The sequence below is a fragment of the Meles meles genome, chromosome 1 (genome assembly GCF_922984935.1).
Source record: "Meles meles chromosome 1, mMelMel3.1 paternal haplotype, whole genome shotgun sequence".
Classification (NCBI taxonomy): Eukaryota; Metazoa; Chordata; class Mammalia; order Carnivora; family Mustelidae; genus Meles; species Meles meles.
This window is the reverse complement of record NC_060066.1, coordinates 207,666,546-207,738,020: the sequence shown is the minus strand read 5'-3', so window position 1 is coordinate 207,738,020 and position 71,475 is coordinate 207,666,546. Positions and strand designations below refer to the sequence as shown.

The 71,475-nt window shown below is 46.4% G+C and overlaps 1 protein-coding gene across 2 annotated transcripts; it reads left to right on the top strand.

The window, feature by feature from the left end:
- Positions 1 to 28,141: 28,141 nt before the first annotated feature.
- On the top strand, positions 28,142 to 55,277 carry PDPN (podoplanin). 2 transcript variants are annotated; one of them, XM_045988692.1, is made up of 6 exons: positions 28,142 to 28,490; positions 46,690 to 46,820; positions 48,554 to 48,683; positions 53,095 to 53,145; positions 53,926 to 54,031; positions 55,009 to 55,277. In XM_045988692.1, exons 1-6 carry the CDS (start codon positions 28,424 to 28,426, stop codon positions 55,013 to 55,015), a joined length of 492 nt encoding a protein of 163 aa, XP_045844648.1. In that variant the 5' UTR covers positions 28,142 to 28,423; the 3' UTR covers positions 55,016 to 55,277. The 2 variants fall into 2 exon arrangements, with proteins under 2 accessions (XP_045844648.1, XP_045844556.1); XM_045988600.1 differs by having other exon boundaries at positions 53,926 to 54,037.
- The last annotated feature ends 16,198 nt before the right edge of the window (positions 55,278 to 71,475 follow it).

The following is a 71,475-nucleotide window of genomic DNA, read 5'->3' as shown; positions in this document are numbered from 1 at the left end:
TCTCAGCTTAATCACAGGTCCTGTAAAAGCAGAAAATGAGTGTTCTGCAATGTGATTCTCCATCTCCCACTCCTGATTAGTTATTCGGGAGCTGTTGATGGGTAACACTTGCCTTGAAGTTGTGGCGACTTTCAGTATCCTAAAATGTGGAGCGTAGGGAGAGAGCTCTCGCACAGAATAACAATGCATATTGAAAAAAGAAAATAACACCATTGCTGCCTTGGAAATAGGAATGTATCTTTGATGAGAAAGCACTTTGCAGATGAGACTCTCAGGAAAAGAAGTTTCGAGATGATTATTTCTGAGAATGTACCTGTAGGCAAGCCGCTATTTTGCCAAAAGACTCTCATTGTCTGATTATGAAGGAATGAATGAACAGAAAGGGGACAAGGGGACCTCTCATCTCATCTGAATACGCATACCCCTCACTTTAGGGAAGAGATGTGTTCCTGAAAAGTCAACGGCAAATTGGAATTTTTATAGCCTGGATGATTTTTTTCTTCCATTACTTGCCTTGCAAAGTGGGTCCTCGGAATATTCTAAAACTCTAGGGTGTGATAAAACCACAGCTAAGACTGCAGCAAATCTTTGAACATTATCACTTTTATACTTGGAACTGACCATTTTCTTATATTAAAAAAATACACTTTGAAAAACTAAAAAAACATGAAATAAGATGCTAGGGTTATTTCTCCATAAGGTACAATAACTTCCATGTCAACCACCATTTCTTGAGCAGTTTCTAAGTTTGGGGCACCAGGAGAGACATTTTTACATTGTATCTAAATTAATTCCCAACACAACCCGTGAGCTAGATATTATTATTATTCCTTTCCTTTCTTTCTTTCTCTCTCTTTCTTTCTTTCTTTCTTTCTTTCTTTCTTCTTTCTTTCTATTTTGGATGCAGTAATGAAGTTTACAGAGCAGAAGTCACTTACCCAGGTTCATGTACAGGAAGTGAGGAAGCTGGAATTCAAACCAGGTCTGGCCGCTGTAGGATTGGTGTGTTTTCCCCTCCACAGCGGGTACTCGGTTTAAAGGTCTAAAGTAGAACACTGGGGCGCCTGGGGGGCTCAGTAGTTAAGCATCTGCCTTTGGCTCAGGTTATGATCTCAGGGTCCTGGGATCGAGCCCCACATCAGGCTCCCTGCTCTGCAAGGAGCCTGCTTCTCCCTCTCCCACTCCCCCTACTTGTGTTCCCTCTCTCGCTGTGTCTCTCTGTCAAATAAATATATAAAATCTTGGGGCACCTGTGTGGCTCAGTGGGTGAAGCCTCTGCCTTCGGCTCAGGTCATGATCTCAGGGTCCTGGGATCGACCCCCGCATTGGGCTCTCTGCTCGGCAGGGAGCCTGTTTTCTCCTCTCTCTCTCTGCCTGCTTGTGATCTCTGTCAAATAAATAAATAAAATCTTTAAATGTATATATATATATATATATATATATATACATATATATATATATATATATATATATATATATAATCTTAAAAAAAAAATAAGGTAGAGCACCAAATGAATGATGACCGCAACAACAGCCTCAACTGCTAAATGAAACAGATCTCAGCCCCATATCCTAACAGGCTTCTTTCTTAAGAGTCCCTTAGAAGGGTAAGAAAGCAGCCCCACATTTTGCTGCTCAGATTTTAAGTCCAAACCATGTAAGAAATCTGTTGCCTTTCCTAACAGCTTGAGCAACGCTGAATGGGTGATAGGACAAAGACCCCACCACTCAAAGCTCGGCTGGAAAGGAACACGAGGGGGCCACATCTGCAGAGCCCATATCAGGAGTCAAAGTCTCCACAGCTAAAACCCAAAGGGCTGCAGAGTCTGGGAAGCCCAAGCTGGTGGATCCAGTCGCTGGCTTTGCAATGTGACTTTCTAAGGGTGTCAGTGTTCCCACTTGCCCATCGTGTGACAGCTGGCCTCCAAGACGGCCCCAGCAGCTCCCCTCCAACCATCCTGGGATTCACATCCATGTGTAGTCCCCTCCCACGCTCTACCGAGGTGATCTATGTGACCAATAACTTACGGCACGTCAGTTCTTAACCTTGGTTAAGAAAAGACTGCAATTTCTGTTTCGGGCACTCACTCTTCTCTCTGTCTCAAATCCTTCTCTCTGGGGAAGCCCAGCTGCCAGGCAATGAGGACACGAAGTCAGGCTACAGAGAAGACCCCGTGGCAAAGTGCTGAGGTCTTCCGAAAGCAAAGCCTCCTGCCAACAACCACAGAAGTGAGCTTGGACGCCCCAGCCCCAGGTGGCCCAAGCCCCATCTGACCTTGACTATAACCTACAAAGAGGTCTTGGGCCAGAACCACCCAGCTAAGTCTCTCCTGGATTCCTGATCCACAGAACCCGTGAGATAATAAACATTGGTTGTCCGAAGCTGCTAAGTTTGGGGCCAATTTGTTTTGAAACCAAAGAAAACTAATACAGGTTGTTCTCTTTCAAGAGCTTGCCCATCCCATACATCAGGGAACAGCTGTCTGGTGAATGGCGCCCCTTCGCGGTGGAGTCTAAAACCCACACAGCTCTATGGGGGTTCCTGCCAGGCCTGAACCAGAAAACGGCCCGATGCCAGGTTTTTCTGCTGGGCGGAGTGAACGCGGCAGTCTCTCCGAAGATTACAGGGGACAGAGGTGGTGGTTAGGTGGCTGGTTTTCACTGGGGCTGGTGGACCCAGCTTGGGGTTTCAGGCAAAGCTCCAGGGTTTAGGTCATCCTCTCTCTTCCTGTCTCCGGAAAGCACCTGCTGGGCATGAGGGTGTGGTGGTCAAGAGTTTGGGCACAGGAGGGACGCCGGGGGAACTCCGTCGGTTGAGCATCCGACCCTGGATTTCAGCTCAGATCATGATCTCAGGGTCATGGGTTGGAGCCTCAGTGGGGAATCTGCTGGAGATCCTCTCTCCCTCTGCCCCTCCCCACACTTGAGTGCATGCTTTCTTTCTCTCTCTGAAATAAATAAATGAATCTTAAAGAAAAAAAAGAGCTTGGACACGGGAGTGGCGCAGAGAGTCTGGTCCACGTCAGTAGGGGGCCAGCCGGTAGATGGTTTCCCTTCCTTCTGGGACTCCCATTCGTCAGCTGTCACATGGGGGTCAGAGTGGCCCCCCCACCCCCCAGAGTGGCTGGAGCTCACAGTGAGTTCACACACACACGTACTATACCAGTTCAGAGTCTGGCACCTACACAAAGCAGGTACCATCTTTCTGTCCACCCAGGCGAGCTCCCCCGCAGCCCCTCTTGTTACAGAGCAGGTGCTCAGCAAGGGTCCTCCAATGCATTGAGCGAGAGGCTCCATTTCTCCCAAGAGGGAGACAGCCCTGCCCTCCAGTTCTGGGCAAATCAACCAAGGACAAACAGTAAGAATAATCATGGTAATAAAGTCATCTTTTAACTGAACAGGACAAAGCACTCAGACCAGTTGGGACCCTTTGTCTCACAAGCCGGCGCCTTAATTCAGATATCCCCCCCGCCCCCCCGCACTGGAGAAATTTCAGAAGAAAATACTTGACCCCGTCCCTCAGCAAAATACAGAATCAGAGGGAGCATCTGTGCCCTTCCAGATGCCGTTGGAAGGTTCTGGATGATTCCAACCCGGAGTCGCACCTGCAAACATTTAGCCAGTAACTTAAGCCTGCCTTAACTGGAATCAAGTTGCTGAGTGCGCAGAAGCTATCAGCCGGCTAGCCTGGACGGCAGGCCCTCCCTCTACCTCGGGGATCCCCTCAGAGAGGTGCCAAGGGGAAGAGAAAATGCCACACATTCCTTCTCTTCCCCGGCTTCAGGACACAGGGCAGGTCAACCTCTGACGTCAGAGGGGAGTTCATGCCCCTTGTTCTGGTCTAGAATTTCACACTGGCCATGCCTGGACAGAGTGGACCGCAAGATGGACACACAGTGCCGGCTGGGTAGGGGAGCTTGCTGGCCCGGCCTGTACTCGAGCACCCAGAGAAAACTGCAAAAGAACAGAGAATTACCCACCTCTTCACACGGTGTGGCCCAGTCCCCCTGACACCCCGTGTTCGCTCCCGCGGGCTCATGCCCATCCAACCTCCCGCCAACTCCGGCACCACTGTGCCCTCCCTCACTAACACCCACGGGCCCCGGCGCCCGCAGAGCCGGCTCTGCGCTCTGAGTTGGGGCACACCTGCGGGCAGACGGCGTGAACAAGAAGAGACAGACGACAAACACAGAAAGAACAAAACCATAAGGTCCTTTCAGGCACGGAGGGCGTCATGAGAGAAATTAAACAGTTCCGGGAACAAGACCAAAGGCGGGTCTCTTTGGACAGGTGGCCTGGGAAGTCCTCTCTGCAGAGTTGACACCTGAGCCAAGAAGACTCCAGCAACTAAAGGAGACAGACGGGCCAGCGGCAGAGTGTTCTAGGTGGAGGCAGGACCCGCCACACGATGCAGGGGACCCGGGGCGAAATGAGAACGTGGGGCTCGGTTCCAAACTTATGAAGCATTTCAAGACGGCAACAGCAGAGCATGAAACCAACCGTGGAGCCCCTCTAAGCTCGGGCTGTGTGACTGCATGGTCAGTGGCCTGAGAAATGGGCCCTGAGAGAAGGAATACCGGTCTGAGAGCCCCAAGGCTTAGCAGACGGTCATACCTTCCGGGCCTCACTCATCCCCAGCCCTTCCCCTGACCCCAGCACACCTGGTGTCCTCACGACCTTTGCCTTGCACACTCACGCTCTTCGCTCCCTCTGGAAGGCTGCCTCTTCCGTGAGCCCCCCTGCAGGTGCCCCCCCATCCCCCATCCCCAGCACCTGCCCCTGGGTAGCCTCCCCAGCGGGATGGGGGCATCTTTGTGTTTCCCGTGTCCTGCAGAGGGCCCTGCACGTGGCGCTCCAGCGTGATCACTAGTTGTCGACTGAGTGAACGAGTTTATTAATTTAGAAGAAAGAGGGCCCTCCTTGAGCCCAGCAAATCTGAGCCCAGACCTTGACCTGAAATAGGAGGTTCTATTTCCACATTGGGAACGCTTCCCTCTCATTTGATGTCTTAAAAAAAAAAAAAGTCAAAAAAAAGAAAAAGAAGCGGCTGTCATCGGAGGCAAATTACAGCCTCCGACGCTTGTTTACGCTATATCTGTCCTGTCTCCAGGCGTCGTTCTGGGGGGACAGGAAGGAACTGGCCAAACGCGTCCCGCCGGCGTGTTGCCCTGCGGCGCCCTCTCGTGGCCAGGACAGGCATTGCAGAAGCGCAGAAGCGATTTTGCCAGACTCGGAGGAGACGGGATGATTTCCGATGATGGGGAATTTAGCCAAGAGGATGGGTGAGTTGCCAGGGAGGCTCGGGGAGCTGAGGGCCTCTTGGGCTAGTGGCCTCCATTAACCTGGGCTCTTATTTATCCTGGATTGTCCCAAACCAGGACTACCAAACTGCACAAGGATAGCTCTCCTGGACAGGAGACTGGCAGCCCTTGCCAGGGGAGGACAGAACACTGGGCCTTTACAAGGCTTTTTATGGTCCCTTCACAGGGCTGTTTTATTTACCTGCTGCATGGATGAGGCCTAAGAAAAACCCAGAGCCACCATATAATTTAGAGCTGAGTACATGATGGATGCCCAGAGATTTAAAATTAGCCAAGTAAACTTAATACCGGGCATTATGCTTGCTTTCAAGCGCCTGGATGTCTGTTAGGGAGACATCACTTGAGAAGGACTCTCGATAAAATAATCAGACTCTATCCTCCCTAAAGAAAAAAAAGAAAAAAGAAAAAAAAGACCAGTTCTGAAGGGGACCAGTTATCCCAAATATCTTTCAACCAAATCAGTGACTAGAGCTGGGTGTCTGTGTGTATTCACACCCTGTGTGTGGCATTATTTTGCGGTTGCACAAATTAAAATGAAGTGTGGGGTGATTTCCAACAGGCAAATAAGTATTTGCTATTTTATAAACGCATCTCACTTAGCTTGCAAAACCAAGATCTTCCTCCCTCCCCCACTCCATGATAGGTGAATGGTAGGTGGGGGGGGCAATGGAGAGGCATGTCCTTCAGCGTCTCTTGCAAGTGCATGATAAGAAAAGAGAGGACATGAATTCACATGAATAGTTAGCACAGGAGAGGATGCTTACCCTTATGCTCTTTACCTGCGCTATTTCATTTCATTCTTAACAACTTTACAAGGTAGCCTTACCTCCATTGACTAAATGAAGAGGCTGAGGCTTTGCATGGTTAAATGAGTTGCGCGTGATCATGCGGGAGGGACCAGGATTCAAACTCAGGTCGGCCTGATGTGCGCTCAAGCTGCCTGCTCTGTTTCCTCCCAAAGTAGAGCCGAGTCTACTGGGGTGTTACCCCGCAGATCCTGTCATCTGTTGGAATTGTAGGCAGTCAATCAATAACACCTCTTACTTCCCTCGGGAGGGTACAAACAATTGAGAAATAGACTATATTACTGATCTGTTTCTGTGTGACAAACTTTCCTCACATTTAGCAGCTTCAAACGACAATACACATGGGTTGCTCACAGCTTTGGAGGGTCAGGAGTCAGAGAGTAGGTTAGCTGGGTGATTATGAGACAGGGTCTCTAAAGAGATTTCGGTCAAGATGTCAGCCAGGGCTGCGGTCAGCTAAGGTCGGCTGAAGCTAAAGGATTTGCTCTGAAGCTCAGTTCTTTGGTGTTGATGGGAGGCGTCATTCCCTGCCACGTGGGCTTCTCCTGAAGAGGGCTCATGATAGGGACTTCCGTGTTTGGGCTGATGGGGGGGGGGGGGCAACTGATGGGGGGGGGTGGAGAGAGAAAGTAAGCCCCGCAGTGACACCACCATTTTTGCCATATGCTAGTGGTCACGTAGATGGCCCCCTGATACCACATGGCACTCCAACAGAGCGTGGAGACCAGCAGCCAGGGATTACTGGCGCCATCTTGGAGGCTGTCTACCAGTATGCAGAGAAATTGGAAAGATGGAGAACAAAATGATGGCTTTAAAACTAAAAAAAGTGGGCGCCTGGGTGGTTCAGTTGGTTGAACCACTGCCTTCAGCTCAGGTCATGATCCTGGAATCCCAGGATGGAGTCTCCCATCAGGGTCCCTGCTCAGCGGAGGGGTATGCTTCTCCCTCTGCCTCTCTGCCTGCTTGTGCTCTCTCTCTCAAATAAATAAATAAAATCTTTTAAAGAATACATAAAGTAAAATAAAACTTTAAAAGTGCATCAGAGACTGTGACATAAGATGTGTGGCCCCAGGGGACTTCATCCTCCATCCTCCCTGAAGCAGACACACATAGTGAGCCCCCTGTCACAGCGGCGCCTCCCCCTGTGGGGGTGCAACCGGTCAGGTAGGCTTGCTACGCGGAGAAGCAGAGAACACACCTTCAGAGCAAGACATTCTGCGGAGAGAACGGGCAGTTGCAGCAGCTTCTCCCAGCTGCCCGACCCAGGCCACGTCTCCTCTCCCAGGAGGCTGGGAATTCGCCTCTCACAGACCTGCCCTCACCTGAACCTATGGCCAGGCAATGGATTTCTCACTAACACCATCCCTGTTCCAGACAGTTAGCTGTTCCTCCCCTGCCTAGTACATCTGATGAGTGTTTTGTGAAGCCCTGTGGGCAGGGAATGTTTCTCTCTGTTGCTGACATCCCCAGAATCTGATGTGGTACACAACACAAGCCACTATCATCAGCACCGTGCTCCTACATCACTAAGTGCCCAGCATGTGCCCAGCAGCATGTAATGCCTTCACAGCAGTGATCCCATCCCATCCCCATAACCCTCTGCAACAAGTACTACTAGTATCCCTACTTAGTGGTGAAGGCAAGTCAGCCTCAGAGAAGTGTCTATGTCTGTGGTCACCCATTTAGCACGTGGCAGAAACCAGGCAGAAACCAGACATTCTAATTCCACAGCCTTGCTCTTTTAAAAAATTTTTTAATTTAAATTCAATTAATTAATATACAATATATTATTAGTTTCAGAGAATTCAGTAATTCATCAGTTTTATATAATACTCAGTGCTCATTATATCACATGCTCTCATTAATGCCCATCACCCTATTACCCCATCCCCCTAATTCCCCCCACCAGTAACCCTCAGTTTATTTCCTACGATTAAGAGTCTCTTATGGTTTGTCTCCCTCTCTGATTTTTGTCTTGTTTCATTTTACCTTCCCTTCCCCTATAATACTCTGTTTTGTTTCTTAAATTCCACATATGAGATCATATGATAATTGCCTTTCTCTGATTGACTTATTTCACTTAGCATATTACCCTCTACTCCCATCAAATTAGTTGAACATGGCAAGATTTCTTTATTTTGATGACTGAACATTTCATTGTACATATAGACCACATCTTCTTTATCCATTCATCTATTGATGGACATCTGGGCTCTTTGCATAGTTTGGCTATTGTGGACACTGCTGTAATAAATATTGGGGTGCAGGTGCCCCTTTGGATCACTACATTTTTATCTTTGGGGTAAATACCCAGTAGTGCGATTCCTGGGTCATAGGGTAGCTCTATTTTTAACTTTCTGAGGACCCCTGATACTGCTTTCCAGATTGGGTGTCCTAGCTTGCATTCCCACCAACAGTGTAGGAGGGCTCTCTTTTCTCCACATCCTCGCCAACATCTGTCATTTCCTGACTCGTTAATTTTAGCCATTCTGACTGGTGTGAGGTGGTATCTCACTGTGGCTTTGATCTGTATTTCCCTACTGCCGAGTGAGATTGAACATTTTTTCATGTGTCTGTTGGCCATTTGTATGTCTTCTTTGGAGAAATGTCTGTTCATGTCTTCTGCCCATTTCTTAATTGGATGATTTGTTCTTTGGGTGTTGAGTTTGATAAGTTCTTTATAGATTTTGGATACTAGCGCTTTATCCGATAAGACATTTGCAAGTACCTTCTCCCATTCTGTTGGTTGTCTTTTGGTTTTATCAACTGTTTCCTTTGCTGTCTAAAAGCTTTTTATCTTGATGAAGTCCCAATAGTTCATTTTGCCTTTGTTTCCCTTGCCTCTGGAGATGTGTCTAGCAAGAAGTTGGCCAAGGTCACAGAGGTTGCTGCCGATGTTCTGCTCTAGGATTTTGATGGATTCCTATCTCACATTGAGGTCTTCCATCCATTCTGAGGCTATTTTTTTTGTGTATGGTGTAAGGAAATGGCCCGGTTTCATTCATCTGAATGTGGCTGTCCAACTTTCCTAACACCATTTGTTGAAGAGACTGTCTTTTTTCCATTAGACATTCTTTCCTGCTTTGGCTAAGATTAAGTTGACCATAGAGCTGAGGGTCCATTTCTGGGTTCTCTATTCTGTTCCATTGATCTGTGCATCTGCTTCTGTGCCAGTACCACACTGTCCTGATGATCACAGCTTTGTAAGAGAGCATGAAGTCCGGCAGCGTGATGCCAGCAGCTTCAGTTTTCTTTTTCAACATTCCTTTGACTGTTTGGGGTCTTTTCTGGTTCCATATAAATTTTAGGATTATTTGTTCCAGCTCTCAGAAAAATATTGATGATGTTTTGATAGGGATTGCTCTGAATGTATAGATGGCTCTAGGTGGTATAGACATTTTAACAATATTTGTTCTTCCAATCCACGAGCACGGAACGTTTTTCCATTTCTTTGTGTCTTCTTCAATTACTTTCGTGAGTATTCTATAATTTTCTGAGTACATACTCTTTGTCTCTTTGGCTGGGTTTATTCCTAGGTATCTTATGGTTTTGGGTGCGGTTGTAAATGGGATTGACTCTTCACAGAGGACATGATACTCTATGTGGAAAACCCGAAAGACTCTACCCCAAAATTGCTAGAACTCCTACAGGACTTTAGCAAAGTGGCAGGATATAAAATCGATGCACAGAAATCAATTGCATTTCTATCCACAGCCTTGCTCTTAAACTCTAAGCCAAAGAGGCTGTCAGTAAATATTTGTTGAAATAATGAATTCAAAACCAACTATGACTTGAAAAAAGGAAAGAAAGTCTAAATAAGTAAAGTTGTTGGACCATAGCAAATTCTAGAGAAAACCTAATGCCCATAGTACTTTTTCCAGTTCCTAGGAAGAGACTTAAAGTGGAAAAAGGAACAACATCTGACAAAATAAATAATTAGTTTCCAAAAGGCAGAAGCATGTGCCAGAAGGTATCTTCCTTTTCAGCTTGGAGCTTCTGTAAGTATTGCATCCATGGTTGAAACAAGGTTGCTGGGAGGTCTTAGCAAAGCAGGAATAGGTAGGAACTCCCCTGCCCCACCCTCCCCAAGTGCCCACTGGAGACAGCTAGCACAGCGGTCAGTGCAGATGGCTTGCTGGCAATGAGCACTAGGAAATTAGAATGTGTTTGTACTGACTTCCCAAGAAACAGAAGCCCCAAGTTTGTTTGTTTATGAGACAAACAAATGAAAGGCCAAGAGACAAGCTGCTCAGGGTCTTAATGTCTTCACTCCAGTTGTTGGCCTGTCTGGGAACAACAGCCCATTTGCTGTTACCACTGGTGTCTTGCTTGCCTCCTATGACCCCACACCCATTTGCAGCTGTGTCCCTCTGGTTACAGCAACTTTCTTTCATGTACAAACAAAACCACAAGGTTTTGTGGGAGACGAGGTCTTATGGGAGGACATGGGGAGATACAGGGAGATGAGATCTCATGGAGAGACACAAGGAGATAAGAGCTCATGAGGGGACGTGTGGAGATGAGATCTCCTTGGAGAGATGTGGAGAGACAAGTTTTTGTGGGGAGGTGTGGGGAGATGAGGACTCACAGAAGGTTGAGGTTTTGTGGGGAGACAGGTTCTTATTGGGGAGATGAGGTGTTGGTGGGGGACATGGGGAGATGTGGGGAGATGAACTGATCTCATGGAGAGACACGGGAAGATAAGGTCTCATGAGGGGGCACGGGAAAATGAGGTCTCCTGGGGAGACAAAGAAGCATAAGGGATACTTACTCTGTGGGGAGTTGGGTTTGGATTTTGTTTTTGGATTTTTTTGCTTGTTTGGTTTTTGTTTTGTTTTGACTGTCCTCAAAGAGCTTGTTTGAGTTTTGGAGTGAGTTAGGGGTTATGATTCAGAATACAGGGGTAAGTAGGGGAGAGATGTTGAAAGGCACTGGCCCCAGTGCTTTCGTCACTTGGAGGAGGAAGGAAGCACTTGGGGCTGGCCTGAGAAGGAAAGCTTTCAGGGAGGACGTGGATCTGAGGAACCAGGAAGACACAATCAAGTGTTTCCCAACCCTCATTCTCATGATTTCTGTGACATTTGGTTACAGCCTGTCTCCTGCTTATTTAACATCTTTAAATTGAATCATTTTTCATATACAAATCAATTCTTTAAAAAAAAAAAAGCTTTAGGGGCATCTGGGTGGCTCAGTTGGTTAAGCATCTGCCTTCAGCTTAGGTCATGATCTCAGGGTCCTGGGATCAAGCCCTGTCGGGCTTCCTGCTCGGTAGGGAGTCTGCTTCTCCCTCTCCCTCTGCCACTCCCCCTGCTTGTGTGCTCTCTCTCTCTCCCTCTCCCTCTCTCTTTCTGACAAATAAATAAAATCTTAAAAAAAAAAAAAAAGAGGTTACATGGGGCTCCATGCTCAGCACAGAGTCATCTTGTTCCTCTCCCTCCCCCTCTGCCCTCTCCCTGCTCTCTCTCTCAAATAAATAAGTAAAATCATTTAAAAAAAAAGAAAGAAAGAATGAGTGAACTAAGATAGATCTGAAAAAAGTATCCAGAATGCCAAACAGACAAGGAGATGGAAAATGTGAATGATAAGGAAGATGTAATGAGAAAGTGTTATATATGTTCAATTAAATTTGTTAATAAAGATAAAACACTTAGAACAGTGATTGGCAATTAGTAGCAACAAAGCCAAATGTTGGTTTTTCAAAAAGACTGATTTAAAAAAATCGTAAAATCTCTGGCAAGATAATTTTCAAGGAAAAGACAAGGAAAGAGAGACTTCCTAAATAAACAAAATCTGACATAGGAATTGTAGATGCAGCTGGGATTAAGAAGATAACTGGAGTATACAGTAAGTATTATGCCAATTAATTGGAAAATATAGTTAGAATAGGCAAGCTAATAGAAGTCATAACTTATCAAACTGATAAAGGAGAACTAGAAAATGTGAGCAATCATATCATTATTATGGATATAGAAGTTTGAATTAATAGTTAAAAATTGATCCAAAGATATTACACCAGTTCTAGAGACATTTGTAGGTAAAGCTTACCAAACTTTTGTTTTTGTTTTTTTAAGATTTTATTTATTTATTTGACAGAGAAAGAGAGATCACAAGTAGGCAGAGGCAGACAGGGAGAAAGGGGGAAGCAGGCTCCCCGCTGAGCAGAGAGCCCTATGCGAGGCTCCATCCCAGGACCCTGAGATCATGACCTGGGTGAAGGCAGAGGCTTAACCATCTGAGCCACCCAGGAGCCCCGTCCCTTTTTAAAAAATTATGCTCTACACCCAACATGGGGCTTGAATTCAAGGAACCCCAAGATCAAGAGTTACATACTCTACCAACTGAACCAGCCAGGGGCCCCAAAGTCTACCAAACTTTCAAAGAACAGATCGTTGGAAGAAATATTTTCTAATTTACTCTAGAAGGCAAAGAAAACTTCTATTAAAGCCAGACTAGAATAATGCTAGAAAGGAAAATTATAAGGCTGTTTCATTTAGGAACATCGATGCAAAAATTGTAAATCAAACATTACCCACCTCAATCCAACAATCTACAAGAGAGTAAGAAGACCAAATTAGGTGAAATCTAAAATGAAAGCGTAGATTAATGTGAGAAGTATGTATAAACACAATTTGTCACGTTAACGAATTGAAGGATAGAATCATATCATCTTAGTAGGTACAAAAAAATCATTTGAAAAAGTTAATACACATTCATTATTAAGAATAGAAGAATATTAAGACAAATCTGTGTCTGCCAAATAAATAAGTAAACATCTTTTTAAAAATATATTTCAAAAAATAGAAGGGAATTGGGGATCCTGGCTGACACATTCAGGGAAGCATGCAACTTTTTTTTTTTTTAAGATTTTATTTATTTGACAGAGAGAGAGAGATCACAAGTAGGCAGAGAGGCAGGCAAAGAGAGGGGAAGCAGGCTCCCTGCTGAGCAGAGAGCCTGACGCAGGGCTTCATCCTAGGACCCTGAGACCATGACCTGAGCCAAAGGCAGAGGCTTAACCCACCAAGCATGCAAATTTTGATCTTGGGGTTCTAAGTTAGAGCCCCATAGAGGGGGTATAGAAAATTTTTTAAAATGAAATCTTAAGGGTGCCTGCGTGGCTCAGCTAAGCATCTGCTTTTGACTCAGGTCATGATCCTAGGGTCCTGGGATCAAGACTGTGCGGGGCTCCCAGGAATCCTGCTTCCCTTTCTCCCTTTGCCCGTCTCCCCCACTCCTGCTCTCCTTCTTTCTCATGCTCTCTCTGTGTCTCTCAAGAAATAAGTAATTTCTTTTTAAAAGTAACATCTTTTAAAAAATAATGAAGAATAGGAGGGAATTGCCAACAGCCAACATCATTCTAAATGGAGAAACATCAGAAGCATTTCCTCTTACATCAAGAACCAGACAAGGACATCCACCATCCCTGTTTCTATTACACTCGGGGTACTAGTCGGGACAATAAGGCGAGAAGAAGAAACAAGAGCTTAAGTGTTAGAAAGCAAAAGTGTCAGTATTCCTAGATGATATGATTTATCTGCAAGGATAGAGTCCCAAAGATTTTCAGACCTGATTGTTAGAATTAATAAAAGTGTTTAGCAAAGTGGCTGAAAATGAGATCAATATACAAAAATCAATCGCATCTTTATATACAAGCAACAAATAAAAACATAATACTTTAGAAGATGTTATTTACAATAGCAACAAAAGAGAAGGTACGTAGGAATAAGTATAACAAAAGATGAGCAAGAAGTTGATAGAGAAAATTTTAAAACTTTCTTGAAAGATGTTTTTAAAGCCTAAGTACTGTATTTGGTTAGAAATATACAATACAAAGTTACCAGTTCTCTCCAAACTGATCTATAGAGTCAACGTGATTTCAGTCATAACTCCAACAGTTCCAACAAAACTGGTTTTTTTGGTATTTGTTTGCTTGTTTTTTTGTTGACAAATTTGAGAAGCTGATTCCAAAATGTATATGAAAGAAGGACAGTGTTCTCAGTACAGCCTTTCTCAAAAGAGTTACTCCTGTAACACAGAAAATTAGTCATTATGTTCTCAATCTTCCTAAGGATAGGAACACAGAAAATTAGAAATTATGTTCTCAATCTTCCTAACGATAAGGGTAACCAGTTCTATCCTAGAGGTCTAGGGAAGAAGTTACTTTACATATAACAGGTGTTTTAAGGCATTAGGTGAAGAAAAGCCGACTGAAGGGTGAGGGGGAGGAATTTGCCTAATCCCATATCGAGATGTGTTATGAAGTTAAAGTAATTAAGACAGTGTGATATTTATGCAATTACAGACATACTGGTCTATGTAGCAGAACAGATCCTCAATTACTTGCAAATCTGATACATAAAGAGGAGGTACAGCAGTTCTGTGAGTCAAGGATGGATTAGGCAACAAATCCTGAGACAATTGATTACCTACCTGGGGTGGGGATGGGGGATCCCCTACCTCACACCATCTACAAAATCCATTCCATGTAGGATGCCTGAGTGGCTCAGTCGGTTAAGCATCTGACTCTTGGTTTCAGCTCAGGTCATGATCTCAGGGTCGTGAGATCAAGCCCTGCATTGGGCTCCAGAGTCTGCTTGAGTTTCTCTCTCTCTGCCCCTTCCCCCACCTGCACTCTCTAAATACATACATACATGCATATATACATACATACATAAAATCTTTTAAAAATCCATTCCACATAGGTCAACAACATAAATAACATCAACGTGAAGGCAAAAATTTAAAACTTCAGCAGAAAATATCAAAGAATATTTTTGTAACCTTGGAATAAGGAAAGTTTTTTTTTATATAAGACTTAAAAAGAAAAACTTGACACAGTGAGCTACGTTAACATTATTCCTTTCTGTTCACCAAAAGACATCATAAAGAGAAAGCCAGAGACAAATTGGGGGATATATTTGCACACATATCAGCACAAAGGACTAGTAGCATAGACAGAAAACATACATCTATTAAATTCCTACAGATCGATAAAAGAAAGGTGAACAGCCTAATAATAAAATGGGCAAAAGAGAGATGCCTTGGTGGCTCAGTTGCTTAAGCTGCCTTCAGCTCAGGTCATGATCCCAGAGTCCTGGGATGGAGTCCTGCAATGGGGTGGGGGGGTCGTCCTTGCTCAGCGGGGAGCCTGCTTCTCCCTCTGCCTGTTGCTCCCCCCTGCTTGGGCTCTCTCTCACTCACTGTCAAATAAATAAATAAAATCTTTTTTAAAATGGGCAAAAGATACAAACAGGAGTTTTACAAAAGAGAAAATGTATATGGTGGATAAACATAATTGGGTACTAATTTGCATATAGAACCTTAGTGAACTGTGCTATTTTACACCATCTAGATCCGCGTTGCACAGGAGGGAAAAGAGCACAGACCCTAGAGCCAGACTGGCGCTTCCGAGCCTTGAGAAGGCAACCACTTCTTCATGCCTCAGTTTCCTCTGAGAAAATGGAACGTTAGCCCAGTAAAGCCTTATTGAAAATTGGCTCCCAAGCCGGTGCATCAACTCTGGGAAACAGCATGGAGGTTCCTCAAAAAGTTGAAAATAGAGCTACCCTACGACCCAGCAATCGCACTACTGGGTATTTACTCCAAAGATACAAACATAGTGATCTGAAGGGGCACGTGCACCCAAATGTTTATAGCAGCAATGTCCATGATAGCCAAACTATGGAAAGAACCTAGATGTCCATCAACAGATGAATGGATAAAGAAGATGTGGTATACATAAACACAATGGAATACTATGCAGCCATCAAAAGAAATGAAATCTTGCCATTTGCGACGACGTGGATGGAACTAGAGGGTATTATGCTGAGCGAAATAAGTCAATCAGAGAAAGACAATTATCGTATGATCTCCCTGATATGAGGAAGTTGAGAGGCAGGGTGAGGGGTTGTGGGGGATAGGGAAGGAAAAAATGAAACAAGATGGGATCGGGAGGGAGACAAACCATAAGAGACTCTTAATCTCACAGAACAAACTGACGGTTGCCAGGGGGAGGGGGTAGGGAGAGGGTGGTGGGGTTATGAACACTGGGGAAGGTATGTGCTATGGTGAGTGCTGTGAAGTGTGTAAACTTGATGATTCATAGTCCTGTCCCCTGGGGCTAATAATACATTATATGTTAATAAAAAATTAAAAATTATTTAAAAAGAAAAGAAAATTGGCTCCCATCATCTACCCAGCCCTTGATTCCATTCCACTAACCTCACAATAACACCATCTAATATCTTAAACAATTGTGTTTTGGGGACCTCATTTATGAAGTTACAGCAGGTTTTTACTGTAGTACCCAATTCCTAAGCTTGCGAAGGTTGCATGGAAAATTAGTATATGTAAAATACGGAATAATACCGGACACATAGTATTATGTAAGGATTAGCTATAGTATTGAAACATTTGATATTGGGGAGCCTGAGTGGCTCAGTGGGTTAAAGCCTCTGCTTTTGGCTTAGGTCATGGTCTCAGGGTCCTGGGATCGAGCCCCGCATCAGGCTCTCTGCTCAGCAGGGAGCCTACTTCCTCCTCTCTCTCTGTCTGCCACTCTGCCTACTTGTGATCTCTATCTTTCAAATAAATAAATAAAATCTTTAAAAAAAAATTTGACATTAAGTGACGGGGGCGTGGCTTGGAAACTGGCAGGGCTGCTGGAGTTCACAGGTCCAGTGTCAATTAGAACAATGAATTACTTTGGGGAAAACAACGTAGCATTATCTTACAAAGTTAATGTCTTAGTCCCTTCTGGCTGCTATAACAAAACACCACATACCAGGTGGCTTATTCGCAATGAAGGTTTATCCCTTACAGTTGTAGAGGCTAGGAGGTCCAAGGTCAAGGCACAGGCAGGTTCGGTGTCTGGCGAGAGCCCACATCTTGGTTCATCAATGGCTCTCTTTTCACTGTGTCCTCACATGACAGAAGGGTCAAGACAACTCTCTGGGGTCTCTTTTATAAGGATGCTAATCCTCTTCATGACCTAATGACCTCCCAAAGGCCCCATACAAACACCTTCACATTGAGGGAATCGGTTTAGATATATGAATTTGGGGGAAACCGAGACATTAAGTCTACGGCAGTCGGCTGTGCTCTGCATGTGCACATTCCTTATAATCTAGCAATTGCACTCTGAGATGGGTGCTAGTGGTTCTCAAAGTGTAGTGGGCATCAGAATTGCCTGGGGGGGGGTTGTAAAACGCAGATTGGTAGGTCCTACTCTCAGGTTTCCTGATTCAATAGGTGTGGAGTGGGGCTCCCAAATTTGCAGTCCTAATAAGTTCCCAGGTGATAGTGATGCTGGTCCAGAGCCAATATTTTAAGAGTAATTGGCTTAGAGAAACTCTCCAAAGTGGGGTCCAAGAGACTTGTACAGGCATGTTCATGGTGACTCTGTTCACAACAGCAAAAACCCAAAACCCAACCCAAAAGTCCATCAGCAGGAACTGAAAAAACAGTGATATTGGCTTACAGTGGACTATTACGCAGCACTGAAAAACAGATGACCTGTGTTACACACAGCAATAGAGATGAATACCAGCAACCTAATTTTGAATGAAAAAAGCAAGCTGCAGAGAAATACATACTTTGGGAAACTTTTTTTGTGGTTCAAAAACAAGCAAATTAACGAATCAGTGTTTAGATATATATACATAGGTGATAAAACTATTTTAAGAAAATCAAGGGAAAGGTAGTACCAAATTTGGATGGTGTTAACTTTGGAGGTTGGCAGAAAGGCTTTTGGGGGGGGGATCCTATAACACTGCTGATGTTTTTTGTTCTTAAGTTATGCAGCTCAATTGATATAGTGCCTTGCACATGTCACCTGTTCAATAATTTTTATAAAGGCAAATTGAAATGAGAATAACTTTCTCACTGTGATTCATGATTATTTAATGGAATGGAAAACACTTGTGTGGGTATGAAAAACTATACACTTCTTGGCAGAGAATGAGGAATTCTTTTTTTCTTTTCTTTTTTTTTTTAAAAGATTTTATTTATTCATTTGACAGACAGAGATCAAAGTAGGCAGAGAGGCAGGCAGAGAGAGAGAAGAAGGGAAGCAGGCTCCCTGCTGAGCAGAGAGCCTGACTCAGGGCTCGATCCCAGGACCCTGAGATCACGACCTGAGCCGAAGGCAGAGGCTTTAACCCACTGAGCCACCCAGGTGCCTCGAGGAATTCTTTTATAGACGTTTTCACAGATGTCTTCTCTTTGATCCAGATATTGGGTATTAAAGGAACTTAAACCCTCTCAGTGTCCCTCACTTGGTCTCTTCTGGTTTAGAATAGTCTGCTAACATCAATTCCAAAAAGAGAAATGTTTAGGGTGCCCGGCTCGCTCTGTCAGTTTAATGTCTGGCTTCTGCTTGGGTTATGGTCTCGGGGTCTTGGGATCAGCCCGCGTCAGGCTCCCCGCTCAGGGGGTGAGTCTGCTTGTCCCTTTCCCTCTGCACCTCCACCCCAAATAAATAAATAAAATCTTTAAAAGAGAGAGAGAGAGTGAGAAATAGAAGTGCTTAGTTCTTCGGGACCTCTCTTCCTAAACAATGTCTGCATACAGGGGAGATTTTCTTACGGGAGTAGTGGTGAAAGGCTGTACTTATTAAACGGAGCGTGACAGCTCTGGCTTTGTCCTTAAGCATCGACCTTGCTTTGGGGCTTGACCTCTGTCCTTGCCGAATTGCCTGGTGACGTCATTGGTGCTGCCTGCTTTTAAGCCATAAGCTGGCATCTGCTACCATCACTGATTCTCGGCTCTGCTATTTGCTCTGATCTAAGGTCATTGCTGTGTGAGGTCTCCCTGTCAGGCTTCTATTAAGACCTGTGATTCTCTTAGCATCTCTCTCCTCTGGGAAGACATAAGGGACGTCCCACCGTGGGGCGCCCCGCTGTACCATTTCACGGTCACCTTTCTGGAACCTGGACACCGCCCTCCACTGTGCCACACTTCTTCCTTCTCGCCATGTTGATGGTTCTGGAAGCAGAAACTGGTCCCTGTGTTCTTGGGATGTGCCCTCAACTTGTGTGGGGTTTCTGTCTTCTTGCCGTCGCCCCCAACCTTAGGCAGAGCCCCAAGGGGCCCAGGCAACATCTTCTCTCCCTCTCTCCTCCTTCTGCGTGTTTGACTCTTCCGTCTCATGTCGGAAACATCCATCCTGTCCTCCTGGCCTCCACTGTTTCTTTTTGTCTTCTCTTTGCGTGGCTCTTCCGGAGCTCTCCCTCGGAGCCATGCATCTGTGTCGAGAGCCAAGGTATGGAGGAGGCGGGGCCATTCAATCAAATTGTCGTCACTCGCCATAACTGAATTCAGAATAACCCCACCTGGGTCCGAATACCCCAGTTCTAAAACTAGATTTCCCTTTCCACAGAAATATCCATACGACCCAAAAGACAGAAAGCCCTCCTTGCTTAAAGGAGGCGGCGTGTACACCCCCGTTTCGAGCTGTCACCTCCGCGCCCTTGGAGGGGTTCTACAGCCCATAGACAGTGCACTGTTGTACAATTATGGGTGATTAAGAGATCGTCTTTCCACCACGAAGTGGAAGAAAAAAGGACAAACAGGGCAGTAGAGTCACGTTAGCCACGAGAGCACAAGTGAGCTAAGAATTTGAAAACTGATGTTCTTTAAACTTTGCTGCCCATGTTTCTCACCCGAGGGTCAGCACCCCTCCAGTCCCCGTGCAAGATTGTTCCTCTGCTCCACTGACTGCTTTGACCATTTTTATAACCCTTCCCACAACCTCCACATACCGCATTTACCTCTGTACCTATCATCCGTCTCCCCTACAGAACGTGAGAGGCTCAGAAACGGCCACCCGGACACCTTGGAGGCTGCCATGTCCCTGGAGCCCAGGACACTGCCTGGCACACAGTCGCAGGTCCCATAGGTGGTTGTTGAACTAAAGAATCCATCATCTGTATTGTAACTGCCTGCTGTTGGGGGCAGTCATTAAAAGGTGATCAGGTTCCCTAGCTCTGCTAAGGAAAACAGTTAAACCCTCTAATAACATCTCCAGAAACTGTTTTGTGCCTGTCACGCACCTCGGGATGCCCGCTTACATGCTACTCCGATGCGAGAAAAGTCCTCGCTCTGTGAAGGCAGTTGAGGACAGGGTGGGGGGGCTGCGGCTCTGGGTATTGGACTGCTAACATTAAAGCTGTTTTCTTCCAGCTTTATTAAGTTTTAAGCCCTTTCCTGTTTTTCTATCATGGACAGACCCACCTCTTGGCAGACACTAATGTCTGAATTTTTTTAATTAGATTCCTGAATGGTGATGAAAACTGATTTGGGACCTCAACAAAAGATTTCAAAATACTAGCAAAATCCAGGCTGTTCCACAGGGAAGGTACCTGTTGGAGGGAGGCGGTGGGGGAGGGGGAGGACTATCCTCTGGGCCTCTTGGCCTCATCCTTGGGGAGGACACTAGCAGTTCTGGGCAGGGAATTCCAGGCTGGGACAACACAAGGTCTGTGGTTGGGGCTTTGCTGTCATTGCCCTCAGCGTGCAAGCAGGAGCTGGTGGGATGCAGGAGGAGGTTGCTCAAGGCTTTAGCACACAGCCATGCCTCACAGGTCATTGATCTCATTGACACACAGGGGCCTCATCACCGACATTTCCACAAGCCCAGCTTTGGTTTCCACCCAGGGACACTGAGGGAGAGAAAGCGGGAAATGGATGTCTTCAAGGCCACCAGCCTTAGAGAGAGCAGTAAGATAAACACTGGCCTCTCAGGCCTGTCCCTACTAGACTTCACAGCCTCCCACACTGAGACGCATTCATTCAGATTGTTTTCCAAGCAGTGCTGAGTCTCCATAATGAAGGGCTCTCTGAGCACACCAATGAAAGGAGCTTTCTGTGTGTATCGGTCAGAATTGAAAAAAAATGTCGCCCTCCCTCCTCCCCAGTGGTTGTCTGTCCATTAAAAACTCAGTGTTGATTAAAACAAAAAACAAACATATAAAACAAAATAAAACACAAAACAGACAAAAAACCGACTATGCTCCCAACCCATAAAAGCAATAGGTGACCCTCTCCTCCCAACCGCCCCTAATACCAGAATTCAAATCGGCTGGTGGATTCAGCCATTTTTTTTCTTTGTTTGGGGGGTGGGCAGGATGCAAATAAGTGATTTGTTGTGGTGGAAAAAAAAAAAATTCCCAGTGGCCTGAGTGAGTCCTTTCTGCATTTCTTTGTTGTGATGCGAAGCAGCAGCAGATTCAGTCTATGAAACGGGGCGTTTCACCTCCCGGGGGAAGGGGACGTTCACGCCCTTGGCCAGGGCAGAGCTCTGCGTCCTCCCCGCGTCTGAGGACCTCACCCTGCATCCAGCAGAGAGGCCCAAGGCTTTCCCAGGACAACAAAGCGCACAGAAGCCTGTCAATCCACAGAGTTGAATGTTTTCCTTCTCGCTTCAAGCAAAATCCTGATGCTTTTAATAGACCAGTGAAAAATGGACCAACACACCTGGTTCCTTATCCCCAGAAGGCACAGGGCCCCACCCAGCCCGTGAAGAGTCAAGGCTCCAGTACCAACATGAGGGGTGAACAAGGACCCTTTGGCTCCGGGGGAGCGGGTGGCATTTGGTGTCTCTCGGCTGGAGGACGGCCAGCTCCCGCCAAACCCAGGAGATGTGGCAGGCGTGCGGCACCCCGTGTGCGTCACTGGGAGAGCCGGGCCGGCTGCACTCATCCGTGCGTGTTTTCTGAACGAGGGAGTCAGTGAGTTACGATAGTAAGTGAGCGATGGCATCCCGAGTGCTGTTAGACCGAATAAAATGAGGAAATGGGTAAAATGTGTCTTTAGCATCCCAAGGCTTCCTCCTTCGTGGCAAATTCCAAGAAACCAGTCCCCTGGACACGCAAGCAAGACCTGCTCTTGGTTTTGTCTTTGCAAAGACGGGCTGGCCTGTGGCGTATCATGTGCCATTGATTCAATCTCTAGGCTATCATGTGCCATTGATTCAATCTCTAGGCTGGGCTGGAGCGGGTGTGTGTGTGTGTGTGTGTGTGTGTGTGTGTGTGTGTGTGTGTCCTGGATGGTGAGGATCTTCCAGCAGACCAGATAAAATCTCTTTCCTTTGGCAACAATTCATGAAGCACAAACCAGAGGGGAGGGCTACAGAGATGAATGGATCAGTAGCCCCTGGCTTCGGGGAGCTCCAGGTAGCCTCGGGGAGGAGGGGACACCATTGGGCTCAGTCCTTTACCGCGGGATGGGGTCGGGTGGTCCTAATGCTCGGAGGAGGTCCAGCCAGGTGGAGGGACAGGGCAGGGTCTTTAAACTGGGGACACACACAGATTTCCCCAGGGGCATGCCAGCAAGGGAGCGATTTCTCAAATCCTCAACATCCATAAAGGTTCCTCTAAAACCGTAGGGACAGATGAATCAGCTTCTTCACAAATAACCCCTCTCCTGTTTACAAAAGACAGGCAGCTCCTTATGCAATCCCCAGTTTTATTATGGAGCATTTTCTGGGATGAAAAAAGTCTGCTTTAGCCCCGGGGGCCCAGTGCATACATTGGTTTTCCCTGTTTTTTTTTTTTTTTTTGCATGCGTCCTGTTAAGGGTAGAGCATGGCCCAGGTTGACTTGTCCTAAACTCCTGATCAGAATGCCTTATATGGGGGATGAAAGTTAACACTTGCCTGTGTCGGGAACTGCCATTCTGAGCCTCCTCCATGATGCACTGAAAAAAACTGGTCATTTCTGCCTCCTCCATCCAAAGATGCATCCCTGAAACTAATCCAGAGGAAAGATCAGACAAACTCAGACTGAAGGACGTTCTACAAAATAACTAGCCTGTCCTCTTCGGAAAGCATCAAGCTCAAGCAAGACAAAGAAAGGCAGTGTTCCCACACCTTCTGGGGACCTGACGGCCAAGTGCAATGTGTAGCCTTGGATTTGATTCTGGAAAAAAAAGAAAAAAGTCTGTGAAGGATACAATCGGGGCAGCCGTCAAAATTTGAATACGGATTGTGGGTTACATAATAGTATTGTATTCATATGAGATTCTGTGCTTTGGCCAATCCCACAGCACTTACCAAAAAAAAGGTCTTTGTCTTTAGGGAATTCAGGTCCAAGTATTGAAGGCTACAGGGCAGAACCTCCATTACTCTCAAGCGATTCAGATCAAAACCAACATGCAAACATTTTAGATCCAGAGGTAACAACAACAAAGTAGCAAATAGGGCAAAACACAGATAGGTGTGTCTAGATAAATCTGAAATTAGGTCAAAAGAAAAAATGCAAACACTCGAGGACATCCGGAAGCACGAAAATTTTCCTGTTTTCCTGTTTTCCGCTTTTTCTTTAATGAATATATATTTTTATAATGAAAAATTGGTAAATGCACACCATTAAAAAAAAAAGAATTTCTGGGGGTGCCTGGTTGCCTCAGTCAGTAGAGCACAAGACTGTTCCTCTCAGGGTTGTAAGTTCAAGCCCCATGGTGGAGGTGTAGACTTTATATATAAAAATTTTTAATAAATAAATAAAAATAATTTAAAAATAAAAATAAATTTTAGAAAAGAGTATCTGTTAGTGAGGCGCACTCTCTTTAGCGTAACTGGAAAGTTTTCCAGATCTATCAAAAAACGTCAAAGCGAATGGATTAAAACTCATAGATAAAGTTTTCATGTCACTTTTTCACGGTCAGCACTTACTCAATGTTAACAAATCGTATCGTGGAGTATTTTTTCCAATGACAGTCCGTCTTCACCTCATTCCTTCTTACGAAGTAGTTAATATGTTCTACCTTCTGCTAAGCATATACTTAGTTAACTCTGTGATTAAAGATGGCTGGTATCTTATTTCTCAAAATTCTCTTTGGGGGTCTGCAAGCAAAATCGTGTGCACCCCAACGAAATGGGCATGAGTTTGATTCTGACCGTTGGAAGGGGTAATCAGCCTTGGGGAGGCCCCTAGAAATCCAAGCCAGCAACCCAACATTTTTGGAATGGCAGGATCCAGCCTCCAGGTAGGGTCCTGGTGCCGAGCACTCGTTCCTGATAGAACTAGGACATAATCCGGCTTCCCAGAGGGGTCCTTGGGGGACCCTGGACAGGGATCCTGGAGGGCTCCTAGGGATAAGGCCCAAGGGGAGGGCTGGACCTAACAGAAGACAAGCCGATGCCAAGTCCTCATGTACCAGGCCAGCTGGGTGTCCTAAGGCGGAAAGGAACCAGTTCCACTGGGCCCATGCCGAGAACCTCTGACAGAGGGGCTGGCTGAGGATTCCAGTGGGCACAGGGGAGCACAGGTGGGCGCTGGAGGATTCAAGAGGCTAAAACCAGGCAGGGCCTGGCAGAAACAGTCATCATAGCAATCATGGCAATTACAGTGTTGGTTGTGCACAGAGTCCTTCCAAGTAGGAATAGCACGCCCATTTTAGAGATGCAGAAACTGAGGCTTGCATTGCCTGAGGCCACCATGGAGCTGAACTGTTGAAGCTGTCTTAGAACTGATTCTAAAACACTGAGGCTCCTTCCAGCAAACCAAGATGCTGTGAGTTCCTACAGCCCCACACCACTCCCCACGTGCCTTCCCCACTCTCAGCCTCATCCCATTCCTGCTAATACATTTTGGACCCAGCTGTACGCCTAAGTGCATGATTTACTCCCGAGTGACGGAGCTCACCTTGACATCAGATGCCATCTGGAGCAGTGTGTGTTGAGAAATAAGAGAAGATGCATGAGAAACCTTCCCGGACAGCATGGGGAAGCTCTCGGACTCTGTGGGGGCCCCAAGAGCAGGCAGAGGGAATGAGAGATCCCGACTTCTACTCTCCAGCATCCCTCTGCCTGGAGGGTCTCAGGTAGGCTCTGCGTCTTCTCCTTCTGCAGCCTGGTCCCCCACCCATAGGGGGCATCCTGCTCCCTAAAAGCAACTTAGAGACCTCTCCCTCTAGATCCTTAAGCAAAAAACAGCCCTATCAATAGGCTTGAGTTGTGCAATAGAAGGACAGCGCTGCTGCCACTCGCTTCAGATGACCCTGGACTGTTCGCGTTGTCTCTAAAACAGTGGTTCTCCAAGTAGGGCCTCGAGGCCAGTGTGTCACCTGAGAACTGGTTAGAAATGCAAACCCTCAGAGCCTACTCTTGATCTACAATCAGAAACTCAGGAGTGGGGCCCAGATCAGTGTCTTAACTAAAAAAAAAATTTGGGGGGCGCCTGGGTGGCTCAGTGGGTTAAAGCCTCTGCCTTTGGCTCAGGTCATGATCCTGGGGTCCTGGGATCGAGCCCTGCATCAAACTCTCTGCTCAGCGGGGAGCCTGCTTCCCCTTCTCTCTCTGCCTGCCGCTCTGCCTACTTGTGATCTGTCTGTCAAATAAATAAATAAAATCTTTAAAAAAAATTTTTTTAAAAGATGGTCTATGCCCACTGTGGGACTCGAACTCAGGATCCTGGGCTCAAGAGTTGCATGCTCCATGGCTCCACCGAATGAACGGCCCAGGAGCCCCCTCAAGGTCTTAATTTTAACCAGCCAGTCCTCCACACAAATTTGGTACACACTTGCTTTGGAAACCACTTTGGGAACCCGTTTCCTTATATAACGGGTTTTATCAGTGTTCTTACCCGAGGGATTATTTTGAAGATTAAATGAGATGGTGCTGGAGTTCCTGGTGAACCGGGTGAACGTCACAGTTACCTTACCAGTCGCTGTTTGGGGGGCGCAAACTCAAAGAATGGAGGAATCTCCTGGCAAATCCTCTCCTTGTTTCCTTCTTCCCCTCATCTGGGCTGGTCTCAGGCTTCCAAATCTGATACACTTTATCAAACCTCTTTAGCCTAACCTTGAGTCACTCGGAGGCATCCCGGCTCCTACCCCTGCGCCCGAGACCAAGACCAGCATCACCTCTCTTTCCTCTGCTGTTCGCGTTGCTGAGGAAGGTCCGTCCACTAGGTTCCCACAGCCTCTCTTCCGTTACTCAAGCCAACAGCATCTGGACCATGTCCACAGACTCCTTTGGTCCTGTCCCTCTCCCCCTCCCCAGGATGGCCTCCAACATGACGCAACTCCCTATGCCCTCCCCCTCCTCCATGCTCTACCAGAAGATCAAGTAACCAACCTTGTAGAATTTAGACTCATTCCCCAACCCCCAACCCCCCTATCCCCGCAGGCAGGTGCCTGGTGGTGGGGGTGGGGAGAGGGGCATCTCCTTGAGTAACAACCTAGCCCCAAGCACCCCCCCAGATTAGCTGATTTTAACCCATTCTCTCCCACCCAGGCTTCCCCGTTTCCAAGTGAAGAGAGTGTCTTTTTCTTTCTTTTATTCAATCTTTTTTTTTTTTAACTTTAGAATGGATTTGCATCTTTTCTCCATCAAACGGGCTGTATCATTCCATCTGTGAACAAACATTCCTGATAATGCAGTAATAACAAGCTACTAAAAGATGGGGGAGGCAGCCTGATTATCTTCTCTGTTTTATCTCTACACTTTCGACCCCTTGACCCTGGGGACCCTTCAGGTCAGAAGTCACCTCCTATCTTGTAGCCCCGGGATAAGACATTGTCTAGATCTTCAAAAATGCAGACTCTCCCCACCCAGACCCACAGAAGTGCACCTGCACTGACCACACCGTGGTGTTTCACATGCGGTTTGAGAAGCGAGGCCAGAGGATAGGGTTTATTAAATACCCCTGTGGACAAGTTCTCCTGCGATCGTGACTTAACACTTAAATTCCCAAAGGGCCTGATTTAAGGAGTTGGGAGTGGAGCCCAGGAATCTGAGCTTTTAAAGCAACCAACCCCTTGTGATTTTTATGACACAATGCATTTGGAATCAGGGTCTGGGATGAGGATCTGAAAATAACGAATTTTCATTCCAGCCAGGAGTTTTGGGTCTTCAGGTTCTTTCTGTGGAATGGAATTTGTGGCATCTGGGAAGGGGCAGAGACCACAACCCTATCGCCTTTTCTCAAAAAATTTTCTTTTTGGGACACCTGGGTGCCTCAGTCAGTTAAGCAGCTGCCTTTGGCTTTGGTTATGATCCCAGGGTCCTGGGGATCAAAGCCCCCAGCACAGCATGGCATCGGGCTCCGTGCTCAGCCCGATATCTACTTCTCCCTCTGCCTCTCTCTCTACCGCTCCCCCTGCTTGTGCTCTCTCGTGCTCTGTCAAATAAATAAAACCTTTAAATTTTTTTTCTTTTTAAAAGAATTCCAACAGTTCAGAAGAAAATTAAAAAAAAAAAACCACCAAAAAAAAAAAAAACCCACAAGTTTATCTGTTGCTAATACCCAGTACCTGAGATCAGGGCAAGATTGCTTAAACCAGTAAAGTGGGGATTATGGGGCCACATTCCAGGATTAAAAGGGATGGAAGCAAACACAGATTTGGTGATCAGGTGGGTCCTTGGCCATCCCTGGGCTGCGGCACCTCACTCACGGCCCACGGCCGTCCGTCTGCTCGTCCATCTGTCCATCTGTCTGTTCGTCCATCCAGCACCACGACGCTGCATCCAGAGTGAGGAGAAGCAGATCTCCAACAACCTTTTTTCTAAGACTGTCAGAGCCAGGGAGTCGCCAAACCCCCCACCAGCTCTCAGGGGCAGCTGCCCCATCCCCACCCCAGAGCCACTCTACCAGCCCCATCCGCCCCCGGGCCACCCAGATGAGGACGGACACTTCAAAAAAAAAAAGAAAAAGCCATCAGATTTAATATTTACAAGAACAATCCCAGGCTCGGTTGTAAAAATGACTGGCCACACAAGGAAGCGTTTACTTCTCCTAACAAATAAGCAAAAAGCCTTGTGCCTTGCTCTTTTAAAAAAACATACAAACCAGCCCAGAATAATAAAGTAAAATATTTAAAAAAAAAATAAATTGCTCACTGAAGCTCCCCCTTCCCCTGTTGTTGGGGCTCAGGGCTCTTCCGAAGTCCCGAAGTCCCGGGGCAGCCCGGCAGCTGTGGCCCTGTAACTTTAAACCTGGCCTGAGGTCATCATTTTAGCGCTAGCCAAACAGAGGCAGAGGGCGGTCCTAGTGAGCCCCAGACCGAGACCACCTTAGGGCCAGCAGTTCCCCGCCCTTGTAGGGAGAGATAAATGCTGACTCCTCGCAAAGTTTCCAATTGCAAAGTTTGCTCCTCAGCCGCAGAGGGAGAAGGAAGCTTGGGGATCCCTCCCGTGCTGGGTTTTGTTTTTATTTTTTTTTATCTTTTTTTGCTCCCCGCCTTCCAGCCCCTGTTCTCTGGCCCCACTGGGCCTCTGACTACAGAGCTTTTTCATCGAACCCCCAGCACAGGAACCAAGGGCTCGGCCCCACAGAGAGCAAGTCACCCGAGAAGATGTGGAAGGTGCCAGTTCTGCTCTTGGTTTTGGGAAGCTCGTGGCTCTGGGATCCAGCAGGAGGAGGTAAGACCCAGCAGAATGGCTCCCTGCCACCAGTGCTCGCGGAGATGAGCGAGCTGAGACTTGCTGGAATGCCTGGGCCCGGTATTTGAGGTTGCCTGGGAGAGCCGAGGCGAGCTGGGAAGTGTGCGCGTGCCCCTGAGTCCAGGGGACCTGGAGAAGGAGAGACAGTGGCTTGGCTGGTGCCGGGTGCCAAAGCAAGGGCTCAGTGGGATGGGAGGAGGAGCCCACGCATCTCATCCACAGGCAGCAAGGGAGGGGAACACAGGGGACCTCCCTCCGGGGCAGCCCACCTCTGCCAACCCCCTGCTCAGCTCGTGAGACGTAGGGTAGAAGGACAGAGACCAGGAGACTTCCCCTGGCTGGACTGGGCTTTCCTATGGGGCTGTGTTTTGGAGGAATGCAGAAGGCCTCAGAAGAAGTTGGGCCCCCGTATGGAGGTGGGGGGACATGTAGCCATGGTTTCCCTACGGGGGCCGCCGGGTGCCGTGCACCAACACTAGCAGCCCTCAGGGCCCATCCATGGGATGGTCTGGAAGAGGCCTCCGTTATCCTCCCTGGAGAGAATGGTGTGTGCAGAAGGACTGGAGTGGAGGGCTTCTGAGTACCGGGAAGCAGGGGAGGATGGCTGTGAACCTTGCCGTGTAAGTTGGTTTCAGGCCCTGTGTTGAACTTGGCCAACATCAACGAATGAATGAGTGTTCGTGCCTCCTTAGACCTTTCCTGTATTAGATCTGATGGTGGGGGCTCTCCTGGCCTTTTCCCCTTCCTGACTCCTCCCTCCCCTTCCCATCTTGCTTCCTTCTGTTGTCTGTCAACATTTGATTTGATTTTTCTTGGGCTTTTATTTTTATCTGTTTCCCCAACAGAATATAAGCTCCCAAGAACGGAGCTCTGTCTTAGCCTTGATCCCCAGGACCAGAACAATATCCGGCACGTAGTATTTGCTCACTAAATATGGGTCGAAGGAACTGTAAGCTCACTAGTGATCTTTGGGGTTGAAGGCTGCTGAAAGGTAAACTCCTCCATTTTCCAAATTGAGGATAGAGGTGGGTCGAGTAGCAGGAAAATCCCTCTTGGAGGGAGTGATTGCCGGAGGGGTAGACTTGGCAGACAATAATTCCGAGCGCAGACAATAATACCCAGCCCTGGGGAAATTACACAGGGCGTATGACTCTCTGCCGGGCTGGAGGCTTCCGAGGGACTCGAGCAACTATCTTTACAGGGACATGGGCTATTTGTGGCCGTCCTATCTTTGGAACTTCTCTTTCCCTTGGAGCACACACAGCTCTGCACTGAACATTTCCCTTTTGGCGAGACAGTACGCAGATGCTACCATTCTGTGCTCCCTGGGGCAAGGTGTGGGAGACCCCCAGACTGAGCCACATCCCAGGTCAGCTAAGGAAAGGCAGGCAGCATCCTCTGTTTCCTCCTTGGAAGGGGCTGACTGTAATTATCATTAAGCCAGTGTTTGAAAGTCAGAGGTCCTCTATCTGGAGTGGTTTGCAGGAGGGGGAAACTGACCTAGGCATCTATAAATCTGGTCTGAAAAAAAAACACACACACAAAAACAGCAAACCATCAGCGGCTAGTTGGTGCCAGAAACTGGCTGTTAAAGACAGAGCCCGCCCCCATCTCCCACCCCCCACCTCCCCAGGCTGTGGGGGGTGCTGGCCGTGTGTGGATGCTGGGTTGCTGGGCTGGCAGCAAGCAGCTGAGGCCCAGGAGGGGTTTTGTCTGAGGATAATGACCGCAGTGCAGAGAATATGGATGAATAACTTCATTGAGCTGAGCTATTGTGGCTCCTGGGGCTGGGGGTAATTATGGTGATGAATTTTATTATCCTTCTCCCAGGATCCTACTCCCCCACTGGGTTTCCCTCATCTCCTGTATAATCCGGTTCGGTTTTGTAATCTGGTCCCATGTGTCTGTGTCTTTGGAACTGAGTGGATTCAAAGGAGCTCTGTTGTCCACACATCTGGCATTTTCCTCAATTGTCAGCGCCCCCCCCCCCCCCCCCCGCTCTGAACTTCCATCCAAAATGCAGACATTGGGGCCTCTCCGTTAGTTGGTTTATTTTGTAAAATTCTGCAGGCTGCCGCTTGCTGCAAGATCGCATGTGATTTTCTGGGACTAGTCCACCCAGGATTCATCATGCGGCGAACAAATTTCCCTGTGATTTCCCCGAAATTCTTGGCAGTCAGTTTCGGTGCCCCTGAGGTCTTCAGAAGTTGCTAAGGGGTTTTGTTGCTCTGAAGGCATCTACCAAACATTGAATAAATACCAGGTCCGTTGGAGTCTTTGTGAGGGAGGTCTGTCCATTACATTGGTGTATGAGATCCAAAGTAGCATTTAACGGACTAAAAGCACATTTTTAAGAAGTATCCAAGCGTGAGAAGGTGAAGTCTGGACATGGTGAATAATGCAGAATGCTGGACGAGCCTCCTCTCTTTCTCTGGCCTCTGACATGCGTGGTCCATGAGTCCTTCCAGACCAGAGAATTATAAGGACCCCAAGCCTTGGCATGATGGGGAGTGGTCTGGCCAAGTAGGGAGGACACTACCTCACTCCCATTTCCATCCCCACCATGTGCTAGGAATGTCCCCGTTCCCTCATTTAATCATCTCCTTCAATTATACATCATAATCTTCAGAATATGCCAGAACTAGGATTCAAAAATGAGTCTAACTCCAAACCCCAATCTTTTCCCAATATATGACAAAGCCGCTTGAAAAACTAAAGATTGTACTTGAAATTAAAGATTAATGTCACTTTAAGCTCCTTACATATGAAAACAAAAAAACTGGGGTGCCTTGGTGGCTCAGTGGGTTGAGCGTCTGTCTCCGGTGAGGGCTTGATCCTGGGGTCCTGGGTACAAGCCCCGCGTTAGGCTCCCTGCTCAGCAGAGAGCCTGCTTCTCCTCTGCTCCCTGCTTGTACTCTTTCTTGCTATCTCTGTCTCTCTCTCAAATAAATGATAAAGTTTAAAAAAAAAAAAGGAAAAATGTTAAAGGTATTAAAAAAGTCCTTTATGTTAAATATCTGCCGTGTTATTCCTGTAAGAATGAAGATGTCATAATGCATTAAAATAGGGTTCATTAATTCATTCCCCAAAAGGTAACGCAGCATCTCCTGAGCTCTTGGTACAGAGCCAGGGGCAGGATTTGAGCTGTGCACTCTGGAGAGAGGCACGCCTAACTTTACAAAGCATTCCCCGAAGTCTTCGCCAGCAAAGCTACGGACCTGTGCTTTGCATTCCGTTGGCTTATCTGAATATTTGTCATATTTCTGGCTCTAAGAACAGACATGCCAGGCTACAACGTATTGGAAATGGTTCAGGGGAGGACGTAGAAAGACGGGAGGTTAAGATACCTAGCAGCGCCCTTCTGAAACTCACTGGAGTGATCTCAGGAAGATTTTGCGAGGCTCTCCAAGGAAGTCCCTCAAGGAAATTCCCAGCAGGAGCGATATGTTGGAAGAGAATCCAGTGATTGGGGGGACAGGGTGGGGAGCATTTCTATAGATAAGTCAACAGTTACGGAGATAAGTCTTAGGATTCCCGCAGGGGTAGGCAAGAGATAAAAGCAAATCTGGATAGAAATCTTGAATCCTTTCCTTGTTGATTTCATCAAACTTTGGGAAAGGAAAGAGATCAGGCATTTTCTCCAAAGGCTAGGAGATGGAGCCGAGTTAGGGAACAACGGGAGTTCTGTCAACTTCATCCGGGCGGAGAAAACAAGGTGGCTGCTTCTGTCCTCGCGGTACCCCAGGCCCCACCAACCACTGGTTCCCAGCGGGCTGGCCAGTCCAAGGCAAGCATTCCCTGGAGCTTCAGAGATAGGGGTGAGCAGGCTCTCCCTTCGTTTTGTCTGGCCAGGTGCTTTTCCCTGGGGAGTTGCTCAGAGGAGGTGGGTTTGCTCTTTGAGGGGAATCTTGCTTAAGTCCAGAAGGAAACCTGCAGACCTGACCGCCTCATTCACTAGTTGTTGGAGGAGCTGCAAACTGACATTGTTTAGGGCAACCCTCAATTTCAGGCAGGGAGAAAAAAAACATCAGCAAGCAGAGGAAGATGGGCTCTCCACCTGTATCCAGGCGGATAAGACTACCAGTGTCCCCAGACAGTGTCACTGCAGACATGGGGTCATAACTGACATTGTTAGTGTTTGAAACCTGCAGGGGGATGTCAGTTACACAGACTACAGATGGGAAGGGGGGAAAAGGCGCCAGGAGATAAGTAAACATGTTATTGATGAGAATGCAGTATTTCCTGCAATTCATTACAAAGTCTCCATCCAGGAGAATAAAACGTGACTGTAACTGACGGAAAAAGCTGTTATCTAATGAATAGTATCCTGCCTGAGGAAGAAAGGTGGCCGTTTGCATAGAATCCAGAAAGGGAGAGAAAAGGGATGAGGATTTGATGAGGTAAAGCTGCCCTGCCCAAGGAATTCATTTATTTAGCAAGTACATACTGAGTGACTGATTTGTGAGTCAGGCAAGGTACACGTTATCCCCGCTCACGGCTAGTATGCGAGATGTCCTACAGGGTGGCCTTGGGTGTCTGATATCAGTCACGATGACTGTTCTAGGATGAATCAGGGAGCCCTGTTCCATCACAGTCTGGAAATGATTCCATCCAGGAGCCCCACCCTTTGCCTTGAATATACACCAGGTATTTCAATCTTTAGAAGGGCAATGCCTTGCTTAGCAAATGCCTACGGCATTGGAAACACATTTCCTGTTGTAAATAAACTATTGGGTTTCCTGGCCTCTTGTAAGTTTGGCTAATGTGAAACAGTATCATGTGAGTTGGATCACCCAAGATTAAATTTCTGAAACTATAAAGCTAAGGGTACTAGATTCTGCATTCCTGATGTTACCAGTAGTAACTATGTGATAATGGCTAACATCCACTGCATGCTTAGCACATTTCCAGCACTTTCCAAGCCCTGGTTCATTTAATCTGTGCAACAGACCTACAAGGTAGGAACTATTTGTATTTTATAGACCAGTGTAGAGGCTCAGAGAGGTTTGGTAACTTACACGCAGACACAGGTAGTGAGCAGGCATGGTGAGACTGTTGAATCCAGGCAGCCCAACCCCAGAGCTCATGCTCTTAACCACTTAGCACGACGACCCCCAGTGCCTGCGCTCAAGGCTTCCAAGGACTCCCAGAAAAGTTAGCCAATTGATTTCAAGTACCTCTTACAGCGGCAATACCACGTTTGTTAGATGCGTACTTCAGACTGAAGAATGAGGCTGGCATTGGGGTACCGAACTGAAGGACATGGGCCTGCCCCCTTAAGCGTATATACAGGGCATACATGTTAGTAAGAACTTTAAGAGGTAGAGAAGAAGCATAAAGTGGGATCGCAGCTCACAGAGAGAGGCAAGACAGGTGTGTGTGGTGTACCTGTATAAAGGACATAGGGGACAACATAAAATGGCATGTCCTGAGCGGCAAGGGCCATTATTTGCTGCCCAGAGTTTGGCGATGAGATTTTTTAGGCCATTGATGGCTGGAGAAAGTCTTAGGGAGCAGATGGGGCTTGATCTTGGCTGTGAAAAATGATAGGATTGATTGGACACGGTGGCAGGGAAGGGCAGTCCAGGCGGGAGAGATTGCTTGAGCAAAGGCAGAGAAGTTAGAACAATCTGGAATTTGTATGAGAAGATTCACGCAGCCTCGCTGGTGTTGGAGTGGGAGTAGTTGGGAAGAAGGATGAGTCCCTGCTAAGGGGGAGAGCTGAACCTTTTTCTGTAGGCAAGAGGCCATAATAGCACATGGAAGTAAGGGGGAGCATGAATAGCAGTTGTCGGGAACAAAAATGATGACCAGAACCATATGGGATTGAATCTAGTTTATGGGATCACTGGGGTGAGGGTGGGGGTCGGGAGATGAGCGACTATGTGTGGTGACCACGTAATGGGGGATGAGATCAGATTTGGGGGAATCATAGTCAGCATGACTTAGAGCTTAGAATTTCCTGATTTCTTATTCTCTCATTTCTTGAGTTCCTACTATTCACCTCTTACAACATAATGTTATTAAATTTTTTTTATTGGTAGATAGTTCACAGATCATAAAATTAGCTGTTCGAAATTGAATAGGCAGGGGCACCTGGCGGGCTCAGTCAGTGGAGCATGCGACTCTTGATCTCGGGGTTGTGAGTTCGAGCCCCACGTTGGGTGTAGAGATGACTTAAAAATAAAATCTTAAAAGGAGAAATAAATTGAATATCATACCATTAGAAGCTGCTCCCCTTTCCCCTCTCCCCCATTTCCTGGCAGCCACAGAGCTACTTTTTGTCTCTCTGGATTTGCCCATTCTAGACATTTCACATGAATGGAATCCGACAATATGTGGCCTTCTGTGCCTCATTTCCTTCACCCAGCATGATTTCAAGGTTCATTCTTGGTGTAGTGTGTGTGTCAGAATTTTATTAAACTCCAATGGCTGAGTAATATTCAATCTGTTATTATTAATCTGTTCATGACCAATTGATGGACATTTGGCTTGCTTCTGCTCTGGGGCTGTATGAATAGTGTGGCTAGGAGCATTCATGTACAAATCTTTATGTGGATGGGTGTTTTCATCTCTCTCAGGTATATACCTAGGAGTATCATTGGCCAATCATATGGTAACTATGTGTAAATTTTTGAGGAACTGCCCAGCTGTTTTCCAAAGTGGCTACATTATTTTACATTCCTACCAACAGAAGGGTTCCAATTTCTCCACATCCTGGCCAGCACTTGCTATTTTCATGTTGTTTTGTTTCTTTTCATTTTTTTTTCCATTTTATTTATTTTTTCAGCGTAACAGTATTCATTCTTTTTGCACAACACCCAGTGCTCCATGCAAAACGTGCCCTCCCCATTACCCACCACCTGTTCCCCCAACCTCCCACCCCTGACCCTTCAAAACCCTCAGGTTGTTTTTCAGAGCCCATAGTCTCTTATGGTTCGCCTGTTTCTTTTCATTTTTTGATGGTAGCCATCCTAATGGGTGTGAAGGGGTATCTCATTGTGATTTTGATTAGTATTTCTCTAATGACTGACAATGCTCAGTATCCTTTCATGTACTTATTGGCCATTTACATATCTTCTTTTTTTTTTAATATTTATTTTTAAGTCCTCTATACCCAGTGTGGGGCTCGAACTCACAACCCGAGGATCAGGAGTCGCATGCTCCACCAACTGAGCCAGCCAGGTGCCTCCATATTTTCTTTCAAGCCATGTCTATTCAAATCCTATTCCCCCTTTAAAATTGAGTTGTCTGTTTATTGTTGAAGTCTTTATATATTCTAGATACCAGACCTTTATCAGACATAGGAATTGCAAATATTCTTCCCATTAAATTTCTGGATGGTGTCCACTGAAGCAAAAATTTTTAAATTTTTGAAGTCCCATTTATCTGGTTTTTTTTTTCCCTCTTTTATTGCCTGTATGGTTTGTATCATATCTAAGAACCCATTGCCTCATCCAAGGTCACAAAGGTTTACTCTTAGTTTGCTTCCAAACATCGTGTAGTTTTAGATCTTACATTTAGTTCTTTGACTCATTTGGAGTTCCTTCTTACATGTGATATGAAGTAGAGGGCCCACTCTTTTCTTTTGCATGGGGCTGTCCCGGTGTCCCAGAACCATTAGCTGAAAAGTTAATTCTTTCCCAGCAAGTTATCCTGGCACCTTTGTCAAAAATCAACTGCCCATAAATAGAAGGGCTTATTTCTGGACCCTCAATTCTATTCCATTTTTCTAAATATCTATCCCTATGCCAGTGCTACACAGTCTTGGTTATTGGAGTTTCGTAGTAAGTTTTGAAGTTGGGAAGTGCAAGTCCTCCTGCTTTGTTCTTTTTCAAGATTGCTTCGATTAATCACTGTATCTTGTTATTTGTGTGTCTCTTGCCCGTTAGAGAAGAGGGCAGTACCCATGTCTTACTCAGCACTTGAAAGGACACATGATTGGTGCATAGTAAACATTCATCCGGAGGAAGAGGGAGGAAACACAACGATCCCAGCCTTTGGTCAGAAACGACAAAGAGGCAGGTGATAGAAATATAAAAATCAGGTTGGAGGGATGATAGGTTTGGAACCAGTGTTATAAGGAGGAGTTCAGGTTCGTACACTCCGTTTTAGATGCAGGGACTTGGAGGTAATAGTAGGACATCCAGTTTGATGTATTTGATGGATACCTGGAAAGATAATCAAAATGACATCAGAGGTACAACCTAGAGACACAGTTTGCTGCCTGAACTCCTCCCCATTCATCGGAACAAGGGGGAAAAGATGGCAAAGAGGTTCAGAAGAGATTCACCCCAGCTAAGAACGATTGTTTTTAAAAATCTACCGAAGCACACTTCAAACTCCCCAGCCAGGCCCAGGATCAAGGCCAAGGGCAGCTAATGGAAACACGGCCACATTCTGCACATTCCTGTAAGGCCTCATCCTCCTCGGTGCACAGCTGGGCTGTCCGTGAGCTACATGGGTGGATGGTGAGGTCAGAGCCAAAGGGGCTTCTCTTTTCACTCTTGCAAAATCAGGGCCTGCTCAGCTGACAGCGTGGAGTGAATCAGAAGCTCAGTTTCCGAGCAGATGGCCAGCGATTTCCCAAACACTCCGCCACCCCGTTGAGATGCTCTGCTCCGGGGCAGGACTTCTAAAACAGGTTTTAGTCATTTGGTTTTCCATGTACGAAACAGTCCTCTCGATGAGGCGGCCTTTCCAACGGGCTGCTGGACGCAGTAAAGTTCCAGAGAAGTTGTTACCGAGGTGTTGATTGCAGTTTACGAAGCTGAACTCATTTCCTCTTTTCCTGAGAACATTCTGCTCTTGGTCAACAGAAAAAAAACCTCTCCCCAGGTTGAGTAATCTTGGTAGAGGTTGTAATCAGCAGCCATGAGTTTTAACACTTGAGGAGTTCTGAGCCCCAAGATTGTGGTTGGGGGGGCGGGGAGCGGGTAAGCTGATCTGTGAATGCTGAGAAGTGTGACTGTCCGTGTGTTCATTCATTCTGCTCTCGGAGGCCATGCCAGAGGCTGGGCCACAAACCTATAGCAGAAGGGGGTGCTGCTCCCAGGAAGCTTGTGGATGCTTGCAGAGCAAAAGTGTAGTCAGTGTTGGTGTTGTCAAGCCTTGTTCAAGTTTAGGGGGATTGCTTTCTCTTGGCACCCTGGGAAGGCGCGGAGGGAAGAAGCGTCTCACCTGGGCCAGGTAGACGAGTAGGTAGGGTTTCGATGGGCAGTGGAGTTGGAAGAATGGAACTGCAGGTGACCTTGGCATCCAGAAGCCCACAGAGCGGCTTTGATGCCAGCCCAGCCCTGGCCACGTGGAGTGGAGAGCCTATGAGGGGAGCTGCAGAAAAGGGACAGGCAGACATACAGCCTGCATGACACCGTGGTTCGAGCGGGGTTAGGCGTCTAAGGGGCCTGATGTCTAATCCCTGTGTCACCATTTTCTGGCTATGAGGGCGGTTTACTCTCAGCCTCGTGGTCCTCGGTTTCAATATGAGAATGACATGAGTTTGTAAGGCTTTTGTAAGGAGCGCTTGGCACCATGTTTTGGACATTCTCCAATAAATTCAAAATAACAACCATTTTTACAATACCCACCTCCTTTGAAAGGCAAACTGGTACAGCCACTCTGGAAAACAGTGTGGTTGTTCCTCAAAAAATTAAAAATAGAACAACATGGGCACCTGGGGTGGCTCAGTGGGTTAAGCGTCCGACTCTTGATTACAGCTCAGGTCATGATCTCAGGGTCCTGAGATCGAGCCCCAGGTGGGGCTTCATATTCAGCATGGAGCCTGTTTGGGATTCTCTCTCTCTCCCTCTCCCTTTGCCCCTTCCCCTTCTCCATGCTTGCACTCTCGCTCTCTCAAAAAAAAAGAAAAAAAAGAAAAGAAAGAAAAAGGAAAGAAAGAAAAGAAAAAGAACTACCATATGAGCTAGTAATTCCACTACTGGGTGTTTATCCAAAGAAAATGACAATACTAATTTGAAAAGATATATACATCCCTGTGTTTATTGCAACATTATCTACAACAGCCAAGATATGGATGCTACTCAAATGTCCATCCACAGAGGAATGGATAGAGAAGAATGGTGGATATAGACATTAGACTATTACTCAGCCCTAAAAAAGAATGAGATCTTGCCATTTGCAATGACATGGTTGGAGCTAGAGAGTATAATGCTAAGTAAAATAAGTCAGAGAAAGACAAATACTATTTGATTTCACTCCTCTGTGGAACTGAAGAAACAAAACAAAGGAAAAAAGAGAGAAAGCAAAAAACGGACTCCTAACTATAGAGAACAAACTGGTGGCTGCCAGAGGGCAGGTGGGTGTGGGGGGATGGGGGAAGTAGGTGAAGGGGACTAAGGGTGTCCTTATCATGACGAGCATTGACAAATGTGTAGGATTATGAGTCACTATATTGTGCACCTAAAACTAATATAACACTGTATGTTAATTATAGTGGACTTGAAAAAAATTAAATAATAAAATAAAATAAAATACCTACATGTCGGGTGGTCATGGAAAATTACCTTGAAGATTTGTGAAAGGCACACAGCGGGCCTCAGTTGACAGGTGGCTGGGAAGCCTGATGTCCTGTCGAAAGGACTCCGTGTCCTGCTCCCTCCGCCTGCTGGTGACCTTTCGGGAGGTCTTGCTAGCGACCTGAAAGCTGAGTCCCCAGCCACATGGCCCCTCTCGTTTCTTTACTGCTCGTGTTCAGTGGCGGAGACCTTCAGAAAGCTGTGTCTTTGGGGTATGGTATCTAATGCCCCCCTCTCTGAAGTCTGAGAACACTTCTCCAAATCTTAATCTGTAGAATTTCTCCTGATTTTCTCCCGAGGAACAGGTGACACTTGTCTGATCTCAGCTTTGACTCGTCTCTCTTGAGTTTCATGGGAGACGCATGTGCCCCCGGTGCTGACAGTGGGTGATCGCAGCTCAGCATCGGCCTGGGGCTGCCAGGATGGGACACGCAAGTGGACAGGCTGCTGCTCACTACACCTTGAACAGCAAAACCACGGAGCTCATCCACAGAGGGGATTGTCCTATTATCAGCCAAGTTCAGGGGAAGCTATTTAATAACTCTTGAGTGCAGCCCAGTGGGCAGTAGCAAGAATATCGCAACATAAGGGATAATTCAAAAGAAGTGTCGGTGTGTTCGTTCAGTCATTCAACAAACATCTGCTAACTACTTACCATGGTGCCAAGCACTGGGAATATGGGGTGGTGTGGGCTTTAGGGGAGCACTGTGCATCCTGGAGGAAAATTATGGATACTGTGGGATACTGAGTGGCTGGGCCAAGCCCTCAAGAAGCCGCCTAGATTTTCCATGGCCACGCTTTTGATCCAGTAAGCAATTGACCAAGAGCCACAGGAAGGGTAGGCGTCGAGGGGAACTCACTGGCCACATCAGTGATCATACTAGCCGCAGCCCAGTGTCTGCCAGGAGTTGAAGGCCGGCACACAGCTCTGGGTCAGCAAGTGGTTTTGAAAATTCCAAGGAAAGGCTTCCTCACAAGGTCAGAGGACGGGCCAGCCTGTAGGCAAGAGGATTGATTCAAAAGATGTGGTAAATAAAAGCAAAGGTCCTAACACCTTTCTTCTGGTTGCGGAGGCCTACTTGCTGGTAGCTAAGGGAGCAGCATCAAACAGCTAAATTTGGGCAGTTTGAGTTGAGATGAAGGACCCTGCGAAGATCTTAGCATCTACGTGGGTGGTCTGCGGGGCGCTAGGAAATGTTGGAGCTGGCACCTTCCCTCTGCTTTAGGTGTGTTTGTTTTCAGGCTTCTGAGCGCAGGGTTGAGACAGGATGGAAAGGTGATAGGCAGAAGCCTGTGTCGGGGCAAAGGAATAAAAACAGGCATTTTTTGCTTGTGTTCTCCAAACAGATGTTTTGACCTCTCTCCAAAAGCATTGCTTCATCCCAAATGTAACTGGGAGGCCAGGGGGGTGGAAATGCTAGGATTATTTGTTAATTATCCTACAGTTACTCCTACAGGGGAAAACCAGAACTTCCTAGGATGTTGTAAGAAAAAAAAAAAAAAAAGCATTCTCTTTCTCAACGGCCACAAAACCCATTCCACTGCCACAGTCATCTGTCTTCAAAGCTTATCTAGGCAGTGAGATGCCAGAGCGCTGAAGATGCTGGAAAACCTCAGGCAACACGGAAGATTGCCTCAATCAGTTGGCTGACGCCGCAGGTTTTCTTTGAAAATCCCGAGGATAACTCAGCTTGTGACTTCTTTATTTTTAAAATCAACTTTTTTTAAATATTTTATTTGTTTATTTGACAGAGAGAGAGAGATCACAAGTAGGCAGAGAGGCAGGCAGAGAGAGAGGGGGAAGCAGGATCCCCGCTGAGCAGAGAGCCCAACGTGGGGCTCGATCCCAGGACCCCAAGATCGTGACCTGAGCCGAAGGCAGAGGCTTAACCCACTGAGCCACCAAGACACCCCTAAAATCAACTTTCATGAGACAAAATCAGAGAGCGATGCAAAGCATGAGAGACTCTTAACTATATAGGAAACAGTGAGGGTTGCTGAGGGGGTACCTGGGGGATGGGCAGTAAGGAGGGCACATGATGAAATGAGTGCTGGGTGTTACAGGCAACTGATGAGCCACTAAACTCTACCCCTAAAACTAATCATACACTCTATGTTAATTAATTGATTTTAAATTTTAAAATGTTGAAGTATACCTTAAAAAAGTATTTTTTAAAAGTACAGTTAAAAGTGTATTATCTTCACATGCCGCTCCGACTCAGGTGACGTCATCTCCTAGCTCTCCTTCGCACTCCAGTTGAAAGGAGAACCCCACCAGACAGGCCCTCCACACCTCCTTAATCTCGTTTCTTCCGTCCAGTCCCACCCACCACTCTCTGTTTCTTGAGTGTGCACTGCCCCAAGCTCCTTCTGGGCTTCTGGGTTAGTGGGTCATTTTTTCCCATCTGGAATTCACTTGCTCATTCATCAGCTACTTAGGGTATCCCATGGGCCAAGTATTTTAGGGAGAAGCCAAGTAGGGAAGATACAGCACAATGAGTGGTTGAGTATTCTGGCACGTGTGTGAGGGTTTGTGGGGGAGGAACTGATTTCAGTTGCAAGGGGGGAGGCCACCGCAAGAGGGTGCCCTTTGAGGACAGATCTAAGGGGGTAAAAGAGTGCTATCTTGAGATTTTCCTTGTTTGTTTATTGTGAGACCCCTCCCCGCCGACCCAGCAACAGTACCTAAAATCATGAGAGATCTCACTTCTGTCTCTCTAGTGCCCAGAATGGGGCCCAGCACTTAGGTGAACAGGGACTATTTGGGGATATAGAGGTGAGCCTTGGGAAGGTTCCAGTCTTGATCATTACTGCTGCCTTAATTGGCAGAGCCAAGGAGAGTCGCTGCTGAAAGAGAAGGAAGCAGGCTCTTAGAAAGCAGGTCACACCTGCCTTCTATAATCTACCACTTTGGAAAGCTTAGTCCTAGAAGGGGCTCGCTTGAGGAACCTGAGATTCTGGTTCCTAAGTAATTAGACTGGAAGATTCTAACCAGGTGGGATTTCATAAAGGAGGACACATGATGCAAGAGGAAGGAGTTGCTTCTGACAACCAGGATTATAATTTAGGAAAGGGTGAGGTGGTGAAGAGGAAGGATGTCAGAACCCAGGAAGGGGCCGGGGGTATTCTGGCTCATGGCGGCACAAAGATGTCTTTTGTTGTGTTGGTGAGTACACGGATGAGCCGTTAAAACACTTGGCTTTGTGTCCGCTCACTGACCAGGTGAACTAGGCAAATCATTAAATTTCCAATGTTAGACAATTATTCTGACACTTGTTAAAACAGTTGCAAGATTTTATTTAAGACTATTGCAATAGGGGAGAGAGATGGTTCCAAATACAGCAACGATAGCTAGGGAATTATAACCAAGAAACAGAGTATGGGGGAGGGGGTTGGAAAAGTACAGAGAGAACACATCAAGGGTAGCAAGGGTTCTTGCTCAAGGCGAGCCTTCCACTTGGACATCAAAGGTGGGTGACGGGGAACTTGGTCAGGTGGGAACATTCTCTCTCAGCTTACTTAGCAGGGTTCTTGCTGAAACTAGACTCTTGTAAGGACGGACAAAGAAACCCAACTAGGATTTGGTCAAGGAGAGATCGTTGTCGACCTCGCTTTCCTAATCTGATAAAGGGGACGTTGAGGCCAATGCAACTTGCCCACGGGGCCATTTTGAAATGAAGTCAGTCAAAGAGTAATAAACAAATAAACCCTATGTGGTGGTGGGGGGGTGTTATAAAGCTGGGCCTCCCACCTGAAGTAGAGCCTACAACTTGGAAGGGCCTCCTCGTACTTCTGTTCAAGTGGCCCACCGACTCTTCCTTCTCACTCTCTACACGCCGACACCTGTGGGGCGGAATTCACACGGCGGCAGTTAGTGGACTTGAGGAGGAAGGGGAGTGGACGATGAGGGGAGCACAGAGTCAGAAATCAGTTCTGGAAAGAATCTGCGGGCAGAGGATGGTATGGAAGTCAGGGCAGAAGGTAGTGGGCGGGCCATTTGAGCTGGTCCTCGTGCTGAAGGTTGACTCCCATGACCGCGGCATGGTATTTGAAAGAAGACTTTTGTCTCAATGAGAGCTAGTTCTGAAGCAGTGGGTGAGAGAGGGTTTATTGGGACCAACCGGTCAATCTTTTGGGGGGAAATCAACGTATATCCCCATTTTACATCATACTTCAAAAGAAACACAAGACAAGGAGAAATATTCAGTGTGAGAACAAAACCATAAGGACAATCTAGTGAGTATTCGCAGAAGCTTGAGGTAGGGTTTGTAAGTTTCATGTCCAAGGGGAAAACAAACTTCATGTTTGATTGGCGATTGAGTTCAGGACTTACAAGAGAGATGTAAATGCCAGCTTGTCCAAAAAAAAGGGTTTGTTGCAGCTCTTACAAAGAATATTTCCTAAGGTATAAAGAACACATACAAAACTGTAAAAGAGATGAATGCCATCAGAGAAAAATGGTCACAGAAGAAGACCTTTCTAATGGCCAAAAAATTAATGGAACAATACACCACCATTAACCAGGAATGTAAATAAAACCAGAAGATTGCAAACACTTATTTAAAACATTTTTACCGGAGCGCCTGGGTGGCTCAGTGGGTTAAAGCCTCTGCCTTCGGCTTGGGTCATGATCTCAGGGTCCTGGAATCGAGCCCCACATCAGGCTTTCTGCTCAGCAGGGAACCTGCTTCCCCTCTCTCTGTGCCTGCCTTCCTACCTACTTGTAATCTCTCTCTGTCAAATACATAAATAAAATCTTTAAAAAAAAATTTTTTTTATCGCGACCTTGGGACTATTACTATTCAAGTAACAGTTCTAAACTCTAAAATATTTTAAAAGGAAAGGATTCCATAAAAATAAGTAAACTGGAATAATTTCTTTAGAGAGATCAGGCTTCCGTGCAAAGAGGAAAGTGGTTCCCAATTAGCACTTTCAGAAGATAAACATCTCTTCAGTTCTTGCGTGTTCCTAAGCTTGAGAAGCTGAAGGTAAAATTGATTTGTCCCATCTTTTCACGGTTAACGAAGAGGTTGGCCCAGCTTTTGAAAGAATAACACCTCCACACAAATTCCAAAGCAGATGGATGGATTCACACCTTATTTGGAAACTTCCATTGGTTCTAATCCCCAGGCTGGGTGAGGCTGGCTGAGACAGGAAAAGGTGTTCACGTGAGCATGAGGGCACCGGGGCCAGGAGGGACACTGTTATTGTAGGTTCGTCACTGTGCTTATGTGAACAGCTGCGTGCGTGCCCTGTGCACACGCACGTGTCTTCAGAGGGAAAAAGAATCAGAGGATGGAGGCATCAATGCACAATCTGAATTTCACCGGTCAAGGGAACAGGGCATCCATCGCTGGCTGGAAATTCAGGCAGCTGGGCTGGTAGGAACTCTTCACCCGGGAAAGCCTTCAACCAAAAAATTTAGACGGACAATTGAAGATCTCTTGTTAGAGATCCACTTTCCCATGGAGCAAAAAGAATGCCAGGGCCGTGTGACAAAAGCTATGCATCTTAATCACGAGTGCCATTCTTCCTTAGAACACCCTTTGTCTACTCTCGCTGATGTTAGTCCTTGGCTCAGTGGGCCAAGTACAGGAAGGAATTTTTATCAAGTTATGTTTTCGATGAGCTGAACGCTGTATGAAATAATTCAAACCAGCTTTACTTAGCACTTGATTTTTTTTTTTTAAAGCAAGAGTGTTTTGTTTCATTTTGTAAAGTTGGAGAAGGCCCTTTAATACATGGTTTTCCTGAGCAGCCTCCAGAAGTTGCTAAAATTGATGATTTGTTAACGGTTCAAACTAGGAGGGGAAGAAAAGAAAAACGGGATGTAGATTTTGTGTGTGTGTGTGTGTGTGTGTATCTAATAAGGACTACTTCCCTGGCAAAGGAATATTTCCCCCTTGAGCTCAGTAAATACATTCAACATTTGCCTGACATTGCTTAACATGCCTGATGTGAGCCCCTCGTTATCCACCCCCACCCCACCGAGCGGCCAGAAGGGGAGGCAACGCTTTGCATGCAATGAAGTATTCAGTTATTGCTAACTGGTGAAAGCCATTTTCCCCCAGATGAAAAAAGAAATGCATTTGCTTAGGGAGCTCATCCAAAGCCCTTGATTGATATCTCTGGATTAGGACCCCAGATGCAAAGAGAAGGCTTCCAGAACCAGTGAATTTACTTTTAAGACTTTCTCTCTCTTGCATCAGCAAAGAAGTTGTGATCAAAATATTTATTAGCTGTGCCTTTGGCTGGGCTTTCTAAGCACAGGGAGAAATACGGTATCGTAAGGCGAGGACTGGATTGCTGACTTGAGCACTGCCCGGACATAAACATCTACTTTTCAATTACACAACGAAGTCTTCAAGCCTGCCCCTACCTCCCCCAGTCTCGCCCCTGGGATGTGTATGCTTGCTTAGTTTGCAAGTGTATTTAGTCATGGAATTTCCAGAAGATGGGGAGGGGGCCCATGGCCAATGACTCAGATTTTTAATTCGTGAAAAAGGTTATTTGATGAGCTGAGATGATGCCCGTGCTTGGTCGTGATTCATTTGGATCATTGAGACAGAGGTGAAAGAAAAGGCCACTGTTGCTCTCTGTCCCGCTCCCCTCATGCCACCTTCGTGTGGAATTCAACCTGCCACTTCCACTCCAGCCATCCCCTGATCCTCTGGAAACCTTTCTCATGGGTACAACAGGGTCATTCATTCAGTGTTAATGCAGAAAAGCCCAGGCAAGGGACACTGAGGTCCCTTATTAGCATAGCTCTCCACGGACTAAGACTTCTGTTGGATATCTCAGCACTGTTATGTACATTACTGACTGTCCCCCGTAGACAGTAACCTCAACTATAAAATCAGAGGTTGACCGTACCTGTGAGGCCTATGGTCAGAGCCAATGGTTCTCATCATTCAAGAAAACATCAGGCTCAAAATTAAATGGAAAGCAAGCTTGATTTTTAAGACATGGGATCTGCTTTGGGACATTCCGATTTGGTATGTTTAGGATGGAGCCAGCAAATTGGAATTTTTAGAAATCTTTCCAGGGACTCTAATTTAGAATGTTTCCAGGTCTAATGATATTTTCTTTTAAGACTTTATTTATTTATTTTTGTGAGAGAGAAAGAGAGCGAGCATGAGTGGGACAGGGGACTGGGGAGGGACAGAGGGAGAAGCAGACTCCCTGCTGAGCAGAGAGCCCCATGTGGGACTTGATCCCAGAACCCTGGGATTATGACCTGAGCCGAAGGCAGACGTTTAACCAACTGAGCCACCTGGGCGTCCTTAAATGATCTTCTGTTAACCTGAATGCACTATAGTATGAGTTGTGTGAAATGGCATTAGGAAAAATCTGGTTTGCATACATCCCTTTGTCACCCTGCTAGGCGGAGGCGGGGGATGGGGGAAGCTTCACTGTTTTGCATTTTTATCCCTCTTTGCTTTGCTATGGAGACCACCAGGCCATTTTCTGTGATGGAGGTGCAGCAAGGAGAATGGTTTGTGGTAAGCTGCAAAGGTGACCCCCCCCCAAAAAAAAACAATCCCCAAAAGAAATGGTAAAGAAAGTAATCTGATTGTAGCGGGCCAGTTAGGTCTGGCCACACAATTTCTACCTTAAGCCCTGACCCAGTCTTTCTTTTTCAGCCAGCACAGTCCGGCCAGAAGACGACATAACACCAGGTGTAGAAGACGGCATGGAGACCCTCGGTGCCGAAGACAACGTGATGACCGCAGGCACCAGCGAGGAGCCTTATGAGTCTGGCTTAACACAGCTGGTGAGTGTTCCAAGAAGAGTGGAGTTTGCTCCGTAGGCATGCGATCATATGCAAGGACTTTTTTGACTGTCTTATTTCACTTAGCGTAATATCCTTACAGTTTGTAAGTGTTGTAGCACCTGCGACGAGGTCCTTCCTTTTCAAGGCTGGTAATTCCATGGTATGTCCCAAGCACATGTTGGGTGTCCGTTCATTGGTCATTAGATGCTTGGGTTTCTTCCAACTCTTGACTCTTCTGAATAGTGCTACTGTAAAAATGGATATGCAAATACCTCTCCCAGACCTTGCTTTCCGTCGGGTATATACCCAGAATGGGGATTGATGTGTCCTATGGTAGTTTTATCTTTAATCATTTTGAGGAACCTCCATCTTGTTTTCCATAGTGGTTGCACCATTTTATAATCGCACAGTGCACAATGTTTTCGGTTTCTCTACCTTCTTGCCAATACGTTATTTTCTGTTTGAGAGTAGCCATCCTAACAGGTATGAGGTAAGAATCTAATTGTGGTTTTAATCTCATTGTGTATTTCTCTGATGACTAGGGGGTATTGGGCATCTTTCATATGCTTATTGACTGGATATCATCTTTGGGGAAAGGTCTAGGCCAGTCCTTTTGCCCATTTTTGGTTTTTTGTTTATTTGGGTTTTGGTTTTGTTTTTTTTTTTGAGAGAGAGAGCGAGTGTGCATGTGTACAAGCTGGGGGGAGGGGCAGAGGGAGAGGGAGAGAATCTCAAGCAGGCTCCACTCTTAGCATGCAGTCCAAGGCAGGGCTTGATCTCATGACCCTGAGATTCATGACCTGAGCCAAAACCAAGAGTTGGACCAACTTAACCAACTGAGCCATCTAGGTGTCTCCTTTTTGCCCATTTTGAATCAGGCTATTTGATTCTTTGTTGTTAAGTTGTGGGAGTTGTTCATACCCTTATAAGTTGTAGGAGTTGTTCATACCCTTATCAGGTATATGATAGGCAGATACTATCTCCCGTTCCATAGGCTGCTTTTTTACTGTTGATTGTGTCCTGTGAGGCACAAAGTTTTTAAGTTTAATGTGGTCCCATTCATCTAATTTTGGTTTTGTTGCCTGTGCTCACTGACATATTTGTTGAATGCTACATCGGCATGAACTTTGGAGTCAACAGAATCACTTCCAAGTCTTCTTGCTTGTTGGCTGTGTGATTTGGGGCATGTTGTCTAATCTCTCTAGGCCTCATTCAGACTATAGAACTATTAATAGGATTTACGTTACAAGATTGTTTGTAGACTAAATGAGAAGGACTTTAAAGGGCCTAGCACACAGTAAACTCTCCATAAAGGCAAGTTATTGCGCTAATTGGAGGAGAGAGGGCACTGAAAGATGATACAACATAATATGTACCAAATAAATCTTACAGGGAAAAAAATGCCATTCAAGTTCAAGGGAGAGGAAGAATTAAAGCCCAGTGAATTGGTATTTTTTGAAGAATTAAAACCCTAGGAAGTCAACTTTTTAGATTAGATTAGTCAATTTAGTTATGCTAAATATTTAGTATTTATTTCTGGAGTACATTTGGTTTCATTTCTGTCCCCAGTCTCTCAATTCTGTTTGTTTGTTTTCTTATTTCCACTTTAAATGAATGTCCTCATATATTTTATATATTCATGCCACTTTAAATCTTCTTCTATTATAAGGTGGAGTATATATTTGAAAACATTAGGTCTTATTTCTCTTTTGCCTCATTTCCTTCTCTAATAGGTGCCAACAAATGCAGAGAGCGTAACAGACATACGCATAGAGGATGGGCCGACTCAAGAAAGCACAGTCCATGCCAAAGAAGAAAGCCAGAGCACCACAATCTTGAATGCAGTGACTAGTCACTCCATAGGTAAGAAATTCTGTAGGTCAACTCTATAGGTTTATCTTCTTTTGTATAATCAGTACATACAAATATCCACGAACAAAGCTGGTGATTAGTATTGGAATGCCAAGAGCGAGTTCTGAACCAAGACTTATCTGCTAATTTCAAATTCAATTTATAGGGTTGCTCAAGTGAATTTGGTTTATTGAGTTGCTGAACACAGCTCTCCCCTTTCAATAACAGCTAGTGATCATGTCCCCACAAGGACAAGTTTAGCTACTGGCGTCATGTTGGGGATAATAAGTTGATACAATGTTACACTAAGAACTTGGTGTTGATACGCAAGAGCAGGAACCTTGACCAACCTACATAAGTTGTATGGATTCTATACTAATATTTACCATCTCACCCTGAGTTCATGTCTGCACATAGGGAACAAGAATCTGTTCTTGGGGGCTGCACTTTGATTCATAGTTGGCACCTCCAGCCGTGTCAAAGACCACTGCCTTGAGTATTTGCCATTATTTGAGGTGTAGACCATCGCTGAGAATGAGGAAAAATCATTGCCGTTACAACTTAGCAATGGAAAGACAGAGAGCCTTCTATTTCTAGAGATTTCTTATGAGAAATGTGGCTGTTTGGGATTTTTATTTTAAAATTTTTTAATTAAAATTTAAAATTGCCTTATTTTGTAATAAATGGGGTGGGAGAGGGAGAGGGAAATCACTAATCCTTCTATAACTGCAATGAGTGCTTGTTAATGAGCAATTTTAAAGGTTTTATTTATTTACCTGAGAGAGAGAGAGAGAGATAACCAGAAAGGGCATGAGTCGGGGAAGCGGGGAGGGAGGGGGAGAAGCAGTGGGGAGCCCAATATGGGGATCAACACCAGGATCCCGAGATCATGACCTGAGCTGAAGGCAGACGCTTAACCAATTGAGCCACCCGGGCGCCCCACTAATGAGAAATTTTATATAGATTATTTTATCTAGATAGGTATTTCTTTCTTTCCTTTTTTTTTTTTAAGGTTTCATTTATTTATTTGACACACAGAGAGAGACAGTGATAGAGGGGACACAAGCAGGGGGAGTGGAGAGGGAGAAGCAGGCTTCCCACTGAGCAGGCAGCCCAATGCTGGGCTCGGTCCCAGGACTCTGGGATCATGGCCTGAGCCGAAGGCAGACCCTTAATGACTGAGCCACCCAGTGCCCCTAGGTAGGTATTTTCCATTTTTAATGAAAGTAAACATAAAGACCTTGCCTAAATTGATGGTTCCTCAAATCAGTGGCACATTTAAACACCTAGAAAGTTACTTTATTGCTCAATACACATTTCTAGACCCAACCACCACTCTGGGTTTATTTATTTATTTATTTATTTTAATTTATTTGACAGACAGAGATCACAAGTAGGCAGAGAGGCAGGCAGAGAGGGAGAGGAGGGAAGCAGGCTCCCTGCTGAGCAGAGAACCCGATTCGGGGCTCGATCCCAGGACCCTGAGATCATGACCTGAGCCGAAGGCAGAGGCTTAACCCACTGAGCCACCCAGGTGCCCCTGGTTTTATTTTTTTTTTAAAGATTTTATTTATTTATTTGACAGACAGATCACAAGTAGGCAGAGAAGCAGGCAGTGAGAGAGAGAGAGAGAGGAGGAGGAGGAAGCAGGCTCCCCGCTGAACAGAGAGCCCAATGTAGGGCTCAATCCCAGGACCCTGGGATCATGACCTGAGCCAAAGGCAGAGGCTTTAACTCACTGAACCACCCAGGGTCCCCACCACTCTGGTTTTAAAAACTCTATTGCACTTCTGAGGATTTTTTTAAGAATTGCTTTATATTTGGGGGACCTGGCTGGTTCAGTTGGTGGAGCATGAGACTCTTGATCTCAGGGTCACGAGTTCGAGTCCTACATCGGACATGGAGCCTATTTAAAATTTTTTAAAATTATGTTACATTTGTACACACAGTGTCCATAGCAGCATCATTCACATTAGCTAAAACATAAGAGCATCTCAGATGTCCATCGACAGATACATGAGTAAACAAAATGTGGTATGTCTATTTCATTCAGCCCTTAAAAGGAAGCACATTCTGACACCTGCTACAATATGGATGAACCTTGAGGACATTATGCTAAGTGGAATAAACTAGTCACCCAAAGAAAACTATTGTAGAATTCCACTTAGAAGAGTCAAGTTCATAGAGACAGAAAGTAGGATGGTGGGTGCCAGGGGTCCGGGGGAAAAATGACTGGGGACTTGGTGTTTGATGGGTCTGGGGTGTCAATTTTGTGAGACAGGAAGAGTCCTGGAGATGGCTGGTGGTGATGGTTGCCCAAGACTGAATATATTTAATGCCACTCAACGTCTATTTAAAAATGATGAGGACAGTAAGTTTTATGTTAAGTGTATTTTACCACAAGGTTGGGGGGGGAGCTTTATGAAATACTTTGAAAATAAAGCCTAAATAAAGGTCACTCTGAAATGACAAAGAAATGGTGAACATTTAAACATCCGATAGAACCAAATAGGGCTAAGCAAAGAAAGAATCATTGATATAATTTGTCATTGGAAAACATTTCAAAATATTGGAGAAGAATTGACCATTTGTGAAATAAGTTGGCAGCCCATTAGCTGCCGAAAATGGAGCGTCCCAAGTTGAGTTGTCTTCCCATCACACCAGGATACCTCTCATACTTTAAAACAAAATTCTCACTTTTCTGGAAAATACTCATGATTCCCCTCCTATCCTGTCTCCTGCCCCACCCTGTCACAAAAAGTGTGACTTATGGCCCATTTCCACATAATGCGTCAGTGTCCCAAGAAATTTTCACATATGAGTTAAAATGTCATTATAAGCACGTGGTTTTTGAAGAGGTGATTTTATTAGGGCAGCAGATGTCTTTCCCATGAAACACCCAAGCACGATGATGTTCACATGCACGACACACTCTCACGACTGCAGTCAGTATAATTGGGCTGGAGCTAGGGAGGACAGAACTAATAAGCTCTAATTTGGTAATGAATCTTCCACATTTTTTGGTAATATGTTCTCTGACCAATGCTGTCACTGATGGTGAGAATGATGTGTTAGAGAATTCTGGAACTCAACAGCCACCATGTTAGGACAGGATAAGCAAACAATTGACTTTTTCTACTGGTAGTTGGCCGCCAAACAGATGACCTTTTAGGAGCGATTCTGTGATACGTGTGTTCCAGCCTGGCCTCAGATCCACCAGTCTTTGAGCCATCTGTGTGTGTGTGTGTGTGTGTGTGTGTGTGTGTGTGTGTGTGTGTGTGTGGTGGGACAACACCATCAGCTTGAGCTCCGTGTAAATGCCCCAGAGTCATGGCTTCAGCTCATGCTGGCAGAAGTGGGTTCAGAGACCCTTGTCCTAGGGCCATCTTGAAAAGGTGCCCTTTTTTTGAGTCTTGGTACAAAGACTTCTTTCAAACCCACACATTAGAAAAAGTAAGCATTTGTAGATGATGCTTTCACCTTTGATTGGAAAAGCTCCTGGTTAGCTGCGGTGTTTGCAAGGTATGAACTACAGTTCTAACGTGGGACCTAATTGATTGACTTCTCTCCCTTGTCTCAGTAAACGAAAGCCCTTTGACTTTTCCTCTGTCGGCAAACCTGGTAAACGACCACCACCCAAAAGAGTTAAAGACTTGGTACGAAAAGAAGGTGATGGGAAGAACAAAACCAAACCAAAAACATTGACTCTTAAATTAGGCATGGTGTAAAATTATCTGAAAGAAACTCACAACTTTATTGTTTACTTGCTGTGAGTTAACTCAAACCCATGCCATAGGTAAATGGAGTAGTTACATTGTAACTATTGGACTAGGTCTGGCTGCAGAGAGAAATCCTAACATAATAGTGACATAAACACGAAGAGTATATTCCCTCATTAAACTTGGCTGGGCATGTTGCTGCCCTATAAGGCACGGATTTTGCTACTAAAGATAAAAACAGGGAATTGCTGTCATAAGACAAATCAGTCTTCTAGAACTAGAGTATATCTCTCTCAAAATAAAATCCTTCAAAATAAACTTTATAACCATGGATGAGTTTTCCATGGTCTTGATATTAGACCAAGAATCAACAACTTTGGTTTCTTTGGTTACCCAAACCCCATTTCTGCGGGCCAATTTCCCTGACTCTGTTCTCTAAAGTAGATGAGAAAGCAGTAAGTTACACCAAAGTACTATGCACACATAGGTGTGAAGAGTGTTCATAAATTCAGTGATAATAGTTTTGAAGACAAGATCATGTCAGAACTTGCTTAAAAATCCTCTGATCCAATTTATTTAAGAAATTACATTCTTTGCTTCTGTCTTGATACCTTCCACTTAAGGTAAATTCATCTTTTGCCAATTGTTAAATTATAGTTATTATATCCTAATAATTCTGTATCATTACATCTCTTTCTTCACAGAGAAAGTAGGCACAGAGACAACCGTTCACACAGAGACAACAGTTGAAAAAGGTGGGTGAGATTTTGTTATCAAAATATTTTTATAGGAGTTGTTAAAAAGAAGCTTCTCTGAAGCTAATCTTGTGATGAATTGAATTCTTTCCTGGATTGTAGTCAATAAGAGAGGAATACAGGGGGCGCCTGGGTGGCTCAGTGGGTTAAAGCCTCTGCCTTCTGCTCAGGTGGTGATCCCAGGGTCCTGGGATCGAGCCCTGCTTTGGGCTCTCTGCTCAGTGGGGAGCCTGCTTCCCTTCCTCTCTCTCTGCCTGCCTCTCTGCCTACTTGTGATCTCTGTCTGTCAAATAAATAAATAAAATCTTTAAAAAAAGAGAGAGAGAGAGGAATACAGAACCCTCTGAGAACAGGTTTCAAACTTCTTTAAAGAGAGAAAAGAAAATTGCCTGAATTTGAAAACACACAAACCACTAACGAGTCTCGTCACTTAAGGACAACCATGGAGAATGGTGTCATATCACAATTTATTGTGATGAAGAATGAAAGTAGGGGCTCATTTAATACAAACGCTACCTAATAATTCACAGTGAAGCCACCCAGTATGCACGGTATGCTTGACAGATCCTGAGATCCAGGAACCTTTCCGTTCATATGGGGGAATGAGAGTAGCCCAGAGTTTCATGTCTTTCAGGTCAACTCACACTGAAAAAGCAGAAACAAATTAGAACTTCATTTGCGGTCTTCAGTGGGGCAGTGGTATTGTTTATAAATGACACATTTTATCACAGGCTTATCATTCATCTGGATCTCATACTTTTTTTTTCCCTCCTCATTCAGATGGCCTGGCGACAGTGACTCTGGTTGGAATTATAGTTGGAGTCTTACTAGCCATTGCATTCATTGGTGGCATCATCATTGTGATTGCTCGAAAAATGTCAGGAAGGTACTCGTAAGTAAATAGCTTATAGGCATGTGGTAGGTAAATGAGAGCGGGCATATCCAGATCTCCAACCTTAGAGCTAGTTGAAATCTCTAACTAGAGATCACGTTCAGGGATGTCTAGCTGCCCCGTGGTTGGAGCATACAACGCTTGATCCCAGGGTTGTGAGTTTGAGCCCCACGTGGGGTGTAGAGTTTACTTTTAAAAAAGTCAATTTCAGCAGCCTCTTACCTCCGTGAGGACTACATCTGAAGTTTCCCCAGGAGAACAGGCATCTACTTGGCTCTTCTAAGTTGCCAAGAAAAGAGAGTTAGAGCCAAAGATGGCTATTTAATTGACTCCCATTGAGATCTAACCAAATGTGACCTCTTGTCTTAATTTTCTGACGAACTGAACTTGAAAGAAAACCCCAACCAAGTTTCAACTTGATACCTAATTGCCTTGCCCCAGTCATCAGAGGGAGGGAGGTGGCTTTCAGAAGAACGTGCACTGCAGAGCCCAGGCACCATTCGGACGAGAATTCTTCTGCTGTAGGGGTCCCCCTCCCTCCACTTCTGTCCTGCCCATACCGACACGTGGTAGTGAACTCCTAGCAGTGATTATGGATGAAGGGTAGGAGTTCTTTCTCTCTATGAAAATTCAGAAGATTCAAACTCATAACCAGGGGAACACTTTTTCTTATTTCTGTTGGGGAGATGATATATAATGGGGGATGGGGGGGTGGCAGAGAGGACAAGTGAGGGTTGAGGGACAGAGGCCACAATATAGTCTCAGACTGACGTGCTTGGAAATGCCTGGGAACCTGCCCCTGGTGGTGTGAGGGCCAGGCATGCAAGAGGAATGAGCAGGGACAGGAGAACAGCTCCAGGTTCCAGAACTCCCAGATTTATACGAAAGGACAATAGAACCATGACTCACAGGATTACTATTTACAGTGCCAGTAAGAGAAGTGACAGTCACCTTTTTCTTTGTTTTCACAGGCCCTAAAGAGCTGAAGAGTTGTGCCCTTCTACCAACACGTTTGAAAGAGAATTTCCGACTTCCCCGTCCCCGAGCACGTGGAGAAGATGACCCATGGAAATCATTGGGCGGTCCCATTCTAAATCCATGGTGATCCCTCCGCTTACCAAAAGTAACCCAAGGAAAGACAATTGATGAGACTCACTCCTCGAGGCATTTGTCTTCTGAAAATATTTTTAAAGATAAATTTTGTAAAAGATGATTAAAAAGACAATGCATCGAAAATGGAGAAAAGCCATGTACACTGATTTTTAACTAAGACAATATAATTTAATCGATGTTAGAAATTATAATCCTGTCTCCGTTCTGACCATTCTCTGGTATCGTTAAAATGCAATCATGTCTGGAAATATTTATACCAATGGAGTCCTTGAGATCGGTGCCATGCTCGTCAGTGGCATAAGCATTATGCAATTTCCGCTCTGTTGAAATGTACACATTCCAGTCTAGTCTGGTCTGTTTTAAAAGCCTTAATTTCATGTGAATAATCAAGTAGAAAATCTAAACTTGTTTAATGTCATGAGCAACTGCCTTTCACTGGCCCAGACAAATCATTTCAAAGGCACCCATGTTAGATTATAAACAGGAAATCTATAGTCTGGAGAAGGGATTTTTGTTTCTCAGAATAAGTTCATCGGGCAGGCTCTAGGCTGGCTTATTGCCTTTTCCAGCAATGACTTGGTCACTCAGAGATTTGCCTCCTACCTGCCATCTTCTCTTCCCTCAGAGGACGAGGAGCCAGAGCTCCCGAGCAGACTTTTCTCTTCCCATGACTTAAGCCCTCCAGATTGGCTGCTTTGTTCTGGAATATGGAAGTCCAAACATGGAGACTGATGGAGGCCCAATGGTGCCTGAGGCTCAGATGTTCCAGAAGCCAAGAACCATGGTCCCCAAACAGAAGGAAACCCTAATGCATGCCTCTGGCCTCATTACCTTCTGCCTCAGAGGAAACATGCGGGACACGAAAATAATACAGGAAGACAGTGATTTTAAGAAAGCATGTGGGTTTAAAGACTGGACGTAAAAATAAAAGAAATTCCCAGTCTTTGTGACACATACCACACATTTCCGTGGGGTCCTCACTGAAAGGGTCATCGAAGGAAGGGAGCCCACGTTGCCATCTGGGGCGGGCACCATTTGCTCAGTACATTTCTTCCCGTAGGTCAGTTGCTCTCTTTCCCCCCAAACACAAAGTTTTTATACTGAGCAGATGAGCTCAGTCATGATGGTGGCTGTGCAGGCCTCTGTCTTTTCAACTTGTATGAAAAAGTAAACTGTCCTTTGGAAAAGCACCTCCCATTCCTCTCTTTCTTGCAGGAACTCAGTGATGTTATCTTAAACAGCATGCCCTTCTGTTACCCAAGTCCGGCTGGTCACCAACCCAGGGTCCGTATTTGAACATCTGCTGATGGAGAGAAGGGGCTGTAGAAGGGCTTTGTGTACTTCCGTATCCTTCTGTTTCAACGCTGAGACTCCTCAACAGGAGTCGGGGACAAAGTCCGTTTTGTCTTGCGTGTCCTTTCTTTTTTCTTCTCACTGTGAACGACAACCGTCCACCCCAAGTCATACACTGGACCCGCTGCCTGCTGGGACAGGACCGTGGGTTTCTTGGTCACATCTGTGTTGGTGCTCCACGCAGTGTAGACGTGTTTTAAAATAAAACAGATGATTGCATATAACCACGAGTCAGACCTTTGATTGGAAAGATCCCTTCTGGGTCACGCCTTCGAACATTTCTAGAGAATCTTATCAGTTGTGGAAATCTCTGCCTCTTCACTTGACGGGGAGCGAATTATAAGTGGTTACGGGAAATACATCCACTGGAAAGAAATACAACTACGTCTTGCATGTAGGGCTCTGCCCAAGTGGAGAGGTGAAGGCCAAGCTGAGGCATGGGATGAGACAAGGTGGCACCGTGGCACTTCTTTTGCTCTCTGGTCACCAAGGGTTAACAAGGTCCCGCCTGGCTCCTGATTTCCCTGCCCTGGATGGGAGCTAGGTCAGGGAGCCATTACACCTGCTCCTGCCAGTCTTGGGCAGCCTGTCCCTCCGGAATTCTTGCTCCTGGGACATCTCACTGCTCCACGGCCCTCGGCTACAAGAGCTCTGCCTGGTCTGGAGACTATAGTGGCCAGGCACTCAGCCTTTGACCCTCTGTCCCTCTCTGGCAATCTACCTGCGGCTTCCCACCCCCACCTACACTGTTCCACATGGACTCCCATGCCACACCCTCGGTCTTCTCCCAGCCAACCCCATCCCTGCTCCTAAATGTTGGATGCCAGGAGCAGGAGATCCCTTAGCAGCATGCCGTCCCCATAACGCTCCATTTCTGTTAAATCAGGATTGTTGAATTTGGCAGACACCAGGAATTCTGGGTTCCTGTCTCATAACTGGTGGAGCATAGCAGAAATTTACATATATATAAGCAGGATTTGAGGGACATTCTCTAGTTTACAACAGTCATCCCTTGGGTGAGTCAGTTAACCTCTTGGGGCTACGGTTTCTTCCTAAGAATGGCCATGAGATGGTTAAGAAAGCATTCCTCTTGTAACAAAACTAGCGATGTCCACCTAGCCCCAGAGACAGAGACAGAGAACAGGGAGGGCTCTTAGCTAGCTCAAGTGTGCAGTCATAGTTCTTACCCGCTCCCCGCACAGGAGAAACGCCCACTCAGAGCTGCCAGAGCCGCTGAAAGTTCAAGGGAACAACTGCATCCACTCTCCCATCAGAGGCGCCTGGGAGCAAGGCCCGCTTCAGTGAACCGCCCCCATGAAAGCCTGGTTTTACCCCCTGCCCCGCCCCCTTCTTTGTTTCAAGCAGGGAGAGCCAGTTGCAAACCAGGACTTAGTTCTGCCTCATGTGGCACCTTAATGACCGGGGAGAGAACAAGCCACTGGACTCCTGGCTGTGTCTATCTGCATTTTCACTCGTATTTACTTCGTATTCGGGGCATGGGGGCTGCTTGGGACAAATGCTTCCATGGGGAAAATTGTGTAATCGGACATGAAACCTTTTTTTCCCCCCTAATTAAAAGTCCAGTGGAAGTGGGGGAAGCAGTTCCCCGGAACGTGGCTGGGTTGGGCACCTACTTGGAACACACGGTTGTCCACGTGTGTTCCAGAAGACTTGCCTTCCCTAAGAGATAGTACTTCTTCGTCCTCTTCCTGAAGCTTAAATGCCGTAGACTATGTCCTAGATCCTGGGTCCTTAAATTCAATAAATGTAAATGATGTGGACACAGTTAATGGGCAATGACACAGGATAAATTTAAAATCTCCAAGTTGGGGGCACCTGGGTGGTGCAGTCCGCTAAGCGACTGGCTCGTGGTTTCGGCTCAGGGCAAGATCTCAGGGTCCTGAGATCAAGCCCCACGTCGGTCTCAGTGTTCAGCAAGGAGCCTACTGAAGATTCCCTCTCCCTCTCTAAAATAAATAAATAAAATCTTTTAAAAAAAAATAAAAAATAGGGGCGCCTGGGTGGCTCAGTGGGTTGAGCCTCTGCCTTCGACTCAGGTCATGATCTCAGGGTCCAGGGAATCTTGCCCCGCATTGGGCTCTCTGCTCGGCGGGGAGCCTGCTTCCCCCTCTCTCTCTGCCTGCCTCTCTGCCTACTTGTGATCTCTGCCTGTCAAATAAATAAATAATAAAAATCTTTTAAAAACATAAAAAAAATAAAATCTCAGTGTTGAAGCATGAAGACGGGCCTACTGCTGTGAAGAAAGTGAGTTTTTTTTTATTTTGGCTGGTGGGTCCAGCGTACGCGAATGTGCCAGCCTGGATTCCCCCCCCCCCGCCCCCCAATTATTCCTCATCACTTCTGCTCTCTCTGGGGCTCATCTTATCAGACCCTGACGTAAAGCTCCGTGTGTTCTACCCCGGCATCCAAGGGCTCCCGGCCCTGACCCGACAACCTACAGGCAATCCCGTCCGCAACCCTGACACCTTGCTCCTCCCAGCTGTTTCTTCCTGCTCCCATCTCTCCTCCTGCCTCTACCTTCCCACTGAGGCAGATCTTTCAGAAGAGAAGTCACACACCAGCCGCAGGGGGTCGTTTCTGAAGTGATACCTGCCCACCCCTCCTCCCCAACCAGAGGCTACTGAAGACGTCTGAAACATGTGTTCGAGCAACTAAAACCACGTGTGACTCTAGGAGGGGTAGGAATGTTCTGGCTGAAGTGACTGGTTGAACCCTCCTTTCCCCACACCCACCCTGTAGATGTGTCTTGGGCTATGGATGGCACAGGGCCAGTTGGAAAGGGAAGTTATGGTGTCATCGAGGTCTTCTGGGCTGCTGGAGAGAAAGGGAGATTCTCTTGTCAGAGGAGAATAATGTGTTCACTCATTCATTCATTCATTCATTCATTGATTCAACAAACATTGGTTCTCAGATCCTCTCCTAGATCCTGGGAATACAGTAAATGAAACCAACCAAGATTCCTGCCCACATGGAGCTTAGAGTCTAGCGTAGGAGACAGACTGTACCCCCAAGTAAGGAAGCCCTACAGTATGAGGCAACTTCACGGTGGGTAGAGGCAGCAGAGAGACACAGGGGAGGGGAGAAGGGAGGAGTGAGCATGGAATTGGGGGTGGGGAAAGCCTCATCCAAGTTTGGGGAATGCAGGGAGGCTCAGGAGGCTCAGGAGGTGTGTGGTTGCAAATTAACATCCGATGTATTAAAAAAATCACTCTCAGGGCTCCTGGATGGCGCCATTGGTTAATTAGACTCTTGGTTTCAGCCCAGGTCATGCTCTCAGGGTCCTGGCATAGAGCCCTGCATCGGGAGGGAGAGATTCTCTCTCCCTCTCCCTCTGCCCCTCCTGCTTGTGTTGTCTCCCTCTCTCTCAAATAAATAAATAATTTTTAAAAATATACACATAAATTAAAAAAAAAATCACTCTCACTTATGGTTGAGAACGGGTCGATTAAAAAGCCCGTGTGATGGGGCACCTGGTTGGCTCAGTTGGTAGAAGGTGCAACTCTTGATCTCAGGGTTGTGAGTTCAAGCCCCACATGGGTGTGGAGATTACTTAAATCCTTCTTTTTTTTCTTTTTTTTTTTTTTTAAAGCCAATGTGATAATCCGAGCTCAGGACACTGGGGGCTTAGACCAGATGGCTGTCGGGGAGGTGGCAGGAGGTGGTCTGGTTCTGGCTGTAATTTGAATAATGTCAACAGAGTTATCTGACGGGTTGGACACGGATTAAGAAAAAGGTGGAGAAGTCAAAAGAATCCTAAGGAGGACTTTGCCCTGAGCAACTGGAAAGTGGAGTTGCCATCAAGTCACCCAGGAAGGCAGTGGGTGTTGTAGGTTTGAAAGGAAAGAACAGGACTTCTGTACGGGACATCTAGAATTTCCCTCCTGTGGTTCCTACACATCACCGGCCAACACCACCCTGTTTCCTGGCCTCGGCTGATAAACAACTTCCCCAAATTCCCAACTTTAATCACAGATGGGCCAGTGGTGTCCCCTAGACACTTCCAGCCTGCCGAAGCCGCCTCTCTCAACTTGGGTTTCTGCCCACACTGGCCCAACTGACTCTGCATTTCCAAGGCGTCACTGCCCATTCCCTCCGGGCAGGGGCTGGTTCTGGAGGAAAGAGCAGGGGAAAAAACCATCTGCTTTGGAGCCTTACTATTTTTTTTACATGAAAAATAAAACCTGTAGAAAATAATACCTACCTCATAGAGCTCTTATCAGCCTTAAAATCATGAATGGTTACTGCCTATTTGAAAACAGTCACTGCTCAGTCATTAGCAGCAATTACTCCAACAACCCCTTCTTGCTTCAGTTATTACAGCCTCATTTACTCTCACTAGCTCCCTGTGAAGTAGGTAAGCAAGAGAGATTCCCCCATTTTACAGATGAGGACAGTGAGGTTCAAACAGGTGCCTAAAATTACAGAGTCACGATGTGCCTGAGGCATAACCAAGGAACAGGTATGTTGATTCATTCTCCGACCTCCTTTGTTGGGTCCACATGGCTTTTTTCTTTTCCTTTTTCTTCCTTCCTTCCTTCCTTCCTTTCTTTTGTAATCTCTCCACCCAGCTTGGGGCTCGAACCCATGACCCTGAGATCGCGAGTCACTTGCTCCATCAAAGAGTCATCCAGGAGCCCCCACGTATCATCTTCCAAAATCAATTGTTTCCCTATCAGCTCAACAGTAGTGTATTTTGAAGACACAGTTTTCCCCAGCCAGTGGAAAAGAGGGAACTCATTTTTTAAATCATGAACCATTTTAAACATACAGAAAAATGCAGGAATGAGAGCAAAGCCCCACACGCCCACCATTCCGCTCTAGCAAATCCTAACATTTTCTCATATTTTCTACATTTTTTTTTTTCCCAAGAAGTAAATCCCCTGCACATACTGTCCGTGGGGTTCCTCCTGACATCAGTTCCTTCCTGCTCCCTTTCCCAGATGGACCATTCTCCTGAATCGGGTGTGTTGCATTTGGAAACACGTCTATTTTTCTACTACTCTCCTTATCTTTATAGGTAGGCATCCAGATTCAAGATACAGCATTGGGGTGCATGTTTTCAGCTTTAAGTGCATGGACTCCTTCTCTGCCTCTTGCTTCCCCCACCCCCAACATTGTGAGATGGATCCTCGTAGAGCACGGGGCTCCAATGCATCTCTGTAGCTGGTGGGGAGCACGGGATCATGACTAGATCAGCATTTACTCACGCTTCTCCTGCCGGTGGATAGTTAGGATGTTTCCACAAGTTTGTGTGTCTTTTTTTTTTTTTTAGTTTATTTATTTATTCGACAGAGATCACAAGCAGGCAGAGAGGCAGGCAGAGACAGAGAGGGGGAAGCAGGCTCCCTGCTGAGCAGAGAGCCCCATGCGATGTGGGGCTCCAGCCCAGAACCCTGGGATCATGACCTGAGCTGAAGGCAGAGGCTTTAACCCCCTGAGCCATCCAGGCGCCCCAGTTTCTAAATTTTTGAATTACAAACCATGCTCTGACAAATGGGGTCATAATAAAATAATTTCCATGTTCCTAGACACTGGGATTTTTGTCCCCGAGGAATAATAAAAGTAAAAGTGAGTTCATGCTTTGGATATTTAATTATCTAGATTTGACTAGGAATTACTTAGCGTCTCTTAGAAGTGTGATGCTCAGAGGAAGAAGGTCTAGGTTAATTGGACTTAAGTGGGTAATAACTTCAGAATGCTCTTCTGTTGCTATTCATCTCTTCTCCTTCAGATGACCTCCTGATCTTACTCTCTCCCATAGGAAAACATTTTAATTAAATACATTTATTGTTTCTTTTTGAAATTATAGAAATGTCTCGCCCACCTTCCATGACAACATTTTTAGAGCCAGTCAATTATTTCTAATAAAAATGGAACCTCGTGAATTTAAAAATGGACATTTTTTTTAAAGTACAATGTGATATATCCGATGTTGGAAGAGGTTTTCTAATACGTAGCAGAAAAGGAACTTAAAGATGTGAAATTGGCTCCTGAGAAAAATCCTTCTGGGGACCCAGAGTCCAAAATCTTTCCAGGGAAGTTGTCAAAAATAGAAAGATTTCATGATCGTCACCTTCTCCGAAATGAGAAAGAAACTTCTGGGCACACAAAATTAAATTGCACATTTTCGTCATTTCCAACAGGAAACCAGGAGTATGCTTGGTACCGACTGGGAAATTCTCCACGGTTGTTTTATGAGCGCCACCTTCAGAAGGCAACTGGGGCCAACCCCAGCTGGAGTGGGTTGAATCCTGGTCCCCAAGATGGGAAGTCCAAGTCCCGACCCCAGGTGAAGCGTGGTCCCTATGAAGGTGACCTTATCTGGACAAAGGGTCTTTGCAGCTGTAAGATGAGATCATACTGGACTAACTGGATAAACTCTAAATCCTATAATGAGGGTTCTTTTAAGAAGAGAAGACACAGAAGAGGAGAAACAAGGGAGGAAAGTCCATGGGAAGACACAGGCAGGTTGGAGGGATGCCGTTACAAGCCAACGAACATACCACCCCCCGAAACCCAGAACCATCAGAAGCTGGAGGACGCTGGAAGTTTCCCCCAGAGCCTTTAGAGGGAGATATACCGCCAACGCCTTGATTTCAGATTTGTGGCCTCCAGACCAGTAAGAAAATAAATTTCTGTTGTTTTAAGCCACCCCGTTTGCAGTAATTTGTTGCAGCTACGCTAGGAAATTAACACACCCCCTGAGTAGCCCATCTGGGGAGGCAGCTCCCCACTGCCCATCCAGCCCATCCCAGATGGAAAGCAACCCTGACCTCTTCCCCTCTGACCTTGAGCCATTCCCTCGATTCTTCCAAACAATGGGATGGCAGCTATCATGCTTCCTTTGTGACAGACAGATGTTACTAGACCCTCCCATGCTGTCATTCCGATTTTTCACTCATGTTGGAGGAATCCACGGTGAAAGAAATATGCAGCCTAGAACAATAGGGAAAGCCAACCCCTGCCTGATGAGCGGAATTAAAGGCAGACCCGATGGCACTGATTTTCTCCACCCTTCGTGGTGACTAACCTTCCAACGCCTCCCTCACTCAACACTCGTCCTGCGTGATCCGAGATGTTTTAATGAATAACATACCCACGGCGACTGAGGGAGCATCCAGCAAACATTCATGGCACACTTCCCTGGGAGTCAGGCGCTGCCTTAGACGTTAACAGCGAGAAGAATTATTCTAACAATTCATAAAACGTGCCAATAAAAATACCCTTTTTTTTTCCCTGTGGCTAAAAGAAAAACTGTTTGTTTTCATAGGTCTTCATTCATAGATCTCCAATGGGATTAACTTTCAAGGGCCCAGGTGTTCATGGAGTTACTGTCCGACAGCCGAGCACACCGCACGGCAAAGATGGTTGCCGTCACCTTAGGAACTTCTTTGGTGTCCTCCCATCTCCCCTTTGTTCAGCCCTATCCTCAAGGCTCCTAGTCTACACTCCATTGCCATGGGCCTGCCCTCAACAGGCTGCCAACCGAGCCACTGACAAGGGATGAAAAAAACCACGGTGTAGGCGAAGCATGGGGTCCAAGTTGGCCTGCCTGGTTACAGTCCACGTACAGCACGTTACCTGTCTGTTTCCTCATCTGAGAAGATAGAAATGACGGCAGTCCACAGGCTTGTTGGCTTCTGGAACACATCCCTAGTGCACGTGGAAGTGCTTTATAAATGCAAAGCAATGGGGGCTCCTGGCTGGCTTGGTTGGTGGAGCACGAGACTCTTGATGTTGGGGTCATGTGTTCAAGCCCCACATTGGGTGTAGAGATGACTTAAAAATAAAATCTTTTTTTAAAAAAAGATTTTATTTGGGGCACCTGGGTGGCTCAGTGGGTTAAAGCCTCTGCCTTCGGCTCAGGTCATGAACCCAGGGTCCTGGGATCGAGCCCCGCATCGGGATCTCTGCTCCACCTGGAACCTGCTTCCTCCTCTCTCTCTGCCTGCATCTCTGCCTAGTTGTGATTTCTCTCTGTCAAATAAATAAAATATTTTTAAAAAAGATTTTATTTATTTATTTGATAGACAGAGATGACAAGTAGGCAGAGAGGCAGGCAGAGAGAGAAGGGGAGAAGCAGGCTCCCGGCTGAGCAAAGAGCCTGATGTGGGGCTCGATCCCAGGACCCTGAGATCATGACCTGGGCTGAAGGCAGAGGCTTAACCCACTGAGCCACCCAGGCACCCCTTAAAAATAAAATCTTAAAAAAAAATACAAAGCAATACCCAGTAGCAACAGGAATTGCTGTTTCTTTGGCGACCATCACGTCCTGGCACATGCTGGACTCCCTACATGCGTCGTGACGAGTCGTAAATGTGAGTACCGCTATTGCTCTTTTTCAGGTGAGAAGGCCAAATGTGGTCGAATCACCCAAGGCCACCCAATAGGAGGGGAAGGAGCTGGTGCCCCAAATCCACGGCTCCTTCCCTGTGCCACTGTGCCCAGGATATAAGGCACCATACCTAAAACAGGCTCACCCAGATGAAGATTTTTGTCTTGTCTAGAGAGATAAATTGGTTGAAAATTTTAAGGAACAAGTTATTTAACTCCATCTCTCTTCTGGAAAACTTCATCTCACCGCCTAGATAGCCACTAGATTTGTTTTCCTTGGATCGTGGTCCCTCATCTTCTTTAAGAGACTAAAGGTGTTGAGAATAGAATACTTAGGTGTAGTGGGTTCTATTTGGTGCCCCAAAAGATCAGTCCCCGTCCAAGTTCCTAGAATGAGTGGGATCTAATTCGGAAAAGGGGTCTTCGCAAATGTAGTTAATTTAAGGATTTTTATTTATTTACTTTAAAGGATTTGATTTCTTTATTTGACAGAGAGAGAGAGAGTGAGGGGAACACAAGCAGGGGGAGTGGGAGAGGGAGAAGCAGGCTTCCTGCTGAGCAGGGAGCCCGGGGCGGGGCTCCATCCCAGGACCCTGGGATCATGACCTGAGCCAAAGACAGATGCTTAACCGACTCAGCCACCCAGATGCCCCAATTAGGATTTTTAGTTGAGCTCATCCTGGGAACCCCATGGGCCCTAAATCCATTGTGTCCATACAAGAGGAGACATCACAGGGAGAAGAGGAGGAAGCAGTGTGACCCCAAAAGCAGAGGTTGAAGTGACCAGGACACAAGGCAAGAGACGCCGGCCGCCACCAGAAGCTGCAGAAGCAAAGAGCAGATTCTTCCCTGGAGCCTCCCAAGGTAGTGGAGACTTTCACCTCCGTGGCTTGGGACTTCTGGTCTCCAGAACCGTGAGGGAATAAATTTCCATTGTTTTAAACCACAGTGTTTGCAGTAGCTCGTAACGGCAGCCGCAGGAAACCAACACACTAACCCGGTGTCCTCCAGCCCCCAGGACTGAGGGTCTCTGCCATGACCGTGTGAATGTACAACCAGTGGGGACAGAGACCATCTTCGAATGGCCCCAAAACCCTCCCCTGGGGTCCCTCCAAATGTGGTCATCGAGCTTCTGATGGAAGCCGGCTGCTTCTCTTCCCTGGGCCCTGCACAGGGCTATTTATCGGGGAAAGCTGGGCACACGGGAAATCAGGCTGTCCTCAGCGGCCCCGCTAACCTGCGCTCAGCCCCTCAACTAACCCCGGGTCACCAACCTGTGGATTCTGAAGGGCTGCCACGGTGAGCAACAAGATGGGGAGCATGCAGTCTGGGGGGCCAAGCAGAGGGAGTGCCTACAGTGACAGGCGTCTGAGTCACAGATCTGTGCTGTCCTCTGGCTGCGGCCCAAGCCCACTCGGTAAATAAACCCCTCATCGCACCAGCTATGGGTCTCTCTGTCTGCGTCTCTGGGTCTAGGCATCGGCCCAAACCACAGACCCTCTGGTAACAAACAGTTGGGGCAAAGTACAAAGATCTCCATTCAACCTCTTGGCTTGTTAATCTCTCTGTGCTGAGGAGACCAACACTTAAAACCTTGGGCAAATCAAATCTGAGGGCATTTGAATAGGCTGGGCACTTTCCATGTCTCCCGTTTTCTGGTGTAAGGATTCATAATCAGAGGGGGGCTCACTCATTTTTATCAGAAGCCATCTTCGGGGCGCCTGGCGGGCTCCGTCGGTGGAGCACGTGACTCTTGATCTGGGGGTGGTGAGTTCGAGTCTCGTATTGGGTGTAGAGGCTACTTGAAAAAAATAAAACCTAAAAAGAAAAAAGCCATCTGCAGGGGAAAAGCCAATTGTGTGACAAGTTTCCCGAAGTTCACGGGACACGGGAGATTAAATGTCTCTTCCAAAAGCATGTGCTCACGTCTGTCACACTCCCAGGCCCTGAGCCAACACAGGTACCCCCAGGAGTGTGACAAAGCCCTGGGCCCAGTATCTTTCCCCAGCCTTTCTCCGAGTCCCACCCCGCACCTCCTCCCCCTGCCCGTTCTGTCTAGCCAGAAGCACTGGCTCACCCCGACGGCCGCAACCCAAATGGGATAATTGTAGCAAAAATGCATGCAGCCCTTGTCCAGGGCTGGCCATTGTTCTATGTGCCTTACATATCCTCAACAACCCAGGAGGTGCCGGCTTTATTCGTCCTGTTCCACAGCAGGGAAACTGAGGCTTGGAGAAGTCAAATGTCCTCAACGCACTCAGCGTACTTGGCAAAGCTAAGGTCTGAGGTTTTAGCCTCTTGCTCTGCTGCCCCTCGGTGTCTCCCTGCCCCAGTCCCAGATCAGGCTGGTCATGAGTGCGCCCCCCTTCATATAGTCATCCCTGCTGTGCACCATACCGATCTCCGGGATTAGTTTTTAATGTCCGTCTCCTCTGCTGGGCTGGAAACTCTCATGCTAGTTTCCTTAGGCTGATGGGACAGATCACCCTAAACTGGAGGCTTGAAGTCCAAGACCAAGTTTTGGTCATGCCCCCACCCCCACCCACCCAGAAGCTTCAGGGAAGAGTCTGTTTCTTGCCCCTCGCAGCTTCTGGTGGCTGCCAGTGTTCCTTGGCTTGTGGCTGCCTCCCTCTAACCTCTGTGTCTGTGTTCACATAGCCTTTCCTCCGTGTGTCTCTCCTCGGGGCGTCTGTTCCCAAACTCCCTCTGCCTCTGTCTTATTCCGATACATGTGATTGCACTGAGGCTCCACCTGGCCAGTGGAGGATAAACCCCTCCTCTCAAGATCTATTACTTAATCACATCTGTGGCCAGGTAAGTTTTCCAGGGATTACGATATGGACCTATCTATTGGGGGTGGGGAGGTGCTGCCCTTTCGTGGACCCGCTATGATTCTTAAAGAGCAGGAAGAGCATGCCTCATCCCCAGCTGTACTCCAGTGATGCTAGGGCTCCCTTAGGATTCTGAGTCCTCCAGCACATTTCTGGAAGCCTGCCAGAAGCCCCAGCTCTCTGTGTAAGGGAAAGCTAGGGCTTTTGTGTATACAAATTCTTTTTTCTGTCTCTTTGGCAGCGCTATCATTTTCCCTCTGGGCTGAATCTCCAGTAGCTGTTCCTATAGGAAAGGAAAGTAAAAAACCTCTCCTCTCCAGGACTCCCTTCTTGTTGAACCCCATCAGTCAGTGTGTATTTGTGAAGGTCACCCATGTCCCAGGAGGGGTGAGTTGGTTCAGAACTGCATGTTTTGGGGCGCCTGGGTGGCTCAGCAGGTTAAAGCCTCTGCCTTCAGCTCAGGTCATGATCTCAGGGTCCTGGGATCGAGTCCCGCATTGGACTTTCTGCTCAGCGGGGAGCCTGCTTCCCTTCCTCTCTCTCTGCCTGCCTCTCTGCCTACTTGTGATCTCTCTCTGTCAGATAAATGAATAAAATCTTTAAAAAAAAAAAAAAAAAGAACTGCATGTTTCCCAGACTCACTGGCCAACCTCACAGGGAATGAGTGAGGCTGGTGTTTTTTCTGAACCGCAAGTTTTCCAGGGAGAGTGTGGTAGGTGTGTACTGGTGTGGTTGAGCTCCAGGACTTGATGTGCAGTGGGGAAGATCAGAATCCCCATGCCTGATGGATATGGAATCCTTTGGAAATGTGGGTTTGCCCCTCCCCCAACACTCCTCCTTTCCAAGAGCACACAGACCCCTTCGGCTCGACCCTAACTCCCTTCCACAGAACTTTCCCAGGCTGATCAACTCCCTTCTTTAAAGCTTGAATGAGTCTTGTTTGCTAAGGAATTCACCGTTGAAGACTGGTTCTGGAAACTGAAGGTCCCAGACTGCCACCCAAGGAGAGACCGTACTTGGGCTTCTGAAAGCTCTTAGCACCAGAATAAAGAAGCAAGAAACAGAACATTGAGCATCCTCAAGGCAAGGTGGCAGCTGCAAGAATGAATAAAGAATTTCTTCACTGCTTTGTGGACTTCAGGCAGGAGCCTCCACGCAAAGAGCTCCTTACCTCGCTTCCCGTGAGCGGTGAGTTCCACAAGGATGAACGCAGTCCAGTTCTAACTCACGGATGGCAGAAAGTCAATAAAAGCCAATGATTACCAAATAGAGCATGGACACTTTGATGGCTTCAAAGAGACTGAAAATTATGTTTAAAACATTATACATGTAGGATAATCTCATTTTCAAGACCAGCTTGAGGAAATACAACTTTGCATCCAAATACAATAGTCCAAGGAAGTGTCTCAGAGTCTTTCTCTCTCTCTCTCTCTCTCTCTCTTTTTTAAGAGAGAATGTGAATGAGCAAGGGGAGGGGCAGGGGGAGAGGGAGAGAGGGAATCTCAAGCAGACTCCATGCTCAGCATGGAACCCCACACAAGGCTCGATCCCACAACCCTGAGATCATGGCCAGAGCCAAAATCTGGAGTTGGGGGGTGCCTGGGTGGCTCAGTGGGTTAGAGCCTCTGCCTTCAGCTCAGGTCATGATCTCAGGATCCTGGGATCAAGCCCCATGTCGGGCTCTCTGCTCAGCAGGGAGCCTGCTTTCTCCTCTCTCTCTCTCTGCCTGCCTCTCTGCCTACTTGTGATCTCTCTGTGTCAAATAAATAAATAAAATCTTTAAAAAAAAAACCTGGAGTTGGACGCTCAACCAGCTGAGCCACCCAGGCACCCCTCAAAGTCTCTTTCGTTGGTACGTAATATACCCTGGCATATCACTGAAACCTGGACTTTGTTTTCTGGGCTCTCCAGTTGTAATGGTTTTATACGATGGTTCTACCAGCTCATTATTTGAGGAGAAAAATAAAGTCTTGACCTGCACTTTGGAAGTCAGTGTCCTGCATTGAAGAGTGGTGCAGAGTACACACTTCTATGTAAAGAGGAAAGCTCGGGACACTGATTTTATTTCAAATGAAATAAGTGATAACGATATTCTCAGAATTTATCAGTCACCATTTATCCTGAAGAGCTGCAATTGCACTTGAATAATTTTTCAGTGAAAGAAATGCAATCTGAATTTTGTATGCATTGGGGGCGTCGCTGACAAACTAATTTTAAAATGCCGTCCATTTCAACATGATCCCATTGTCGATGACTACCCAGCAGCACATGCCACCCCGGGTAAGCTCAACACCACCAACGTGGTCTACTGTAGTGACTGTCTACTTGCTTCAACAGGGGTGGTCCCTGATGGGGAGCCTGGATGTCACGGCAAGTTCAGATCGCCATTAAATGTTCTCGGTGTTTGCTCTGGATCTCCGAACTTTCTGTCTATGAACCAGTAACAGCTCTCAGACCAGCGCCAATCCACTCACCCATCCGGTCCAATCCCCTCTTGGTATAGATTTAGTCATTTGCTCATTCATTTGTTCAGCAAAGAGCAGTGGAGCATCAAGCATGTACCAGACGCTGGAGCCAAAACAGGGAAAACTTGTGATCCAGCCCCAGCCTCACAGCACTTACACCGCGGTGGGGGAGACTAACTACAGACACAAATACGTGATATAATTTTGGGTTGTGACCCTTGCTATTCAGAAACACAAAGCGAAGGAAACGGGGAGAGAGCAGAGGGGTGGAGAGGGTCATGGAAGCCTCTCTGAGGTGGGAGACGTGGGCTTCTGAGCTGAGAAATGAGATGGAGCACGGGAGGTAGCCACAGGACGTTCTGGGAGAGGATGTTTCCAGATAAAACAGCAAAGGCAAAGGCCCTGGGAGGGGAGGAGCTTGGTGGTTTTTGGAAAGAGAAAAAGGCCAGTTGGTTGGGGAGGATTGAGTGCAAGAGAGAGGCGTTAGGAGGGGAAGGTGGAGACGTGTAGGAGCTAGATCACGTAGGGCTGTGGGGTCAGAAGATTGGTAAGGACTGTACATTTCACGGTATGGGAGACAGATGGCGGGTTTTGAGCAGAGTAAGTTTGATGTCAAAACGAGGAGTCAGGTGAGTTAAAGTGGAGTGAGACTACAGCAATGGCTCCCAATGACCCTCAATTTGTGGTACTCACGCCCTTATGCAGACCCCTTCAACATTAACCTGTGTAACTAATAGAATATTCCAGAAATATTGCAGAAATGGAAGAGGTCAGCTTACAAAAGGCGGTGTGGCTTCCTCCTCGCTTTCGCTCTCAGACCACTTGCCTGGTGGAAGTCGGTGGCCATGTTGCCAGGGTGCTCACACTCCTCCCGGTGGAGAAGTCCATGCAACGAAGAACTGAGTCTTCCTAACAACGACCACACTGACGAGTCAGTCACGTGAGCAAGCTGTCTCGGAAGTGGATCATCTAGCTCCAGTCAATGTTTCAGTTGACTGCAGCCCAGCCCGCCATCTTGACTGCAACCTCACAAGAGACCTCGAACCAAAACCTTCCGGCTGAGCTGCTGCCAAATTCCCCATCCACAGAAACTGCGAGATAGTAAGTGTTGATGGTTCTTCGAAGATGCTAACCTTTGGAGTAACTTGTTTGCAGCCATAGATAGCTAACACAGGAAATGTTTTTAGAATCCTGGAGACTCATTTATCAACGCAGCTTGCAGGAGGATGAGGGGATCCTACAAGGGAAGTGTCCGGTACACAAAGGTGAAGAGTGTTTGGAAAGAGTGTTAATCCCAACTCACGTGAGTGAGAATTCCAGA

Excerpts from the sequence above, each read along its gene's own strand:
- PDPN (XM_045988600.1), top strand. The coding sequence starts at position 28,424 with ATGTGGAAGGTGCCAGTTCTGCTCTTGGTTTTGGGAAGCTCGTGGCTC. Across the intron at positions 28,491-46,689 it reads CTGGGATCCAGCAGGAGGAG|CCAGCACAGTCCGGCCAGAA; the intron begins GTAAGACCCAGC and ends TTTCTTTTTCAG. Across the intron at positions 46,821-48,553 it reads AGTCTGGCTTAACACAGCTG|GTGCCAACAAATGCAGAGAG; the intron begins GTGAGTGTTCCA and ends CTTCTCTAATAG.